This window comes from Balaenoptera borealis, assembly GCF_965194805.1.
Source record: "Balaenoptera borealis genome assembly, chromosome: 6".
In the NCBI taxonomy this organism is placed as follows: Eukaryota; Metazoa; Chordata; class Mammalia; order Artiodactyla; family Balaenopteridae; genus Balaenoptera; species Balaenoptera borealis.
The window spans coordinates 47978842-48043666 of record NC_138863.1 but is presented as its reverse complement, the minus strand read 5'-3'; the positions used below and the strand labels follow the sequence as shown (position 1 = coordinate 48043666).

The following is a 64825-nucleotide window of genomic DNA, read 5'->3' as shown; positions in this document are numbered from 1 at the left end:
GATGCAAAAATAAAGCATCAGGTATGGAAAATTCCTCACATTGAATATTCCTGACCTTTCTTCCATTGGAAAAGAGAAGCAAAAGCAATACAAACACGTAGGTGTCAGAAACTGTGTTGAGACCTAAAATATCTCGTGAAGCTAAGATATCACTGTACATGTCAATATCAACCAGCCAGAAGATTCTGGTTTATTAAACATCTATCCCTAAAGATTTTTTAAAAGTTGAGCCACTTGTGAGTACAACTCCACTAACTTAATAGGCTTTTAAGAAAAAAATAATAATAAACCAATGAAAATTAGGGCCTCTTACCCTACTACCCACACCCCTGCATTCCCTGATACACACACGCACACTTTCCCCACATACTCCCCACAAACACACACATACATACTTCCCAAACATCTACAGTAAAGAAAGAACCAGGAACAGCCTAATCATGTTTTAGGGTAAAAGTGCTAGGGAGGTGGGGTGGGAGGGTGGGGATCATATTATAAAGTATCATAAGCCTAATTATAGCCTCTTTCTTCCGGGGTTGCTTTATACCCATTGTATTTAGATGATTCTCTGAGAAAATCACATTCTACTGGTTATATAAAAATTAGGAAGATGAGAAACTAAGACACAGTACAGGATAACTGATTAACAATATATATCTCAAGAAAAAGAATAGTTGAACAATGAAAATATTTCACTCTGATGTTAAGAGGAAGAAAATAAAGATTGAGTGATGTCTGACACTTCTATTTTTTCACGTTTACTAAATAACTGCACTTCCACAGACATTTCTTTTTCTTTTAAAGTTTTCAAGTATTTAAACAGATGGATTTACAAAGATAAAAATGCAGAGAACTAAAAGACGTCAACTGAAAAAAAGCCCAGGAGCCATTTGCCCATTGTTTGCCCTGTCGTTTGCCAATAAATTCCTTAGTCTATTCTTCACATTTTTTATTTGTTAAAGTATTTAACAACATAAATATTTTTATATATTCAAATCTGGTGATCTTTCCTTCAAAGATTTCACCTTTATTGTCAAGCTTCGATTATGCTATCACAGTCAATGATTTTATATTAATTCATCCAGTTATTAAACAACATGGATGAATTAAAACATAAGTAGCAACCCATGGAAAATGCTATGGAACCAACATATGCTACTGAAAATTGCTAAATAAGGGGAAAATCAAACATTTATCTGCCTTTTCTTTTTTTAATTTAGTTTTTATTTTATATTGGGGTATAGTTGATTTGCAATGTTGTGCTAGTTTCAGGTGTACAGCAAAGTGGTTCAGTTATACATATACATATATCCATTCTTTTCAGATTCTTTTCCCACATAGGTTATTACAGAATGCTGAGTTGAGTTCCCTGTGCTATACAGTAGGTCCTTGTTGATTACTATTTTTGAACCTGCAGACTATCATACTAAGTGAAGTAAGTCAGACAAAGACAAATATCATATGATATCACTTATATGTGGACTCTAAAAAGATAATACAAATGAAATTATTAACAAAACAGAAACAGACTCACAGTCTTCGAAAACAAATTTATCATTACCAAAGGGGAAAGGCAGAGGGGGAGGGATAAATTGGCAGTTTGGGATTGACATATCTGCCTTTTCTATAAAACTCTACCTCAAAGTAACCAAATTGCTGTTAAGGAAAAATTTCTTTCATGAAAGGTTTATGGAATTAGAATATTACCATTTTGAAAGTCTTAATGAAATAATGGATGTAAGCAATGGTGATCAATGGGTGGTAACAACAACAAAAAAATATATTTTGTACTTCCACTAGAATCACACCATGCTATCTATGAAGTAGTCTTGACAAAAAAATAGAACCTGAATCTGAGCCAGCCTCTATCTTTAACTAAGAATTTACAAGAAATACACAGTTAAGAGGAATGTGTTAAATGGAAACTATACAGCAAAAAAAATGACCTAAGTTGTTCAACAATTCAGGTACAAGGAAAAATGAGAGAAATTAAAGCAGATCAATGAGATAAATTCATCGAGTACAAATATATGGACCTTATTTATCCCTGATTTAAACAAGCAGTATTAAAAATAGTAGCAGCTGAGGAAATGTGATTGGATATTTAATAACACTGACAGTTATAGTCGGTTCATTACACTAAATTTTTTCTACATTTATATATACTTAGAATTTTCTATAATAAGATAATTAAGAAAACAAGCTAGTTCCTATGCCATTGAAACTGTTAGATAGATGGATGCACTTTTGAGTGAAAAGCATTTGAATTTGTTTTGTAAAGCTAGCAAAATTTGAACCAAAATCAGAAAACAGTCTGACCATCAAATTACTAATGTACATTTCCCCAGCTCTCACTTTTCACCGATAGTCTAACTGTTTCCAAGACCATTCTAGGCAGGGAGAACAGACAGTTCAAAGATTCTGAGGCGGGAATAAGTCTGCCTGATTAGGGAACAGCAAGAAGACCAGTGTGTCCAAAGCAGATTGTCCAAAAGGGAAAGTGATCAGAGATGAGGTCTGAGAGTGGACACAGGCCAGAACTTGAAGGATGACTTGGACAGGAGCAGAGTTTTTACCCTTAAGTATAATGGAAAGCCATTGGAGAGCTTGAGCATGGGAGTGACACGATTTTTATTTTAAGAGTGCTTAGGCTGTTAGGTGAAAAACTGATCAGAAGAGAGCAAAAGGGATAGAAGAAGGGACAAGTTTCAAGGGTTCTTTATTAATCCAGATTAGAGCTGATGATGACTTGTCGTAGCATGATAGCTGGGGGGGTGGGGGGGCAGAAAAATTTGGTTTCAGGATATGTTTCGAAGAAACTGCCACCAAGATGATGAATTGATCTAGAATGTGAGAGTAAGAAAAGAGTCAAGAATGATTTTAAGATTTTTATCCTTAACAACCGAGTGGATGAAGATGCCATTTCATGAGCATTCAGAGTCAGTGAGGAGATCATGTGTATAAGGAGATGACGAGTTCAGTTTCCAATGTATCTTAGATATCCAATGCAAATGAAAAGCAGGCCATTTCTGGACCATTAGTGAAGAAGCCTGGACCAGAGATATAAATCTGGGAAACATGGAATGTATTTGTTATCACGTTAAAGAGTTTGAAAATTTGATGAGCTGTGGGAAACTATGGAAGAATTTTAAGCAGAGAGGAGATATGCCAACAATTCTAATTCTGACAACTCTGCCTCCTAGCCTGTTGGTTTCTGGAGCGTGGGGAATGAGCAGCCTACACTAGGATTCAAAGATTCCATATCCTCCTGGTATAATTAGTTAATACAAGTAGGTTTTGAAATAATAAATAAAAGAAGACCTAAATCAATGAAGTATTGTTTATTCATAAGAATTAATATCATAAAGATGATAGTTTTACACGAAATACTTGTAAACTCAATGCAACTCCCATAAAAATTCCAACAGTAATTTTATAGAAATCAACAATTTTGACATAAAATGCATCAAGAGTTAAAAAAAACAGACAATTTTGAATAATATTTAGGGAGCACTCCACCAATATCAAAAATTGCTATAAAATTATGACAATCAAAAGTTCAAAGAGGGATAAATATATCAAGAAACATAATACAGAGCTTAGAAATGAACCCACATATATCTATGAGGCTTGTCAAATCACTAGGTAAAGTAGAGACTATTCAATAAATTTTGCTAAACAAGTTGGGAGGTCTATTAGCTAATAATTGCAGGATGGCCATTATGTAACAAGTATTGTTGTAGATATTTTACACCTATTATTTTATTTAATCTCTTCAGTAATTTATGAGGTAAAGACTATTATTAACCCCATTTCATTGATGAGGAAACTACAGCACAGAGATATCAGGTAACTTGGACAAGGACACACTGCTAATAAGTGGCAGAGTTCGCATATCTATACAGTAAAGGATAAAATTAAATCCCTACCTCACAGGAAAGAAAAATAAAATTTACATGGATTAAAGATCTAAAAATGAAGAGCACTTCCATATATTTTAGAAGGAAATATTTTGTTTAACAAAGAATTTTTGAACAAAGACAAAAAAGGCACTGATTATAAAGGAAAAAGATAGATACATTTGATGTCATTAAATATAAAAGCTTCTATTCACCAAAATCAAATAAATGCACCAAACCCACCATTAAAAAGTAAAAAGGCAACCAGATTGGGAGAGGATATTTATAATCAAGGCTGATCTTCAGCTAGTACACACTGGGAAAGTCATAGCTATATTTAAAATAATTCAGCACCAGTTATGATTATTAGCAGCTGCTCTGCGCTCCCCTAAGACCCCTTCCCAGCCCTTCCAGGAGCTCCCAGACACCTGCATGATCCAGCAGAGGGCCTCAAGTCACTCTTAGCAAACTGCTGCTAATTATTTTGATTATCACCCTTGCTTGTAACTCATGTGACCAATAAAGGGAATGGAAAGATATAGAGGGTAACTGTATCAATGATATTACTTCAAAAAACAAAAAATATTGGTATGAAGCCAAAGTCAAAACATTAACATGGGGCTATACAGATGTTTACTATGTTAGTTTTTGTATGTTTGAAGTATTTATAATTAAAAAGAAAGATTTAACAATGAATGAGAATGATATATTATATACCAAAAATAATATTTCTAGTTTTTGACCCTATGATCTCATTACCAAGGGTCAACCCCCCAAAAAATAACAAGCCAAAGTCAATTATTAACCTGAATTTTCCTACAAGCTAAAGCCCTGCTGTTCCAGAAAAAGACTCGTATCTGACTTCATCCATTGCCTCAAGGGGTATCACCAACTTTTCCCTGCACAAACCCTTTCACTCCTTGATCCATATGTGCATTTATATACCCTTGGTTTTGTGCCTGGCACACGTTCTCTGCCAACTCCTATAGACTTGATGTTTGGGACTGTGCCTTGCTTCCGGAGACTACCTCATCAATTTCTTGTATATGCTGCTATCAGCCAGCACCGTGCCACCTCCTCTGTGCAGCGTAGACATTAATGCTGATGTCCTCCCTTTCACTAACTTTGGCCTAAAGGGTGAAGTCAGGCAATTGTTTTTGTCAGTTTTCTGCTGCCACTTCCAAACTGTAGTGGCATAAAAAACAACCACTTCATTTATCTATAACTATGGGTTATCAATTTGCTTTGTGCTTAACTAAGTGGTTTTTCTGCTGTCTGCAGCAGGGTCACTCATGCAGCTGCACCAATCTGTTGGATCTACTGTACCTGGATGATCTAAAAGGCACTCACCCACATGTCTTTAGTCTGTTGCTGGCTGTTGGCTAGGCCACATGTCTCCAGCAGACTAGCCTGGACGTCTGCACATAGTGGTAGCTTTTAAAGAGAACAAGCCCCAATGTGCAAGCATTTTTCAAGCCCCTGCTTGCATCACATTTACTGATATTCCATTTGCCAAGTAAGTCACATGGCCAAACTCAGAGTCCCTCATGAAGGGGAAATTAAGCAAGGGCATAAACACAGGAAGATATGAGTCACTAAAGCTGATTAATATCTGCTGCAATTACATTACCTATACCAATCAGAGAATTCAGACTAAATACAATCATATGACAATTGTTAAGTAAATTATTAAATATTCACTTTACAAAATATTATACAGCCTTTAATAATACAGTTACAAATCTATGGAGCAACAGAAAAAATTACTGAGTTTAAGCATCTAAATAATAGTTCAAATCTATTAGCATAATTATGAAAATCCACTTAGGAAAATAAGAATGGAAAAGAAAAATGATAATTGCTATTTTAGCATAATTTATTTTTAAATTCCAAATATTCTGTGACACTGTTATATAGATTTTGTTATGAAAGTAAATTTTAAATATGTGATAGTAGACCTTGGCATAGTATCCTATCAAATTCCAGATTACAGAATTTATTTTTATTTGTAGGTTTGTTTTTGGTCAAGTCAGGGACGTTTTAAATTTGCAAGTGTGAATCAGATATATTAATCTTTTAAAAGACAGTTGATCATGGTTTTGTATAATTTCTCTCCTTTTTCTGCTTTACTGTGCTAGTTAACACAACGTGAAGGTAACATGAAGGATAAAGACAAAAGTGGGTAAGTGGGTAAATATAAATAAGTCTTTGATTTTCACATGTATCACCTTTCATTTTATGGGAAGTTTCCAGTTAAGATCACCACAAATTTAAATAGATCACCAAAATTATCAAACAGAACCTTTGGCTCTTTCAAAACTCTCACTCATTTGCAGAAATATCTGAACTAACTTAAATGTCAGCGTATCTAAATACTTGAAATATAGTCATGTTTTTACCTGCAATTTAGATTGATATTCTATTTTAATTTCATCCTTATGTAATGAATAAGATGGTGGAGTTAAGTATTAAAAACCTTAAGCTACAAAAAAATAGTTTCCATTTGGCCCTGCTCTTGTGTTTTTAACTAAGCATGTCACAGATATTTTTTGTTCCAAATTATCTTGGCACTTTTAAGTTTTAACTGTTTGATTTAATGTTAGAAAACTAACAACTGGCTTTTTGGCATCATGTGTTAAATCCTAGAGATGTGACAGTTACATATAAACTTTAAAGAATTATGCCATTCTTCGTTATGAATAATTCTTTTTATGGAATCTCACTTTTGAGGTCTAAACTGGTTTCTAAAATTTAAATTTGAATTACTACAGTGAGGTTTTATCCCTAACTTTAGCAAATGCTATTTTGGTAACAGACCATAAAACATAGCTTTCAACTCCTCTGAAATCAGTATTCACATTCAACTGGAGCAGAAACTGTTTTTTTGGTTTTGGGGTCCTTTACATTTTTTTTAAACAACAGTGCCCTTAACTCTTCAACATTCAATTTTGTGACATATGCACAGCTTCCTAGTTCACCTAACACAAAAAGAAAGCCAACATGTTAAAATCACACTGCTCAGGACTTGGAAGGGACACAAGCAGGTTACTTCTTTCTAGACAAAAAGGAATCTTAGCACAATAGCCTGACATCGCTCACTGCCTGCTGGTCCACAAGTTATTCGCATGTGAGGAAGCAATTGGCCAAGAGAAACTAACGACACACACTGACTGATATGTTAAATATCACGTGTCCTGAGAGATGTGTTGCCAGCTATAGCACTTCTTTTGAAACTTGTGATGCCAGAGGATGTTAAAATTTCTTATACAAATAGGACGTTTACAAATGACAATTTAAGCACTGAAAAAAAAAAAGAGTTGCATTATAAATGTAATAGCCAACTTTCATTTACATGTCCCAATGGAAAAATTAAGGAATGCATGCGCAGAAGTTTTAAATTAGCAGAACATTTAGATATGAATCATATTTAACTTTGAAGTTCATGAATTAATATATTTGTATAAAATATCTATGTGGATCAAATGGACATCTATATCCACTGAGAAGGCTAATGAAAGCATGATTTTATATTCTGAAAACACATATCCAATGACAGAGGGGAATGTGGTCCAGACACCATCTGTTCCTTGGCAGGAGGCTGGCAACTTGCATCTAAAACTTGCTGCAGAGATAATTTAAAGTTAACCCTACATACGGGATTTATTATCCCAAACTTAGGTATGTGGAAATAAAAATGCAACCTATTTTAAATGGCAGTTTTATATAGATATAGATATATAGAGATATATAGATACATATATATATTTATATTTATATCCTTATTTGTTTTGTTGGCCCATAGTAAATTAGGTAGAGATGCCAGAACTGCCTTACAGAGTATTGGTGACAGGAGCAGAGAGGTGGGCATGCTAGAATAAATTCATACATATCACCAGAGAGCCTACCAGTTGACTATATTTCCTTTGAAATCCCAAAGGATGCTTTAATAAAACAATAAGAAATGAGTTAGTAAGGGGCACGGGCACGGGTAAGAAGCTCAATTGTGACTGTCCTTTGCAGACAGTGGTGGACAGTAGGGAACTACTATGATGTAACTGAACTAATTACTATGATTGGTAATGACAGGATTCTGGAATAGCAAGGGTCTTTAGGATGCAGGTAACCATCAGAGGCAAATGGCCATAATTACCATGGCTGCTCTGCCCATTTGCAAAGGCTGGATGTGCCAGGAAATTTACCACCAGAAGCACCCTCAACTATTGGGAATTAGTTATAAATGTCTAATCATCCCCACCACTCAGGTGAGATATTCTTCTTTTTAAAAAAAAACAAAAGGTTTTATTGAAATGTAATTCATGTACTTATTTAATATAGAGAGATATAATTTACTGTTTAAAGTGTACAATTTAAAATGTACAATTCAGTGATTTTCTTGTTAAGATGTGTCTATTGGCAACAATTCCTCTCAGTTTTTGTTCATCTCCAAATGCCTTTATTTTGTCTTCATTTTTGAAAGATAGCTTTGCTGAATATAGGATTCTTGGTAGACAGGTTTTTTTCCCTCTGAGCACTTTGAATACATTATGCCACTGCCTGCTGGCCTCTACTGATTCTGAGGGGACGAAACCTGTTAATCTAATCTAAAGGGCTATTCTTGTAAGTGACAACTTGGGTTTTTTTCTTGCTGCTTTCAAGATTTTTTGCCTTTGGCTTTCAGCATTTTTACTATGATGTGCCCGTTGTGGATGTTTTTTGGTTTGTCTTATTTGGAATTCATTGAGATTCCTGGATGTGTAGACTATTGTTTTTAAATAAATTTGGAAAGTCTTAAGTCATTATTTCTTTGAAAATTTTCTGCTCCTTTCTCTCTCCTTTCTTTCTTGTACTCCAATTACCTGTGCACTTAATACTATCCCACATTTCACTGAGGCTCTGTTCATTTTTCTTCGTTCTTTTTAATCTCTGTCCTTTGGATTTGCATAATCTCTATCAATCTGTCTTCAAGTTCAATAACCTTTCTTCTGCCAGTTAAAATCTCCTTTGAGCCCCTCTAGTAAATTTTTCATTTCAGTTATTGTACTTTTCAACTCTAGAATTCCCATTTGGTTCTTTTTTTAGCATTTCAGTCAATTGCTACTCTCGATTTAACAAAACATTGTCATCACATTTTCTTTTATTCTCTTTAATCATGGTCTCGTTTATTTTTCTTATCATAGTCATAATGACGACTTTGAAGGCTCTGTCAGTTAAATATGACATCTGGTCACAGGCAGTTTTAGTTGCCTGCTGTTTTCTGGTATATGGGTCATTACTTTCCTGTTTCATTGCATGTCTCAGAAATTTTGTTGCAAACTGGACATTATAGATATTATATTATAGCAAGAGTGGAAGATGGTCACCCCTCTTTGGGGCTTGTTATTTGCTTGTTAATTTGTTTAAAGATTGGATTATTTTACTTAAGTGTGTATTACCCCTAGAGTGTTAAGCCTCTGATGTTGCTACTCAGAAGGTACAGCTTTGGATATGTCCACAGTTATACTGAGATGATGGTGGTTTTTGCAGGGCTCTCTCTGACTGTCCCTTTCCCTGAGAACATGAAGCTGCTAAATTCCACTAATTTCTAGCTGAGCGCTCTATTGTTTTCAACAATGCAGTGTGGCATAAATTGCTCCACAAATTAAAATAAACAATTTTGGGCTCCTTTGAAAGGATTAATTCCTGAGGTCAGTGTTTGAGATTTGTTTTGATCCCAAGTGGGCTCCAGCCAGCTGTCTCTTTCTTAGGTGCTCTTGGGCAAACTAACTGGCCCAAAGTTTAGCCTGTATTTCCAATGAATCTACCAATCTCCTCCAAATTGTCTTTCACAACTACTTCTACTATTTTTGAGAGCACACCAAGTGTTGAACTTTTCCATCGAGGGTCACAAATGAAGTCATTTCCTTTGGGAAGAGATTAGGAGCTACCAGTTTTATAGCCTGCTTCTCTACCCAGGAAGATTCCCTGAACCATGACCCTGGAGCTGGGCATAGGGACATTTACACACATCTCTGTGAGTGGCACCCTCCATGTTAGGAGCTGACCCCCTAGTTGGTGTGGACCAGGGTGGGGTGGGAGCGTGCGGGAAGTAGCCTCACATCTTCTCAGATTGCCTCTCCCAACATGGAAATTTATGAGCAAGGGCAATTGAGGCCCCAGTATTCTCAGTCACTCCACACACAAGGTACACTCTCCGTCCTAGGAGTGGGGGTGGACCGAAAAAGGGAGCGCCCCCCCCGCCCCAGCTCTGCTAATCCAGAACTTAGATATAACAGCTAACTGAGGCAGGATAAGACATGCTTCCTTTCTTGGGAGGTGGGCGGAGAGAGAGCACTGCATTCTTGACTGCAACAGTCTAGAGTTTCCACCTCACTGAGTTGGGAAGGGGGAGGGAGAAAGTAGGTCTCAGTTCAAATACCACTTACTCTCCCTGTTCCTTCCGAACTTTAGTAGATTTTCTCGAATAAATGTTTCTTCATTTTCTGCATGCCCTTGGGACCATGTCCAGAGACTTAAAATGGTTGGAATTTTTTTTATCATTTTCACCAGTTTCACTGGAGAGTGAGACCACAAAATTGCTCACATTATCACACTGATGTACCTCCTTTAGGTAGGATAATCCTGAGGCATGTGTTTTCCACCATTTCCTGATCAAGGTCTGGTTGCATACAGGGGTAGCAGACTTAAATGCTACCCTTTGTTGGCTGTTTTCCCTACGCTGTATCACTTCTCATTCTTCTACTGGTATTCCCTGGAAGTCTTAAATAAACTTCTCGCTATTGAATCCTTATCTTATGTTCTGCCTTTGGATAATGCTAAACTGAAATCTCAAGGATGATGCTTACTTTTCTGGCTTCTGCAATTGAACATTTAAATATACAGGGATTGAGGAATAATGGATAGGATACAATGTATGAGAATACAGAAAGGGGATGGGATCCAGGGCATAGGTGCAAAGATTTGATTTAGCTAAGAGAAGAGACACTTCCTCTATTAAAGCAGGACAGCAAGAGAAAGAAGGGAAGAATGAATGCAAATGTATGTACATGTTTGTGTTTGGTAGCAAGAATCGCACTGCTGAGATGGTTTTCCAAAAGGGTGTTTATACTACTAAAAGTCCTTTACTTCACAGAATGCTTAAACACCTTAGAAATATGCTTGCTTGCTAAAATACACAAACACTGATCCTAAGGCTTCTTCTTCAAACTTCCTTTGGATGTCACTGCCAAAGTTTGCCAGGCACTTCTCTGAATTATTGCATCCAAGTCTGATGTAATATGGTTGTCTAATTCATTCTTTCAATATCTTAACAGGCTCAATCAGATTATGATCAAGTCTTTTAGAACTGGGAACTATTCCTCCTCCTTTGGGAGCCCTTCTAGCTCTGCACTGAATCTTTAGCATTGATTTTAAAGTTTAACTCTAAGGGCTAATTTACTTATAATTCTTGGGTGCAGTTTCTCCCTGTAGATGCTAAGTACTCACTAAAGACATGATGAAAAAAGACACATAGTCCTGGAGAGGTTTAGAAAAGGGAGAGCACATTCAGTTAAAGATGGATCAAAAAAAGACAATATACAGAAGATAGATTTGTATTTTGAAATGGACCTTGAATAATGGGCAAAGAAAAAAAAGTTAAAGGAGTATTTTATGTAAAAAGAATGAAGCATGAAGAACAAAATATGATTGAAGAATTATAAAAAGTTTAGCAAGATAGATGTCATAAAGTTTAAAGAAAAAAGTCAGAGAGTTTGGAACATATTATAGAAGGCCTTGGAAGAGGATGTACTTAATTTGGTAGACAATGAAGGATTACAGAAAAAGATAATAACTTAGTAATTTGTCTGATTTGAGCTATGCTTTAACAAATGCTATCCAAAATTATGTAGTTCTGTCTCCATTCTTAGTAATATCATTGTGGCTACGAGCTGCCAAGTTAAGCATGGAGTCTTTCATTACAATCATCTTGGAACCCGTGTATCCTTTTCACTTCATAATACCTGAAAACTAATTATGATACTTGACAGTACGTTTCCAGATACTATCATCTTTCCTGCATTGTTCCAACATAATGCTTATTCAGTCTGAAAGCACACCTGCCTACCTTATGTGAAGAGCTTTTCCTCCTCTTGCTATTCAGCGGCCAGTTTGGAACTCTGGTATTATTTTTCTGCTTGTATGAGAATCCTTGTACAGCTGCTTTAAAAAAATACGTATACCTAATGGAGAGACCATATTCTCAAACTTCATTATCAGAGATATTACCACCAAATTAGACTTGAAATATAGGATGCAGGTGTCCACAAATTTAACTTTCCAAGTGATAATAAAAGTTTTGCTTTTAGCTTACCGCTGCCTCTCTATGAGAAATTCATTTATGCAATTTTTAGACAGTTGATCCTCACAATAATTTGGTGAAATAGGCAGGCCAATATATGTATTAGGGATAAGGTACAGCCCTTCTCAAGTACTATAATTTTGGATGTAAAGTCTGGGATACATATCCATGTGAAACCGTACAAAGCACTCTGTACTTAGTCTTCTTAGCATCTATCATAGCTTGTAATTCAATACTTATTTTGTTGTTGCTACCAGGCACATCTCCCCATGATGATACAACTACAGGAAAATCTTCACCCAGAAGCATTTCTGAGTATTGAGAGTAATACTACCGATACACAGCAAAATTTGTAAAAAGAAATCTGTGTGTTGCAACTAACCCCCTAAAAATTCGCTCAACAATGCAACTGCTCTAATGGCTTTTCTCATTCTTCCCTGCCTAGAACAGTCTGAATTCTACCTCCAACTAATCAGCTATCCTTCTCCTATCTTACCTTGATTATCCTGCAACCTCTTTATTACATATAGATATCTAGTCTTCTGGCAGCACAAATAAAACATCTTCTAAGAAGGATAGGCCCTAGGAAAGTGGGAAAACTTATAAACTCTGCGATAATTTTTAGCCTATAACCTTTCCTACTTACTCAGCCCCCATCTTTCTTAGATCTTCTTTACATAAATGAAGGAATGAAAGTATGTTTGACAAAGGGAACTGGCAATGACTTTTTGGTTCAGTGAGAATATGCCAAGAAAGAAGAATGAGAATAATTAGAATGAAATATTTGTGCTACTTCATCATTTTCAAATTCTGTCCTTTCTTTTAGAGGTCTAAGGAATTATAAGTCCAGCATCTTCATTTAATTTTTCTTTAGTAGAGAGCTAAGAAGAGCATAACTGTGACATGTTATTTAATTACTTTCTGATTTGATGTGTCATTTAAATTAATTTGGGGTTAAGTTCTTTTACTCTAAGATAAAATGGTAAGGGTTCATGCTATCCCTTTAGTTTTCCCATTACTCTGGGGAGGAGATGAGAGAGTACTAAAGCTTTTAATATCAAATTTACAAGCTGATGAAAATTTAACTTTAGCACAGACTTTGTGCTATTCATGTAAGACATACTAGCTGAAGAATATTTAGGCATCAAATATATTCATAGACTTTCTCAGAGATTTTTTATCTTAACAAAATAATACTGTTTCTTGGGAAGCCACTGCAAGACTACCTTTGAGTCAGTTTCATGGTTATTTTTACAAAGTCATCAGTACTTATCCTTTACTGAAATACTCTCTATTTAAATGAGCAGATGCTCTCTGACTCAATATCAAAATGAGTACTGCTTATGCCAAGATTATCAGGTGGCTAAACTTTTCTATTTACCCACTACCATTTGTTAACACTTTCTTCTCCCCCAGCCAGGTGCCCAGTCACTGTTTCAGATTACTTCATACACCAAGCCTCAGAATTTAGCCCTGCAAACCGTCACCAACTGGGTTTCCTTAGCCCTTTCTCCTCTCTCGATCACTCGAGAACACCTCCCCGTTTATAAAAAGTGCTGCTGCCCAATTGTTTAGGGTTTCAGCTCTTTATGCATAAATCCCCAGTAAGATACTCACAGATATTTCTCTCCAAAATAATTTCTTATGAATTCCAAGCTCCAAGAGATAATGAAGAATTTTGGCTCATATTCATCCTCATTTTATAAGATACATTTATTTTTGCCATGAATCCATAAACTTAGGTAACTATTCTAAACTAGAGGTTAGCAATTTTTTTCTAAAAGAGCCAGCTAATAAATATTTTTGGCATTATAAGCCATATGGTCTCTGTCATAATTACTCAACTCTACCACTACTTAACTCTGCCACTGTAGTAAAAGCAGCCATAGACAATCCATAAGTGAATGAGTGTGGCTGTATAACAATAACTATTTTTAAAAACTGGTGGTGTACAAGCTTTGACCCATGGAATATAGTTTGCTAACCCCTGTTCTAAACTAACTAATAGCAGACAAGAATGTAGACTGGCATAGGGGAAAGAGTGTGGTTATTGAAATCAAACCAACATGTATTCAAATCCTGGCTCTGGCAATATTTACAATTTGGGGTCAGTTATAATACTCCTTTGAGTCTGTTTTATCATATGTTAAAAGGAGATTATATTTCCCACCTTGTGATGTTCTGTGAATATTAAATGAGATAAAGAATGTATGTAAAAAGTCTGAAGAGAAAATTTTTTAATAAAAATTATAAAAATGACATTTCTAATTTTGTGGATTATAACCATTATTATTTCCACTTCTATTAAACTTGCCTCAGACTCAGTTCCATGCCTGACCTAGAATGGTTTGTACTTATATAAACCAGATACTCTTAAGCTATGCTAGTGGGCAAAACACAATAAAAAGGAGATTTAACTGTTTCAGCAGTGATCATCAATCAGTAATTTGAACATTACAAAAAAGTTTCATTGAGTAACCTATCAAAGCCTTTATTCAACAGACTTGTGGGTTATTAACCCAGACTTGTGGGTTATTACAGTTTTCATCTTGAAAACCCATCTTAATTAGCAAGATAGATGATATCTAATGTAATTTTGCTACATTTCTATGATATAATTATTCATTGAGATGATCTCCATAGTGAAAATATTTAAAGTGTTTGTAAATTATGTTTGATTTACATATACTTATAATAATTTTTAAGTCTGTATTTGGTCATTCTGACTAAATACGAATATCATAGTCTTATCATATTGTCATTTCCAAATTTCCACTAGAAAGTAATAGAAGCTACTGTTAATGAAATCTATCCTGTATATTAGCACCTAAGCCAAATAGGATGATTTTTAAAAGTTGCTTACATAAAGTTTTATGCAAACATATGATTTACATCGCTTTCAAGGAATGCTTTTTTTTCAGATAAAGTATAACAATTCCATATTAAAGAAACTGTATATATGTGTAGAGGATAGACCTAAGAGTATGGGGAAATATTTATAAGGGTTACGTAAGCCAAAAATTTTTTACTATCTATTATGTTCAGGATGTTGAGAGATAATTCATGGCATTTCTACATTTCTAGTATCAGCTTTTGCTCCAGACTATGTTTTCAAGAACGTCTGTATAGCAAACAGCCTTGGAAGATAGAGATAGTGTCTCCCTCCAGGGAAGAGGGCAGATTTATCTCCTGACCATTATAATAAAGACAATGTCTCCCTCTGGGATAGAGATTGAGCAGGTTTGCTAACAGTGCCTTATAAAATTGGGAGTTTCCTAAGCCCTGGGTGTTCCTCAGCTCTGACACAAACCCACTGTGTGTACAGCATCTACTTGGATCCACTTCTGTAATTCCTACTGCAATTCCCAATTCCTGTGGGACTTGGCAGGGTCAAGGGAAATAATGTGAACTTAAAGCTCACTGCAGGCTGCTGTGGCATGAGCGATAAAGTTCGTTGTCTCTGATCCAGGAGTATTGCGTCTTCTACTAATATCTATGAAACTGTAGCAAGTTAACTTGTTAGTTTGAAATCAGGGCAAAATCTGAGATCCTTTAATGTTTTTCATATTGGGCACATCACAATCTTTCCTTTTTGCATTGTCATTTTTTATCAAATCCTCTATATTGTGAGTATTATATTGTTTGGTGCTATGTTTTGATATTCCTTTAAAAGCTTTGTATCTATTAGTTATCCAGTTAAGTCACTTGAAATCTGTTGTATCTGGCTATCTTTTAAGTATTTTTAGATTGGTTCTAGAGCAGCTTTTAGCCTAGTACTAATTTACACCCCCCCCCACAACCCCACCCTGACCACCACCACAAAGGTAATACCCTTCAGGAGACTCTACCCAATACACATTACAAGATCTTCTTTTCTGGCTGGTAGCAACTTTACTTCCAGTTCTGTGTGAACTCTGGCAATTGTTCAAACTACTGCTTACCACTGGTTTTTTACCCGGCCTCTGTGGTTTCCTCTAAAGCATGTGCAGATTATACTAATAGTATAAAGCAAAAGACTAAGGAGGATCCCTCCACATATCTCCAGAAACTCTCTGTTCAGATACCATCTTTCCTGTCCTCTGCCCATAAATTCTAACCACTTTCACATCCCCAAATTCCATTCTGTCTCTTCAATTCAAGGAGACCACCAGGCTGTTTTTGTTTCCTGCTCTGTGACCTGGAAACTGCTTGCAGGTAATATGAAATTGGGACAATTGTAAGGCTCATTTCAACAAGAAAACTTATTTTCTTTCTGTCAGGGACCATGGTCCTGTGCTGTTTGTTGCCCAATTTTTAAAAATCATTTTTTTGTAAATTTTGTTCAGTTTTCTAGTGGCTTATTTGCAGTGGGAGAGTATATTGAGTCCCTGTTACACTATTATTGCTTACAGTGGAAGTACATTTGCATTTCTAATGTTTGCAAAATGATTACTATGGAAATAGCTTTAGAGATTAAAAAATTGAATTATATGTAAAAATGATAAATACCTGAAGACATTCTGAGGAAAAAGAGACCAATCTATGATTTTTTCCTACATATTAAGTGTCATTAAAATGGTACACGCTTTGTGGATGAATAGAGTTAATTATAGTATCAATAATATAAATAGTAGTAACAAAGCCACATTATTTTACTACTAATTTTCTTATCATTATCATTATCTCCTAATAATTTTTGAGTATCTATTATGAGCAATACTCTTATTATGCGTAGTATCACATTCAAAGATGTGTCTCAGTTCATTACATTCAGGAACTTCAAATCTAGTCATGGAAATAAGAAAACTAAGACAACTTCTATCTGTCCTTCATTATCTGTGTGTGTTTATGAAAATCACTTAACTTATCCAAGGTCAAATTTCTTCATCTATAAATGAAAAGTTTAACTAGATCATATTTAAAGTCATTCTTAGAAGAGTTATGGTTCACTTAGAAACTATTTAAAAAGCTTTATCTGTGTGCTCACTTCTATGTCAGGGAGAATTAGAAAAAAATGTCTCAAATACATACCCTAAAAAGGTCCCCAAAATAACTGCATTTTTCTGTAAACGAGAGTGTCAACCACAAAACTGTGAAGTAGTAAAATATGCACTACTAATAATCAGTGTAACAATATTAATTGGTGTGAGTTGGGATTCCTATTATTACAGCTTCCCAGATAACCAGAAGATAGAGCTAAGAGAATATAACTTTCTTATTATACTCTAGGCTTAATTTGGGAGTGACAAAAGAGAGAAATTCCTCTCTCTGAGCATAGTCTCAATAAGTAACACACTGTGTAACATTTTTAAGTGCAATAGTTTGAGACTAGTATTCTAAACACAATACTTAGAGATTAAAAATCTGTTAGAAGGGCAAATTCCAGTCAAGATGGCAGGGATTTCATGCTTTAAAGCATTTACTTCTCTACTATAAAAACAAAACAATGATAGGTAAAATATAAAAAGAGAAAACTGTCCTGACTGGGCTCAAATACAAGACATATGTTTTTGAGAGCCAGAAACAAAACAATGCTTAACTGGCTAATGGGACCAAAGCAGCAGGTGTGCTACCCTATGGATCCAGAGATAGGAAATGTCTCAGCTTTGGCTCTGGTGTGCTAATGAACATCAATATTTACTCCAAGAGGGACATGGATTGGAGTCAGGCTCATGACCTGATGCCAGGAGGTGGGTAGGTCTAGAATTGGGCCAGCATACTCTATAAACAAGGCTAATCCAAACTGCTTCCAATCTGCTGAATGTAACTATGACAGACAGGAAGCTATAGGCAAAAAAGACAAAACTAAACCACATGACTAGGAACAGACCTAAAAACACTCCCTGACCCAGATTATAAGATCAGGCTCTCAACCAGTTGCCAGAGTGTTGGATTAAGGCAACCACAAAACTAATTCCAGAAAAAAAAAAAAAGGAAAAGCTCAATGCTAAGGAAGGCAGCAAACATCAATATCAAAATAGGTGTGCACTCCAGAAGAAATTTAACTTCATAGAACAATTTGGCAAACTTTAACATAAAGATTTTAAATACTCAGAGATAAATGGAAGCTTATAAACTATGAAAGGAAACAAGAAATTATGAAATAAAACAGGAAGAAATGAAACAAGAACTATGGAAAAAGAGAAGTGTTATAGTTGAAAAGTATAATCACTGAAATGAAAAGCCAATTTAAAAATAAAAAGAGACAGGAAAAACAAAGACCCAATCTTCGAAGTGAAAACAGAATTGAAGAAATCACTCAAAATACAGCATAGAGAGACAAAGACATAAATGTCATAAAAGTAATTAAGAAATAAATGGATATCTAATAGGTGTTACAGAAAAAAATGTTACAAAAGGAGTGATGGGTAATAGTTGAGAATTTTGAACAAAGGTGAATGTGATTAACAGATAACAAATATATTCTCAGTATTAAGCAGAATAAATAAATAAATACAAATCCATAGCTGGTCACATTATAGTGAAACTGCAGGTCATTAAGAATATAGAACAAATCGTATAAAATGCCAGAGGGAAAAGATAGATTATTTTTTAAAAACTTAGCAATCAGTATAACAGATGCTAAGTTTTAAAAACTTAGTATCTGTTATGGGGATGTCACTATTCAAAACAAACAAACTTAGCATCTGTTATATTAGCAAGCAATATAACAGATGGCTTCATCTGTTATAAGAAGCCATAAATCTGTAAAATAATATCTTCGAATTGCCAAGAGAAAAACCTGTTAGTGTGAAATTTTATACCCAGATAACATATTATTTAAAAGCAGGAACAAAATAATGACAGCAATAGACTTTCATGAAAAGAATGATTAAACATTAGATTCTGCTGTTCAGACAAGGGACCTCAGAAAATGTACTGGAATAAAGTTTTTATATCAATAGCAACAAAACCTTCTTAAAGTCTTTGCTTAGTGTCACCTACTCAAAGTGGCCTAACTTAATAAATACCTAATTGAAACTAGGGGAGATGATGGGAAAAGGTATTGGAAAATGTTTATTGGGGGTTTTAACCATGTTTGCAATGTTCTATTTCTTTTTAAAAAGTTTAAAAGAACCAAAACCAAAAGAAAAAAAAAATGTTTTAACCAAACAAGAAGCCAGTGAAATGAAAACATTATTAGGTTCTGATAGAGATGGGTGTAAATACGTGATGGTTTATTATTCTCCTTTCTTTCTTGTATGCTTTTCAAAATATCTTACTCTGCAAAAAAATGACAGTAGGAAAAGTATAAAATCAAGAGTTGGTATTTTCCAACACATTATTGAAATATTAGTGGTCAGTATTTGTACAGTGATCTGTAAAGAAGGTTTTCAGGGTGGTAAATGTTTTATGTTCTAATTTCCGCATCAAACAATAGCACATACCAAACTGAACCCTCCACCAAGGCCAATCCTTATTTCACTCTGGGTGATATTAGTCTCTGTCCGTCTGTCTAGGAAACAGATATGGCTTCTCAAACCTTGAGTTTTTGTAGTGATTTCCTAAGAGTGTTGACAAATTAAGGCTGCCATCCACCAGACATCAGAGAATTAAGAATGATGCAGTGAGCAAGCAACGAGTGTGAGTACCTCTATGCCTTTACATGGCTCCAGGTAACAATCCTTTAGTCTTTGGCACAGGTGAGAGACTTGAGTATAGTCATAGAAAAATGATAATTTAAACAGTGACATTAGGATGGAGGATTCTTTGGGAGCACTGTGAAGAAAATAGCTAAGCGGTAAGGCAGGTTCATTTGACGGAAAGCCTTGAATTTCATCTTCAGGATTTTAGACTTGTAAATTTTATTTGAGTAAATTAAGCTTACTATATGCATGCATAATATTGTTAAACAGCAAAGCTGAGGTAAATATAGCCATGATAGGATATTTAGCGGCAACTCTAGAAGTCTACTATAGGGCTGTGAAAAGAATGAGAAAAATAAAATAGTAGTTAACCAGTGAAATGAGTAAATGTTTTACATTAAGTGAGTTTTCTAATTAAAAATCTTATTTCTTGATTGAAGAGAGATGGGGAGAAATAAAAGGATACAAATAATTTCATTTTTAAATCCATCCCCAGTACAATGAGATCCCTGTGTGTTTCCTAGCTATGCAGGGAATTTATTGGATAAGGGAGGAATGAAAGGGGAGAGATGACTAGCTTAAAAATTTCCTAGTTACTCTGCCTCTAAGTCATCCTTCTTGTGAATTTCTTTAGAGGACAGATCATTTTGCCATCCCATAAGGACTAGTTTTATTCCAAATAAGGCAAATGTTCTATTTCAAAATAAATGATGATATTGTAACAAAGTTTAAAAATTGCGTATTAGGCAAAAGAGTTGACCCATTTAAACCAATGGTGCACTCTTAGAATATTTATAAAAATGCTAAAAACTAATGCCATCTAATAAGAATTTTACAATAATGTATCTCCCAAGAATACGCTCAGCTAGTTCCATAGTAAATATAACTAGGAAACAGGTACTTACTCAGGTATTTCTCTGTGAAGCAAGATAATTAATCTTCAGTATTTAGCATTTAGATTAGCGACGCCCAGCAGAACTTTCTGTGATGATGGAGATGTTCATTCTGAACTGTCCAATATTGTATCCACTAGCCACTAGTGACTATTGTGCATGTAAAATATGGCTAGCGTGACCGAGGAACTGAATGTTTCATTTTATTTCATTTAAACAATTAAAATGTAAATAGTTACATGTTGCTAGAGCCTAGTGTATTGGACAGCATAGACCTAGACAATTAGTATCCAATTCAACTTTGATTACAGTCAGAGATGAATGAAGACAAATGAAAAACATAAAAAGTAGTTGGTAGAAGTTAATTGCTAGTTATTCTAAAGACATGGAGAACTACACTGTCCATATCTTCTCAGGTCTTCTCATATGCTGACCTAATGACCATTCACCAAATTTATATGGACTATCCCCATTAGTAGTCAAAACTGTACCTGTGAAACCTATACAATCAATTAACTGAAAATCTTTTCTTCCATCACACCCCTTGTAAAAGTTAAAAAGTGAATGTAGTCCCAGTAATGTGAGGAACCCAATGAAGACTCATAAAGCCATGTGTTTTACTGTGGTAATTCCCACATTACCATGAAAGGGCAGTGACTCAGAAAACCAAGTCCTCTGGTGGAGTGTGGCCTTGCACTTAGAGGAGGGCTATTCGGGCCAGAATTAAAATTCATATGGTAATGAGAGCTCAAACGCTCACTTCTCCCATTCCCATTACATGCTGTTCTCATTTCTAAAACATTTTCTTCACAACTTTCTTTTCCCCTGGAAATAATTTCTTTGCTGGAGCCAAATTTCTAATTTCTCTGCATGTTTAACACATTACTCCATTTCAAAGTACTTTGAGAGAGTGAGAAGTTAAAGGCTAGAAATCAAGAGCAAAGTAGAAAATCCAAATTAAACAACCTGTTTAAGCCCAATAGGTTTATATATCTTTCTTTCAAAGCTTTGTGGACTGTTTCCTTTGAATAAAAAAGTTCTTCAAATATCCACAAACCTTGCCCAGACACTATCGCAATATCTGGATAGAAATAACTCTCATAACAAATCTGTGGACAAATTACTGCGATAAGTAGATTAAATACCAAATTAAATATTATGGTTTTACATCAGTTTTAATTGCTTATTGTTCTCTCCATGAATCACATGAATTTTAAATTAGAAGGTAAATATTTGCTCTTTGGTGTATTATTCTAACTGGAAAAAGAAAAACAAAGCCCTCATATTTATTTTTTTAGTTTTATCAACAGGCACACCTCAAGCATTGCCTAATATTATCAGGGGTCATGGGAAAATAATACCAATGACAAACAAAAAAACCAGTGTAAGTGACTTTTACATAAGATTTAGTTTCAACCCAAATGTTTGCCCCTTTAATTCAACCTGTGCTCTCAATTCTTTTATGCAAACAGTTTTCATTTGACTCCCTACAGCAAATCCAGAATTTGAAAATAATCAGATAGAATACTGTGCAACTTAAGGTCCTGACAACAAGTACAGAAATGTTGTTTTGTGCTTGAGGGAACCTGTGCACAGACCATCTGTGTGTTGGTGAATCCCATGAAGGCTGTCAAAGCAGGCATGCATGAAGAAATAGACAGTGAAGGGGGAGACGTTCTCCCAGCCACTGGAACAGGGATCTAGGAAACCACAACATCCACGCTGGCCATTATTCAGATTAATAATTAGGCCCATGTGTTATATTTTAGGTCCACCTATTAAACCCAAACCCCAGAGAAGAATGCCATTGGGAGTTTTTATTATGAAGTCACTGTTCACTTCATGCAGCTTGAATTAAGAGGATAATTGAACAGAATCTCAGGTTGCATTTGCATTGCATTGTGTGACACAGTGGATATAACATGGAAAAGGCAACTTATGCTCTTTTACCAAAGAGTCTGCAATGTGATGGGTCCATGCTACTTAGGAACTTATTCCCAAAGCAGCACAGGATTTCTCCTTGCCTGCTTATTCATAGAATAAAACTACTTATGCTTAGTAATGCCCCAAACACCCAGATTTTGACATTTAAGTAAAAGGCAAAACAGTGAGTAAGACAGATTCACATAGCGTATACATATAAAATTGGAGAAGCCCTAACTCGCCCCTCCCCCGCCAAAAAATAGTAAAAATTCTGAATTTCCAATCACATCTGTCCCCAAGGGTACCAAATAAGAGACTTTGGACTTGTACTAACTATGCAGGCCTTATAGTGAATTATTCCTGGAACTGGATATGAATAAAGGGAATAAACTATGCACAAGTTACCTAAGTGAGGAATCTGGTACTAAAGAATGGCTTTTAAATGTGAGAGTCACACTTTCATTCCAGAGGGCAATCAATATATTTTTGAGAGAATTATATTTCACATGTCCTGAAATTATGTATTTGGAAGTTATTCACCAGAGCCTATAACTAGAAATAATTCTTATAAGGAAAATGGACCCCTACTCATAACATACTGGGATAGACCTGTTAGAGTTAGCGCACCATAATAAAAGCACGTCATCCTTACAAGCTGCATATTTGGTTTGTACACATTAACTTATCTTTAAATAATAACCCAGGATATTGATTCTTATAGTATTCATCCTTGAATTCAACCATGAATTGAACACAACTGAGTGTTTGCAACAGCCTATTAGAGAACCTGATATTTAAGAGGAAGAGCCCGATTTAATAAATAGTTTGGCAGTAGGGCTGGAAAAACTCAATAAATTATGTTTTACAAGTAGACAGAATACACACAGATATTGTAACTACTGTAAATCACTGTACTTCAAGTCAAGGTACTGAACATATTTATACAAATGCACTGAATGTTTAATGAATACTGATTCGTGACACAATTTGGGAGGTGAAGTTAGGGAAGAATATTATTGTGGGGGGATTACAGCAGATTCAATGATAGGAGTTTATCACATTGTAATCTCTTCCTAGGCACAGAGAAAAACCATATTTCCCCACTTCTCGCCCCTGGAAGGCTGAGCCAGAGACAGTTCTGGCCAATGGGATAATGGTGGATGTAAAGTAAGCCACTTCAAGACCTGGTGATTAAAAACCTCCTGAACAATCTTACAACTCCTTTTATCCTGCTATGTAGACTTTGGAGGTCATGTGTTCCAGATGGCCTGGCTGCAAGATAGAGAAGGGCCAACAAAACTTTATTAGACCTCACAGGAGTGAGATACAAATCTCTGTTTTACAAAGGCATCGGGGTTTGATCTTTTTTTTTTTTTTCCTGCAGCACAAGCAAGCCTATTCTACATAATTCAGAGAATTTCTCAAAACGCCTTAGAATGTTTTTAACACCCTCGCAAGCCTCTACTGCAACAGTGATACTTTGGCTTCAGTTATGAGCAACTTACGAATTTCCAGGCTTTCTCATGTATACGTAATGGCTCCCCATTTAATTTCTTGGGTACAAGGTAGTTATGTAAAGAATCTTATCATGGCCTTTGAGAGTTTACCTAATACCTTTTAAACAAATGACCAGGTTGAAATAATAATTCCTACTGGTTGACCAAAAGTGCTTTAAGAAGGAATTTTGGAGAACTAGCCAAGGAATTTTCCAGTTGCTCGAATTGCCCCTCCAGAGAAAAACAACAGAAGTAATAGCTGCTAAATGGATTTGCATGCCAATGCCCACCTAAACCACTTTATTTATACTTTACTGAGGACATAAAAGTCACAGATATAACTAGACTTGTCACAGTGATCATTTTGTAATGTATAGAAATACTGAATCACTACTTGTGATTCAGGAACAAAAATAGTGTTGTAGGTGAATTAGACTTCAAACACAAACAGATAAACTCATAGAAAAAAAGATCAGGTTTGTGGTTACCAGAATTGGGGTTAGGAGAGTGGGGAATTGGATGAAGGCAGTCAAAAGGTACAAACTTCCAGTTACAAGATAAATAAGTACTAGGGATGTAGTGTGCAACGTGACAAATACAATGAACACTGCTGGATGTTACATATGAAAGTTGTTAAGAGAGAAAATCCTAAGAGTTCTCATCACAAGAAAAAATTTTTTTCTTTTACTTTGTATCTTTATGAGATGATGGATGTTCACTAAACTTATTGTGTACTTATTTCATGATGTATATAAGTCAAATCATTATGCTATGCACCTTAAACTTATAACAGTGCTGTATGTCAATTATATCTCAATAAAACTGGAAGGAAAAAACTCTTACCAAAAAAGTCATACAGTTTTATTCATAACAAAAAAAGTTAAATATGAACATTTTTACGCTGTTTGTAAATATCGTTTGCTCATTTTTATCACAAAGCTGATCATGTCCAAGAATCACGAGATAATCTCAAATTAGCTGTTTTTTACTTCTACCATAATTATGTCATAGGACCATCACCATATAGAATCCACAGTGCATATGGACCAGTGCCATTGCCATGTAAATCATTTTCAAAGGCATTTCTAAAAGTATGATTTAAAACTATGAAATTATTAGAAGCAAGTTCTCAAGAAATATCTAACATATATACATAGTTTTTTTCAGCTACAACCGAAAGATGAAAAGGGGTCACGCGCTATTTAAATAACTACTATAGTAACTCTGCAGCAGCCTCAGATAAGCTTCTCTGTTCATTAAAGGGTTACATTAGCTAAGGGAGGTGATATGTTATATATGCTAGATGGTTTTTGTATATAATAATGGGTTTTGTTTCTTTTAGTTCCTGTAGTTGACCATCAGAAGTACCTAGGATAGGATAAGCTCAGAGTTGTTCACTTTTTAACTTGCTTCTCATCTGCTTAACATTACCTGACTCAATTCATTCATGAGAAAGGCTCTGAGAGAGAATTTTAAAATTATGTTAATAGAGTAGAGTACTTGCATGCAACAATCTCTGTCCATAATTCACTGTGCAAATTTAGAAAAGTCACCTATTCTACCTATTCAGTTACCTTGGGGATAAAATGGTTTATTTCAAACCTAAAATTTCTAACTATAGATTTTTGAGTAACTATTTTCTATTTTGTTAGGAGTAAAAAAGAAAGGGTTCCATCTCCAGCATGAAACAATTAAGATTAAATTTACTGGAAAATAGTGATTGGAATTGAGAAGCAGATTGTAAAGGAAACTGAAATCTCATTTCTTGGATGATTTTTAAAGAAGCAGGAAACTCCTGTCTCTAGAATTGTTTAGGTGTGACCTTGCTAAAGTGAGAAGAATATTCAAGGTATCTTTCTATTCTGATTTCATAATTCCAACAAGCAATTTGATCTTTTTTCCTTTTCATGAACTGAATTTTAAAATCAACTGAGCCCCATTAGTACTAAACTGGAAGCTTTGGGTTTAGCCTTGGTTTTTCATACCAATTGCCCTGTAACATGACCAAGACATTCCCCAAAGCCATTCCCCTCTCCCTTTGGTTCCTCATTATCTTTACCTTTAAAGTTAAGGAGGTTGACCAAGATGGCCTTCAAATTTTCCCTCAGCTTGACTAAACTTTAGACAGCCTTCCTCCTGACTCTAAACTCCTTGACCTGCCTCCAACCCCTGCCCTTATGTGCCCAGATAACCTAACCACAGGAGTCCCCTCTTCCCTCTTCTTAGAGCAATTATAGGAAACATGCAATTGTAAATTCTTTCTCAGTCCTTTGAGAAGTAAATCTTTAAAAACCCTCTTGCCAGTTTACAACCCAGAAATGTCTTTCTCAAGGACCTGGAAGACATCTCTTTGAAAAGGAATCATCAAGAAGACAGTGTCTCTATCTCCCAGTCTCTGCGGAAGGGGAGGATCCTAATTCCAGGGGTGACTTATTCAAGATGTGAAACTACCTCTTATCATGAAGATATGAAAGTTTACTTTTCCTTTGGGTAAAGCCAATTAGCAAACATTAAAATTCTCCCACCCTTTGTTTCAGTGGATTTGAATTTAGACTACATTCTGGTCCCTCTCCTCTACTAAAACAGCCTTGAATAAACTCATCCTTGCCTGTTTAACAACATCCAATGCAGTTTTTGCTTTAACAGGTTTACTAGACAGTTTCCAGGGCCCTTTTGCCAATTTTGAAATTTTATATTTCTATGTAAAAGACCTTTTTGTTTGAGTTGAAATCAAAGCAAGTAGTACCTATTTTACAGAATATAAAAAGAAGATGTGACAGGGCTTCAAATTTAGCAAAATTATAGGTTATCTGCCTACCTATATTCACAAGCACTCACCAGCAGACTAGACAATCTCCCCCACTGATCTAATATTCTTCTAAATCCACTCCCAATATTTTGTAACACTACTACATCCCTTTGAGACGAAAGCCAAAGTTTTGCTATCATCATTGGAACTATTTTTTTCTTCTATTATACTGTCTAATTTCAGAATCATTAATAGAGTTTGAATTCACAAATGTGAGCAATTTAAATTTATATAAAAATATAGCTCACAACCTAAGAATATAGTGAGGTAAGTAAATCAGCTGCTTTCCTATACTCATGGGAGAACAATTTTTCTTTAGTTAAGAAGAAATACAGTTGACTGCCATATCATTCATTGTATTTCCCTCCTTCAAAATTCACTGCTATGAGCCTGGCAGATAGTAGCATTGGTTAACACTGAACTCTCATAGTACTACTCACAAAGTATTCATTAAATATTACAGACCTCTCCTTCCCTTTGTAGACAGACAAATAGTGTGCACAGTAGCCGGATCAAAAAGTATGTTTATCAATCTTCCAAACATAATTTAAATAGATATATTTTTGCCCTCTTGTTAAATAAACCTGTCAATTTTACCTAGAAGGATTATAAACAATGAAAGATGATCTTAATAAAAATTAAAATCTTTCTCTCCCCATAAGTCCCTAATTTTATCTCCACAATTATGTAATACAAAATAAATACATGGTGTTATGGGCTGAATTACACCCCCCCATCCCCATCACATTTATCTGTTGAAGTCCCAACCCCTAGTATGTCAGAATGTAACCATATTTAGAAATAGGTCTTTAAAGAGGTGATTCAGCTAAAATGAGGCCATTAGGGTGAGGCCCTAATCCATATGACTGATGTCCTTACAAGAAGAGATACACCGGGAACGTATAAACAGAGAAAGAGTCTTATGAGGACACAGTAAGAAGGCAATCATCTGCGAGCCAAAGAGAGAGGTTTATAGAGAAACCAAACCTGCCAACACCTTCGTCTTGGACTTCCAGCTTCCAGAAATGTGAGAAAATAAATTTCTGTTGTTTAAGCAAAAAAAAAAAAAAAAAAAAAAAAATTCACTGCTATGACCCTATCAAGACTGTCTCAATTTTTAATATTACCACCATCATATATTGTAAATATTTACTGAACTAATATACAAGTGAATAGATGAATAAATGGGAAATTTTGTGGTCATTTTCTATTATGATATATCTTTCTGTGGTAATATATGCCAATATATTCTTAGTAAGTACACATTTTGCATTTTGTTTAGATTGTTATAGAGATGGTAGTTCATTATTTTTCATACTGCTGTGATCTAACGTTTTCATGATATACCTTTCTTAAGTTTCATAGTCATCATATAATCTTATACATTTTTACATTAAAAGATTCAAATCTAGAATATTAAACCTATAATCCTTAAAAATAAACAAACAAAAAGAAATCCTGCATGAAAACATCAAATAGCAAATCTTCCCCGTCATTAATCACTTCATACTTTCAATATTATTTAACATGTTTTACCTCACAAGGAGTGATATCCCTGAACAAGAAATCATTTTTGTGATTCCTAACAAGGAACCCTGCAGTTTTGTTCAGTGGTTATTCAGAGATTCGAAACTGCACTACATAACTTTGTGACAGTGTAACATATGATTCATGACGGAAAACACAATACAGAGAGATTTCAGAAAACTTAATTGACTAGAACTGCAGGTGACTTACTACAGTGTTTATCACAGTGCCCCAAAAGGCAGAGTTTTCTGCTGCCTGAATATTCACAATGCAGTAATGTAACAGTTGTAAGGTAGGTGCTGGGCGCCAAATAATCGGAAGCTCTGCTTGAAGAGTACCTGGGCAAACATCAAGATCCTCCTAAGCCTGCCTTGGCTCCCTCATCTGTCTGGAACAGTTAACACAGCAACCAAGGCAGGAATGACATGAGGGAGTGTGTCATGGGGAATAGAAGGCACTCTTGGTGCTCTCAGAGTTTACTCCTTCCAGCAAGCAGAAAAAGAAAGGAGCAGGCATTCTGTTGACTAGGAGGAAAGGAATCCTCATGCACTTAAAAGAGCTCCAAAGCAACTTACCAAGAAATTTTAAATATTCAAATTACATCAAAATGGCAACTGCTTTTTTTTCCCCCAAACTTTGTTTGTTCACCTAAATCACAAACTGAAAGCAAAACGTGGAATAAAGATCTGATCCTGGCAACAAACAGAAATGGGAATTCAAGAAAATGAATACATGAGATGAACAGTGGAAAAGTTATACTAAGTTGTTTACACCCTCATCTACAGGCTTTTGTTACTGGATTACTTCATTACTTTAATGGAAAATGATTTAATGAATGTGCAAAGACTCTGAATCTGTGGCCTCACAAACTGAAGTACTTTTCTATTACTATGAATTAACAGAAAGAAAAACTTTTCCTCAACCATTTGGAATCCTAAAGCAAGCCTCAGTTTATTTGCTGCTACAAGTCATTTAGAAAGTTTGCTGGCGCAATTGAGCATGAACTGCTTCATAAAGTTTACTGCATGTGTGATCATATCTTTTTTACCTCACCAGATTAAGGTGAAAGCAGTTTGATTCCTCATATGCCAGATGAGCAAAAATTTGAGTAGCCTCTGTTTAAATGTTTTAACTCTCTATAAATTACCTTAGATTGAGTGGCTTGAGGAAGGGGTTTCCTATGACTTCAACCTTACTGTCTGCTTTCCCAACAAATGCTGCTGTTTCTTATTGCCAGAGGGGCTGTGATGTCTCTCCCACCATCCTAGGCTCCTATATTAGGGATATAACCTAATCCCTAAGGCACTTTGCCAGGGCTCTATATTTCTCAAAACATCCTTGATACTCAAGGAAAATACTGAAAAGGCAACCTGAGGATATCAAACTCTAAAATACTACACTTAATTGCCACTACACAACATGGTGGACTAATCTCCATTTCTCACCCTGATCTTGTGCCATAACTTGAAACTAAGATTCCACTGAACATCAGAAATATCACGGGGATAACTCCAGGTGGCCATGGAGGTAAGACATGGAATGGGTAGTGTGAGTGGGGAAGACCCTGGACAGAAAAGCTATTACACTCATTTATTTTATGCACTGAACTTTTGAATACTAATTTTAAATATGGTGTTCTACATTTTAAAAAATAGTTTGAAACATGTTCTGGGGTACATAGGAAAAAACATTAAATAAATTATTCACACCAGCCTTATTGACAATTTTGCTATAAATTGTACTTTCACTATCCAAATGTCATCACAATATCCACTTAATTGCAACCCTGAATAACTTATCAGGAGTTCTAGCAAATCTTAAAAAATAGAGTTCATATTAACAAAGAGAATTCCATAATTACATGAGATTGTTTCTCATGTTAAGTTTTAAATAAGCTAAGGACATGCTGCTGCAATGATTTTTATACATAAATGAAAGAATACTTATTGATATGTTATTAATGAAATATTTCTCTTGGAATAAAAACAGTGGTACAGTAAAGCAAACAACCATTAAATAAAAGCAAAAAAAAAGAGTCTCAAGTATTCAGAGACATATTTCATTAAGAAATACGCTATGCTGTAGATAAGAACAGGTGGCAATAATTGGCTTTCCCATCTGCAGATTGTAAAATCATCTACAGGTTGGCTTTCAAAAGTATTACAGCCAATATGTGGAAACCTGTCCATTTGCAAATTACGCCAGATGACCCTGACCAAATTCAGAGAGCCATGTATGACCAATATTCTTTCTGATGTTTTTTAAAGTTTAAAGCAGATGACCATTCCATTTGCACAGCAAAATAGGAACTGTGAACAGTATGTGAGCAGAATTTATTTAGTGAGTTGAGAAAAGTCAGTTAATGACATCAGAGCTCCTTTAAAGTCCAGATCCTAACAATCAAAATCCTCTGCAGATGTGGCCCATTCAGAGGTGATGATAAGATTGGCAATTATCTAGTTTTTAACTGAAGAGTCCAGTATTTCAACTTCTTCCCAGGAAACGGATTAAGAAATTTCCAGAGATGTATAATGAAGCATTATTACTATCACATTGTGACTTGGGTTTTCAGTATTATCACTATGTAGAACTGTGCTCTGTGCTAGTCTAGTAATTTTTATTTTGTTTGTGAGTTTTTATGCCTTAAAGCTGCTTCAAAGCAAAAGAAGCTTTCTGCTCATCGGGAAAAGCATATCAACATTGTGTAGCTGCAGCATTTGTAATAGTGTGGTATACTGGCATCACTGTAGTGCAGCTGAGTATTTTCTTTTTATAGTAACAAAACATGCAATATTGCAGTCTTTGTCTAGCTTCCTCTTTCTCATACACTGAAGACAAGAAATAAATTAAGGAAAAGAAAGCAAAGAAATAGAAGCGAAGGGAAGAGAAGGGAGGGGAGGGAATGGGAAGGAAGAGGAGGGAGGGAGGGAGGAAGACAGGAAGGAAGGAAGGAAGGAAGGAAGGAAGGGGGGAGGGGAAACAGGCAGCTCATAAAAGAGATATAAATGTAATTTGCTCTAAAATCCCTTAAAAGAGGGGCAAACAGTTTTGTTGTTCATGAGGAAAGATACAGTAACACTGAAGAAGATGCAGGTTATGTACAAAATAAATGTATCTATAAGAAAATAAAACTGAATTAAAATGCCTTCAAATATCAGAATTAGTTTCCTTTAGAAAATTCTTCTTTCTGTCCCCAGAGCTTTGAGATTCCCTAATTGTGAGGAACCTCCTTCTGATGAATTAAAACTAGATGCTATCTCTTGGGGGAAAATAAATACAGAAGGTGGCAGGGCTCCTTCCAAATTCCTCTTTAGGAAAAAGCAATAATCTAGTTGCTCATTTATTTTAAGAGAATATTTTTTGATAAACTAAAAGATTTATTCATCAAATAATCTAAATTTATTGAAAATATTCTAATTCCTATGTCTTGTGACAGTATGGAAATAATCATTAAATTACACATAGTTTACACATAGTTTATGGATGAATGAAACAAATATTACACATAGCTTATGGATGAATGAAACAACAAATTAAATACTGAATCAATATAATGTGAATTTTGTGGAATTCTTTATACCTTTTACTTGATTAGAATCAAAGTTAAGCTTAAATTTTTAAAAGCTCAATATAAAAAAAATGAAGAAATCTTATAATAATAAATTACTCGTGGGGAATCATTCATATTTTACAGCTGTATTAAGGTATAATGGAAGTATAATATAATAAACTAGATAGATATTCAATTTGAAAATTTTTGATTTATCATTATACCTATGAAACCATCACTGCAAATCAAGGTAATGAACATATCAATTGTCCCAAAAGTTTAAACCATCTCCACTCCCTTCCCCAGGCAACCACTCATCTGCTTTCTGTCACTATAGATTAATTTGTATATCCCAGAATTTTAAATAAATGTACATATATTTATGTTCCCTTTTTTCCTCTGGCTTGTTGTAAACAGCATAATTATTTTGAGATTCATCCTTGCTGCCTGAATCAATATTTTTTTAATTATTGAGTAGTATTTCATTATATGGATATACTACAATTTGCTTATCCATTCATCTGTTAATAGATGTTTGGGTTGCTTACAGTTTGGGGTTACTAAAAAATAAAGCATCACGAAAAACTGTGCACCAGTCTTTGTGTGGACATACATTTTATATCTCTTCGATATACAACGGGCAGGGGATGATTAGGTTATACAAAAATCATGTTTAAATGTTCAAGAAACTGTAAACCATTTTTCCAAAGTCATTATAATAGTTTACATTCCTTCCAGCAGTGTATGAGAGTTCAAGTTGCTCTGCATGCTTACCAACACTTGGTATGGTCCAAACTTGATTTTTGACAATTCTCCTAGGGATACAGTGGTGTCTCGCTCTGGTTTAATATGCATTTCTCTAATGACTAATGATCTTAAGCATCTTTTTATGTGCTTATTTACATCCATACATATTCTTTGCTGAAGTGTCTGTTCAAAACTTTTGTCCATTATTAATTGGGCTGTATGTATTATTTTTATTGAGTTGTAAGTTTGCTGTACAATATATTTTAGAAAGAAGTCCTTTGTCAGATAAATGTTTGCAAATATTTTCTTCCAGTCAGTAACTTGTCTTTTCTTTTTTGTAACAGTGATTATTGAAGAGCATTTTTTATATTTTTGATGAAATCCAGTTTGGCAATTTTTCTTTTTCTACTTTGTACTTTGTGTGTCTTTTTGTACAGATATTTGTCAAATCCAGGCTCACTAAAATTTTCTCCTCTCTCTTCTAAAGGGTTTATCTATCACAATTAGATCTATTATTCATTTTGAGTTAATTTTTGAATATAGTGTGAAGTAAGGGTTGGGCTTTTATCTGTTTTTCTATGGCTATCTAACATCATTTGTTATACGTTTACCTTTTTTTTCCACTCAGTTGCCTTGATACCTTTGTCAAAAAACAATTGATCATATATGTGTGGTCTATATGTCCATTTTTATATAAATACAAAGCTGTCATGACTAACGGAGATTTTTCATAAGTGTTGAAATCAGACAGTGTGACGAGTAACTTTGGTATTCTTTTTCAAAATCATTTTAGTTACTGTATTATATTTGCATTTCTATGTAAGTTTTAGAATCTGCTTGTCAATTTCTGTAGTGAAGACTGCTGGAATCTTAAATAGGATTGCTGAAAACTTCAGAAAAATTCAGGAAGAATTGGTCTTATAAGATTGAATTTTCCAATACATTAATATGATATATTCCTCTACTTAGGTCTTCTCTAATACCACTCGGCAATGTTTTGTAGCTCTCAGTGTTTCATATGTTTTTCATATTTATCGCTATTTGATGCCTTTGCAAATAGTATTTATTTTAATTTCAGTTTCCAATTTTTCAATGCTAGTATATAGAAACACATAGATTTTTTGGTTTTTTTTACAGGTTTATTGAAGTATAATTGATATTTTTAAAACTGCACATATTTAATGTATATAATTTGATGACTTCAGAAATATGCATGCATACAACTGTGATATCATCACCACAATCAAGGTAATAAACATCCATCACCTCCAAAAGTTTCCTTGTGTCCCTTTGGTGCGGGGGGTGCTTTTTGGTTTTTTGTGGTAAGAGCACTTAACATTAGATCTACTCTCTTAAATTTTTAAGTGCACCATATCAATTGTTAACTACAGGTACTATGTTGCACAGCAGATTTCTAGAGCTTATTCATCTTGTATAACTATAAATTAATATCTATTGAACAACAACTCCCCATTTCCCCCTCTCCTCCCATCCCTTGGCAACCACCATTCTATTTTCTGTTTCTATAATTTGACTATTTTAGATATCTCACATAAATGGTACCATGCAATATCTGTTCATCTGTGACTGACTTATTCAATGTAGCATAATGTCTTCCAGATCCATCTATACTGTTGCAAGTGATAGGATCTCCTTTTTTTCTGACTGAATAATATTCCATTGTATGTGTATACCACATTTTCTTGTCCCATCATGGACACTGGGTTGTTGCCACATCTTGGTTATTGTGAATAATTCTGCAATGAACATTCTCATTCCTTTTCATACATTTACATATCTTGGAACCTCACTACACTTATAAATTAGTTCTAGTAGGTTTTTCATAGCTTTCTTTGCATTTTCTACATAATTAGATATTCCACAAATAAAAAACAGTTTTACCTCTTTCTTTCCAATCTATATGTCTTATATTTCTTTTCCTTACTTTTTACTACAATAGTTAGGAATTCCAGCAAAATAGTAAAAAGAAGTGAGGAGAAAGGATATCTTTGCATTGTCTCCATGTTAGACGTAAACAACCAGTTTTTACCCATTAAATATGGTGTTAGCACTTGCTTTTGTTAAAGCTCTTCATCATATTGGGGAAGTTATATTCTATTCCTAAATGACTTAGACTTTTATTCACAAATATAGGTTGGTTTATCTAACCTATATTTTTTTCTAACCTGTTAATATGATTATACTGATTGATTTTTTATTATCAAACCAACCTTGCATTCTTTGCATAAAATCCACTTGATCATGATGTGCTATCTTTTTTATATACTGTTGGATTCAATTGGATAAAATTTTATTAACAATTTTTGTGTATATGTTGATAACAGCTAATGATCTATATTTTTGTGTCTTGTAGAATTTATGCTGGCCTCAAAAAATGAGCTGGGACATGTCCCTTCCACTTCTATTATCTGTATGTATAGTACTGGAGTTATTAGTTCCTTATATCTTTAGTAGAACTTACCATTTAAGGCACCTAGACCTAGAGTTTCTTTTGCATAAAGCTTTTTAACTACATATTCATTTTCTCTCATTTATTTGGGGCTTTTCAGGCTGTTTCTTCCTGAGTGAGATTTGATAGTTTCTATCCTTCAAAACCTTTGTTCATTTCATACAAATTGTCAAATTTATTTATATAAAATAGTTCATAATTTCCCCCTTACTTTCCTTTTAAAAACTGCAGAATCCATAGTGATGCCCTCTCTCTTATGGTATGGGTAATTCTGTCTTATTTAGCTTTTTTTCTCCTCAGTTGTAGCAAATGTTTATACATTCAATGATCTTTCCAAAGAAATGGATTTTTGTTTCTTCAGTTTTTTCTGTTGTTTTTGTTTTCTGTTTCATTGATATCCACTCTGATCTTTATTGTTTCCTGTCTTATGATTACTTTCTGGCCTAATGCATTTTTCTTTCTCTAATTTCTTAAGATCAAGTTTATATTATTGTCTTGAGATTTATATTTTAATCTAAATATTTCGTGGTATAAATTCCTATATAAGCACTCTTTAACTGTGTTGCACAAATTTTTTTTGTTTCATTCAGCTTAAAATACTTTAAAATTTCTGTTGTTTCTTTCTTTGCTGGTGGGTTTTTCAGAATTACGTACTTAAATTTCCAAATATGGGCAGATCGGAAGCCCAGCAAGCAATGAAGATGGCAGAGAGCAGTGGTTGCACTGGCAAGAGCAGCCGGAGCAGCTCAGGGAAGGGGGTTGGTGTCAGCAGAGCAGGTAATTGCTGGCTTCAATCGCCTGCGGCAGGAACAGTGGGGCCTGGCCTCCAAAGCAGCTGAGTTGGAGACGGAGTTGAATGAGCACCGTCTAGTGATTGATACTCTGAAGGAGGTAGATGAAACCTGCAAGTGCTACCGCATGGTTGGAGGGTGCTGGTAGAGTGGACTGTCAAAGAGGTGCTGCCTGCCCTGGAGAACAACCAGGAGCAGATACAGAAGATTATTGAGATACTGACACAGCGGTTTCTGGCAAAGGGAAAGGAACTAAATGAATTCCGGGAAAAGCACAACATGCGTCTCATGGGGGAAGACAAGACGCCAGCAGCCAAAGAAAACTCAGAAGGGGCTGGGGCTGAGGCCAGCCCAGCTGCAGTACTGGTTTCCTAGAGAGCAAGGCCTTTGCATTTTTTCTACCCTGATTCCCACTTCTTATAATTTCTCTTTATTGTTATTATTTTCTCTGCCATTGTAATTTTTTGGTTAATTAAATGTTTTGGTCAGAAAAAAAATTTCCAAATATGTTGACGGTTTCTAGATTTTCTCTATTATTTACTTCTAATTTAATTCCACTATGCTCACACAACATACTTTTTATGATGTGAATATTTTAATAATTATTGAGACATGGATTATGGCCCAGAATATTGTCTCTGTCTTAGTATTTGTTCCTTACATATTTATTCTACTGTCTGGGGACAGAGTGTTTGTGAATGTTAGTTAATTAGTTCGCATCTCACTTAAATTTAGTCACATCTCCAGGAAAAACTGTAATTTGAGGCCCATAATTAAGACCATTAACTTTTGTCAATTGGTGCATTTCAGTATATGTTAAAGTTAATTCAAAACCTATGTTGTAGGGCTTCCCTGGTGGCGCAGTGGTCAAGAATCCGCCTGCCAAGGCAGGGGACACGGGTTCGAGCCCTGGTCTGGGAAGATCGCACATGCCGCAGAGCAACTAAGCTCGCGAGCCACAACTACTGAAGCCCGTGCGCTGCGCCTAGAGCCCGTGCCCCACAACAAGAGAAGCCACGGCAATGAGAAACCTGTGCAGCTCAACAAAGAGTGGCCCCACTCGCCACAACTAGAGGAAGCCCGTGCACAGCAACGAAGACCCAACGCAGCCAAAAAAACAAAAAACAAAAAAACACAAATAAAAAAAAACTGTTGTAGAGGCACAAATGCCAACTAGTGCCCTTTTACCTTTTTGTTGTGGGCATTATTTTAGAAAATTTTGGTTTCCAATTGGGTCAAACTGTGGGCTTCTGTTTGAGTGCTGAGTTTCCTCCTCCTGTACCTAGGGTTTTGGGGGATTTTGTTGTTGTTATTGTTGTTTGAATTTTTTGCGGTAGTTCATGGATATACTTAAGGGAGAGAGTGTCCTCTCTATACTGCTAATATTTACAAGTTTCCCACTCCAGAGAGTCTCAAATAATTATTGTCCGGGTTAAAGGTGTTCCCATGGCTTTATTGGGCTTAGAATCACAGGCTTATGCTGGGTTTATCCTTGACTACACCACAATAATGTCTTGGGTGTGTTTTACCTACAACCCTGAGAAGGAGGACCATTTTTGGAAACAGAGGCAAAGGCAGCAGCAGCAAAGGCATTTTAGAGGATTCTAGTTAGCCACCATCTTTTAAGAGTGTGGAAATCAGCATGCCACATGGTGAGTGCTCTTCCTCCATGTGAGCAAAGACCCAGTGGGCCTATATATGGCAGGGCATTGGTCTTTCCATTAATAAAGGTGTACAACATGATCACAGTTCAGTTTTTTTCCTTTAAAGTCATTCTTAAAATTTCATTGGCGTATATTTTTACTTGAGCATCTGTAATTTAGTCTTCAAATCTGTTATGATTTTTGTTATGATTTTTCTATTTTTTTAGAATACAAAACTCTTGTTTAATTTTTTCCTCTTTTTGTCCATTTTTTCTTCTTAGTAAAAACTAAGGTTAAATCCTGCTTGTTTTTATATCCTCAAAATTTTGTTTGAACATATTTAATTCAGCTTGGTATTTTGTGTTAAAACAGCCATTTGCTTCATAGTTGTTTTTTGTGCAGGGAAGGGAATTTTTTTTTTTAAATGTTGTCTTTCCATTTATTGTTCAGAACATCATTTTTTTTTAATTAATTAATTTATTTATTTTTGGCTGTGTTGGGTCTTCGTTTCTATGCGAGGGCTTTCTCTAGTTGCAGCAAGCAGGGGCCACTCTTCATCGCGGTGCGCGGGCCTCTCACTATCGCAGCCTCTCTTGTTGCAGAGCACAGGCTCCGGACGCGCAGGCTCAGTAATTGTGGCTCACGGGCCCAGTTGCTCCGCGGCATGTGGGATCCTCCCAGACCAGGGCTCGAACCCGTGTCCCCTGCATTGGCAGGCAGACTCTCAACCACTGCGCCACCAGGGAAGCCCGGGAATTTTTATTAGGTAAAATATTTTTATTCTCTTCAGTTTTATTCTTGTAGTAGTTTTGTGTAGAGTTGTGTGAAGACTGCCCGGTTGCCACATTTGATAAACATAGTTGGTGGTTTGGAGTAGCTCACAAGACTCTTATTTCAAGAGAAATCTCTTCTGTTAGTGTATAAAACTGCACTTTCTTTATTAGGTGGACTTTTGAGGAGTGTATGTGTCTGTCCTTCCAAATTCTGTTGTTTTCTTTTGCCTTCCACAAACTTTAAGATTTCCCCCAGATTTATTTTTCCTTGAAATGTAGTATCCATTTCACTTTTTTTTAACCTTCCTCTCTCCAAAAATCATTATCTTTCCAAAACTGCCTCAACTCCCATGTGTACTTTTTACCTCCAGCTTTATTGATATATAATTGACATATAACATTGTGTAAGCTTAAGGGGTACAACACGTTGATCTGATATACTTTTATTGCAAAATGATGACCACAGTTGTGTTAGCTAACACCTCCATCACGTCACATAATTACTAGTTCTTTAGTGGTGAGAACATTAAAGATTTACACTCTCAGCAACTTTCAGGTATATAATACAGTATTGTTAAATATAATTATCATGCTGTTACATTAGATCCTCAGAACTTATTCATCTTATAGCTGGAAATTTGTACCCTTTGACCAATATCTCCCCACTTCCCCCAATTCCCAGCCCCAGGCAACCACCATTCTTCTCTTGGTTTCTATGAGTTTGGCTTTTTAGATTTCATATATAAGTGATATGATACAGTATTTGTCTTTCTCTCTCTGACTTACTTCATTTTTCATAACGTCCTCAAGGTTCACCCATGTTGTCACAAATGGCAGGATTTCCTCGGCAGGATCTTTTTATCCATTCATCTATAGACAAACACTTAGGTGGTTTCCGTATCTTGACTATTGTGAATAATGCTGCCATAAACATGGGAGTGTAGATATCTCTTCAAAATCCTGATTTCAATTCCTTTGGACATATTCCCAGAAGTGGGATTGCTGGATCATTTCCTTCAATTCTGAAGGATAACTTTTCTGTATAGAATATTCTTGTTGGCAGTGTTTTGTTTTTTTAATTTTCTTTTAGCACTTTACATATATCATCCCACTCTCTACTGGCCTGTAAGGTTTCTTATGAGAAATCCACTATTAGCCTAGTGGGGGGTCCCTTTTATGTTATAAGCTCCTATTCTCTTGCTGCTTTTTAGATTCTCTCTTTGCCTTTGATTTTTTTTTTTTTTTTTTTTTTTTTGCCTTTGATTTTTGACTGTTTTAGTGTAACACGTCTTGGAAAGGATCTCTTTAAGTTGAGTTTGTTTGGTGACCTATGAGTTTCTTGAACTTTGATATCTAAATCTCTCCCTAGCTTTGGAAAGCTCTCAGCCATTATTTCTTTTTTTTTTTTTTTTAATTTATTTGGCTGCATTGGGTCTTCATCGCAGCATGTGGGATCTTTGTTGTGGCATGCAGGATCTTTTGTTGCAGCATGCAGGCTTCTCTCCAGTGTGGTGCACGGGCTCAGTAGTTGCGGCACGTGCGCTCTCTCCGTGTGGTGCGCAGGCTCTAGAGCACGCAGGTGTAGCTGCCCCACAGCATGTGGAATCTTAGTTCCCCAACCAGGGATCGAACCCATGTCCCCTGCATTTGAAGGCAGATTCTTAACCACTGGACCACCAGGGAAGTCCCGCCACTATTTCTTTACATAAGCTTTCTGCCCCCTGCTCCCTCTCTTCTCCTTCTGGAACCCCAACAATTTGCAATTTTTTTTATGGTATTTCATAGATCATATAGCCTTTCTTCACTCTTTCATTCTTTTATCTTTGTTCTCCTTGATAATTTCAAAGTTCCTTTCTTCTAAGTCACAGATTCTTTCTTCTGTTGAAAACATTCTGGTGACATTTTCATTTGCATTTTTCATTTCATTCATCTTATTCTTCAACTCCAGAATTTCTATTTGGTTCTTTTTTATGATTTCTATCTTTTTGTTAAACTTCTCATTTTGTTGTGTATTGTTTTCCTGATTTTGTTGGATTACCTTTCTGTGTTTTCTTGGAGCTCATTGAGTTTCACTAAAACAGTTACTTTGAATTCTTTATTGGGTAAATCACAGATCTCCATAGCTTTAGGATTGACTACTGAAAGATTACTGTGATCCTTTGATGGTGTCATGTTTCCTTGATTTTTCATGTTCCTTGAAGTTTTGCACTGCTCTCTTCACATTTTAAGTAGCAGTCACCTTCTCCAGTCTTTACTAACTGCCTCAGGAGAGAAATATTTTCCCTCATCCCTGTTAAGTATTCTGATGCTTTCTCAGACCTTCTTTGAATTCACCTGCTCTGCAATTTTTGCTCCCTCTTGTGGCAAAATTTGTAAGCAAGTATGCCTCCTCTCAATCCAGCAACACACCTTTTTGTTTTCCCAAAGGTGGTGCTAAAGCTCATGTTTGTGGTCTCCCCTGGCCTGCAGATTTGAGCTGGCATTCTCTGTTCGCTCATTAGCTGTCTCCCAAAGCTTGCTCTCAACACCACCATTGGGAGTGCACACAGCAAGTCGGCTAGAGGATGGGAATGCATGTATGTGAGGCACAGAGTGCTTGGGATGCTTGTGGGCCAGTTACTGGAAAATGCAGGTGAGCCATCCCTAAAGGCTCATTGATGGGCTTCTTGATGGAGCTGTTGATGTCATTACTTAATAAGATCTGTGCTTCTTTAATGCCCTCTGAGAGCCCTAGCTGCCACTCTCTCAGACTCGTCCCACTCCCTAGTAATAGAGCTCATGAATCAGTACCCTGGATGGGATGAAAGAGAAGTGAGTCTCTTTGTCAGTGTTCCACATAGCTTGGGAAGCTGGGAGCTCACTCACACACTCTCACTTTCCCCCATGGGAGAAATCAAGGTCCAAGAAGATCTCTCTTGGACCTAAGTTGTGCCATCTTAGGGGAGGAATGATGCCAGTAAAATCAAACTGTTCCTCTTACCCTCTCCAATGAGTCCAAACTTGTATCTTTTTTGCTCCAACAGTGTGCTGGAACTTCTCCACGAAGACACCTGCTGACCCAGAATCAATTTCAGACCATTTTACATCAGCCCCCAAACCTATAAAAGCAAGCCACCAGTAATCATGTAATCAATCTATAAACCCTCCTACTTTTTGATGTTTGCTAATCTCTTAAAGCCACACCCCCAAAATCCCCTATGAGGTTAGTTGTTGCTTTCTGGGGGGAAACTGAACCTTCCAAGTATAGCTTTCTATTGCTTACCAAGCAATGAATTCAGTACTTTTGTTTGAGGTATTAAGAGATAGTCTTTTCCATCTTCCCATTGTATTTGGTAAATCATAAAGTTTGAGTAACATTTAGAAGTTTCTTAACATAAACACCAACCTCAAATTTCATTAATTATATAGACAAACGTGTATGCAAAGCTCATTTCTATAGTCCATAATTGTTTATCTCTCCCTAGTCCAATTACTCAAATATATTCCCTAAGCTTGTTTCCACAGCCATTCTTCCTAATATTTTGTTAATATACTCTCTATTTTTAAGTCATTACCTCCACAGCTTCACCCTTCACTACCAGTAATTCTCAAAATCCAAAGGTCTGAAGTGTCAATTGACTACAACCTCAAATTCAGTTTTTATTCTGTAGATGCCTTAGATGTCTCAAGAGCACTAAAAACTCATCATATCTAAAACTACACTTATCTTTTCCATTAAACTTGCCATTAAACATTTAACTTTAACTTTCCATTAAACATTTAACTTTAACTTTCCATTAAACATTAGTCTTTCTGAAATCATATTTCTATTTAATTTCATTACAGTCCCACTCATAACTACGCATAAAATTTTATTTAAGGTTATCATTTTCCCCCATTTCTCCCACATTTATTCAGTTGCTACGCAATAAAGATTGTACTTCTTCAAAGTCTCTCATAAACATTCCTTCCTTTATATTCCCACTTCCAAGGCCCTGGGTCAAATTCCAATTACTCTTAATCTGTTCTAATTTTTATTTCTAATTGATCTTTTATCTCCTCCACTCTATTTCTGCCTTCCTAAAGTTTCTAGAGTTATCTCCTTTAAATACAGATCAGATCAAGTCATTTTCTTACTCAGATCTTCAATTGTTCTTCAAAATAAAATTTTCAGCAGACTTTCAAGACACCTAAAAATATAAGTACAATTACTCTTTTCCTGGAATTTGCCCTTCACACACACACACACACAAACCCTGCATATAACTTATCTTTTAGCTAAAGGTTATCATTCTCTAAATTAGAACTTTAATTTTATATTTCTGTGATTGCTCATGTAATTATCTCCTTTGAAATATTATGACTTTTTATTACCACCTTTTAACACTATTAAAAACTATTTTTAAGGCCCAATTCAATTTTCCATTAACTCTTCCCCTATACAGAAGGTGTCTCTTGTTTTTCTGACTGTCTTATAGCAATTTTTTTTTCTTGAGTTACATTTGACATACAACATTATATTAGTTTCAGGTGTATAAAATAATAATTCCATATTTGTGTTTATTGCAAAATGATCACCACAATAATTCTAGTTAACATCTGTCACCATACACAGTTACAGAATTTTTTTGCTTGTAATGAAAACTTTTAAGATGTACTCTCTTAGCAACTTTCAAATATGCAATACAGCATTATTAACTATAATCACCACACTGTACATTACACCCCCACGACTTATTTATTTTATAACTGGAAGTTTGTACCTTTTGACTTCCTTTACCCATCTTGCCCATGTCTGAATCTCCACCTCTGGCAACCACTGATTTGTTCTCTGTATCTATGAGCTTGGGTTTTGTTTTGGGCTTTGGTTTTAGATTCCACATGTGATATCATACAGTATTTGTATTTCTCTGTCTGACTTATCTCACTAAGCATAATGCATCCAGTCCATCCGTATTATCGCAAATGGGAAGATTTCATTCTTTTATATGGCTGAATAATATTCCATTGCATATATATACCATATCTACCTTATCCATTTATCCATCAATGGGCACTTAGGTTGCTTCCATATCTTGGCTATTGTAAATAATGCTGCAATGAACATGGGGGTACATATATCTTTTCAAGCTAGTGTTTTCATTTTCTATAGCAATTATTTTTGTCTCATATTGTTTTTACTTAGGCATGACTTACATAAATGAAAGGCACATAGTAACATTACAGTATGACAATATATTTTTTTAAATGTACCTCTCTTTCCACCCAAATCTGAACCAATTCAGACAAAGTAATCAGCTTATGGAAATTAAAATATCAACTGTATTACCAATCAGCCAATATTGCAGGACATAATTCATACCTGTGGCTAAGTGAGTTCTCTGATACTGACCTCTACAATTACACAAATATCCATCTGGTCACATCTCTATGGTAGGAAGGGGGGTGTGGCCTTATAAATCTCATGGCCTAAAGGGACAAAGCAGATAATATGCTCTCTGCTGAAAGCCAGCTAACAAAGAGGAAGAAAAGAAAAAGGGCTTGGCTTACAGCTAATTATCTACCCTAAATCATCAATAAAGTAAGGTGTTCTTCCTCCTTCCAGAGGAATGAGTGATGGTGTGGAGAGAAAACAGAAGGTTTATCTAAGAGGAGCTCCCTTCACTTGGAAGGAAGCAGCAATGCTGGAGGAATTCATTCTCCACATAACAAGCAGGTGCTCTTTCTTATATATGTAAAAATTCAAAAGCATAAGTAAATATAAAAATTATTAATACCATGTTAAAGGCCAGTTAGACACCAATGAAATAGTGCAAGGCAGAAAAAAGAATTAATTTATTTTAATTCATAATATTTATCATATTGAAAATCATTTTTCTCAATAGATAACCATGTATTAAAGACCTCCTTGTTAAAAGTGCCTAAGAGTTAAAATTCCACAATTTATTCCTTTAAAAAGGAAAAGGAAAACTATTTGCCTTTCACAGAAAACTAAATTGGAAACTATCAGTGCTTGAGATGTTAAAAGACCAGAACATTTGAAAGTAAATTTAAGATGCTCCCACAAGTTACAAATCAATTATAGAACTTTATAAGCAATAATAAAACTGACTAGAATGCTAGAATCAGGTTTGATTTGCCATGATTAGAGAAATCATTGATGGGATTGGAATTTTATCACTACCATTATCTTTCTTTGGAAAATAATAATATAACTGGGTAAAGAGAAAAGCTCAAGAGCAGTAGGCTGTCCAAAATGGTCCTCTGAAGAGCAGCATGGCATCTAAGGGGCTCATTAGAAATGCAGAGTTTCAGGTCCCACTCCAACTACATAAATTAGAATCTTCATTTCACTAAAATCCTAGGTGATTTGCTTGTACATTAACGTTTGAAAAGCACAAAAAGTCCTGCTTAGCAGAGGTGATGTCCTGTGAATGGCTTTTTCTGAAAGCCAAAAGCTAGACTAGCCCGATATATTTTCACATTAAATGCTATCAGTTCTCTAAGAGAACCAAATCTGTAATTCAGGGTGAATAGAGTTAAACATCAACATCTAAGAGCATAATTTATAAGGAAAAAAACCATAATTTTGAAGGTCCAAATTGTTGCTATCTTCGGTATCTTACTTCAAGCCCAACTAGGTTTTCTGTTCTCAAAGGGAGGAGAATGTGCCTATTTATATTTTATTCTTTCACTAAGTTGGTGCTCAGTAAATATCTATTGAACATCTGTCAGAAAGAAAGAATTTTCCATAGTGAATAGGAAGCTGCACTAGAAGATCTCTGTCTTTCTAAATCTAAGACTTTATGACTCATTGAGTAATATTTATATTTATAACTTTATGTATGTGTAAACAGTGCTACATTCATATTTATATGATGGAAATAAGTGAGGAAAATTTAAACATCTTTTCTCTGGTCTATAGCTTGGCATCAGCATGTTCACTGGTAGGAATTACCTGAATTTTGGGGAATGTAATCAAATATAAATGAAGCAGTCTCCCCAAGTGCATGTCTAACCAGTTAAACTCCCTCTCCCTGATTATAGCCCTGAGAAGCCCCTAGTCCACCTTTCCTCCCAGTGGTCAGGGTTCACAGGTTGGGGGAGGTGTTAAAATTCTCCCTCACAGACCTCCCTCCCATTGCCTTCTCCAGGCAGAGGAAAACTGTCTTCACTGCTTGCCAGTGAAGACAAGCAACTATTTTACTAACATTTAGCCTTTGTCATAACCATTTGCTACATTATGGAAGTCTTAAATTTTGTTCATTGAGATATACACCAACCTACGGCATCCCAGGACTCCAACATTCTCACACTAAAAGTTCAATAGCTAATATCTACAGGAAGTTACCTAGTTCTTTAATCAAGGTCCATTCAGGTTTCTATCTTTGCTGTGATCTTAGATGGACTACTACATATATATTTTTTAATTTATTTGTTTTTTTGGCTTTGTTGGGTCTTCATTGCTGCACGCGGGCTTTCTCTAGTTGTGTGGAGCGGGGTCTGCTCTTCGTTGTGGTGTGCAGGCTTCTCTTATTGCGGAGCATGGGCTCTAGGCCCGCGGGCTTCAGTAGTTGTGGCTCGTGGGCTCTAGAGCGCAGGCTCAGTAGCTGTAGCGCACGGGCTTAGTTGCTCCCCAGCACGTGGGATCTTCCCAGATCAGGGCTTGAACCCGTGTCCCCTGCATTGGCAGGCGGATTCTTAACCACTGCGCCACCAGGGAAGCCCCTATTTTTTTTAACGGTATCTCAAATTCCCTATGATGACTTCCCTGTGGGATGACATAAGAAAAGTAGATATGCTATTATGAAGAAAAAACGTGCTGTTGAATACACTTGTACTGGAACTAACAAGTTTGCGTTTTCCCTGCCACTGAGGAGTAATAGCTTTCATGGTTAGGAAGAAAAGGTAACCTTTAACATTAGTAGAGCAGAAAGAAACTTGAAAGTGAAGTGGTTGGGCTTTAAAATATTCTGGTTCAGCAGGTAGAACACTCATTTTATACAAGGATCACATCTGATGATCCATAAGGATGCTTAGATCTAAATTTCATTTAGTATTTTGAGGATCTCCCTTAAAATGCTTCTGTATTACTATGATGAGATATTTAATACTCCCATTTATCTTTTTATTAGAACTGTCTAGACATTAGCTGGTAAATTAATAAAGACTGTCATTGTTTTTATATCAATAAAAAGCAGAAAAATGATTTTACCTATTTATAACCACACTGTAATACTTAATCTCTCAGTTATATAAACTGTTTTTCATAAAACAAAATGTTGAACTCAACAATAAATTACCACTCATGAGATTTGGCTTTTGTTTAAAAAAAAAAAAAAAAAAAAAGGGTGGTATTTTGTTCCGATTTTGTTTAAAAAAACTCACACATACCACAAAATAAAGAGACAGAAACAAAAGTACAAAAGAGTAAAAAAATGCAAGGAAGATTTTACTTTATCTCTTGAATTCTAGATAACTCTAAGGAATTCAAGTATAAGGACACAGATGGATTACAGAGAAACAGAATCCCCATCACAGTAGCACTCAGGGAATTGAGGGTAGAGAGGAAGTTGCTTTTGCAGGCACTTTACAATTTGTTAGTTCTTTTGAGATATACAGGCTTTCTGTCAGACTTTTATAAGCTTTTCCTTATGCATAAAAATTTGGCAAAAAGTTTGTGTGCATGCACGCGTGTGTGCATGCACATATGTGTAAGTTTCAAGAAGTGTTAGAAGCCAAAAAAGCCCCAGCAATAAGAAAAAGACAAATTTCAGTATGAGTCAACATCATGAAAAAGAATCAACTGATTTAGTCAGTCCATTAGCTTCAATTATTTGTATCTGAGGTCAGAGGTAAGGCCAACTAACAGAGCTGGTGTTCTTGCAAGATCCCAATAACAGCTAGGGAAGGGGAGGCTGACAGGCATGTGGAAAGCACTCTCTACTTGTTATGAAAACAACAAAGAAGGCAACTTCTTAAGCTGTTCAATGACTAAGACCATGTTCCTTATAGTCTCCTTGGCCATGAACAGAACTGGGCTGCTAGACCTAAACAAAGGTAGAGTTCACATATGGGGATTAGAATGTTGAGGGGGCTAGAAGCCAAGTGGTTTATCATATTTACAAACACAAAACTATGTCTTGATTTCTTTACCTAAAATATATGAAAATTTGATAATGATTACCACAATAATATGTTTACATAATAAAGAGTAAAGTCTAACCCCATCATTTTACAATAGGAAGGAACTATAGTCTATAGAGTATAGGTGTCACAGGTTGGGTTCTCCCAAAACAGGTGCTGAAATGGAGTTTGGAGTGAAAGATGGTTTATTGGGGATTAATATCTACAAAAGGAAGGGAGAAAAAGAAGCACTGGGTAGAAGAAGAAGCTGAGCTACAATGTAGATGCCACAAAGCCTCAGCCAACCCAGCTCCAGTCTGGAGAAAGTACTGCCATCTAAAATCCCCGTGATAGGCTGAAATGGCTGGGTGTTTTCTACCTCTGTCTTCCTCGATCAAGGGATGTGGGCTGCCCAGGAAGTGCAGGACCTCAGGTAGAATAAGGCAGCACTTGGCAGTACAGGCTGATCCTGAAAAAGTGACAGCCAGAGGCTGCTTCCTTACCCACATCTGAGCAGTAAGTCTTATTTTGAAGGGGATCTGGGCAGTGCACCCCCATGTCTACCACACCAAGACCAGAAATCAGTTCCCCAAAAGAATCCTTGTACTCTAATGTCTAGGTCTTTGTATTATGAAGCTAATTTATACTTATTTTCCTCCTTCGTAAAAAAAAAAAAAAAATGGAGAAAAATTCATTTTACATAATTCTCCGCCCAAAGGTGATCACAAGTAAAATGCACTAAATGAGCCATATAAAATTGACTCATTTGACAAAGACAAATCACATGGAGGAAAGTCAGTATCCACAAAATCAAGGAATACTTGCTTTATCGAAGATACCGAATTCTGAAAACATAGTGCAAGGAAAACCATTAAAGGAACAAAACATAATTTGAGTGTCTCACTGAATATTAATTGACATTGTAAAATATCTATTTGAACAACAATGAAAAGTGATTTTAATGTCACAAAACTTTGTTTTTTTTTTGCAAAAGGAAAACAGTTTATTCATAATCATACAAAGACATGAATCAGTCATTATCGTAAGGTATGTGATGATGTCTGCTTTGAAAGTAAAAAGAGCAAGCTCCTTACCTTCCTTTGGATCCAGATCGCAAAGGGTCAGATTGTGACTCTATCATTTGTTATGTGTTATACTATGAGCAAGTAACTATCTCTCTGTGCCTTATCATTTCTGAAAATCAGGAAATAGTGAGGAAGTGTAAAGATTATCAAGACAATATTTGTATAATGCATAGAACAAACTCTGGAACAAAATAAGACTTCCTTAAGTGTTAGTTATGGGATAGTTTTTCTTAGAAGTAGACATAATATAAAAATTATATTTCTTTTCTTTTTTTCCTTTTTTTGACAGCTTTATTGAGGTATAATTCACATATACAATCTACCTGAAGTGTGCAACTCATTGTTTTCATTATATTCATAGATATGTGCAACCATACCTATAGTCAATTCTAGGACATTTTCATCTCCCTAAAAAAGAAACTCTTCACCCATTAGCTATCAAGCCTGTGTTTCCCATCTCCACCCCCAAGCCTAGACAACCACTAACCTACCTTCTATCCCTATTCTGAACTTCCATATCAGTGGAATCATATAGTATGTGGCCTTTTGTGTCTGGCTTCTTTCACTGGGCATAATTTTTTTTAACAACTTTATTGGAGTATAATCGCTTTAAAATGGTGTGTTAGTTTCTGCTGTATAACAAAGTGAATCAGCTATATGTATACGTATATCCCCATATCCCCTCCCTCTTGCGTCTCCCTCCCACACGCCTTATCCCACCCCTCTAGGTGGTCACAAAGCACCGAGCTGATCTCCCTGTGCTATGTAGCTGCTTCCCACTAGCTATCTATTTTACATTTGGTAGTGTATATATGTCCATGCCACTCTCTCACTTCGTCCCAGCTTACCCTTCCCCCTCCCCGTGTCCTCAGTCCATTCTCTACGTGTGCGTCTTTATTCCTGTCCTACCCCTAGGTTCTTCAGAACCTTTTTCTTTTTTTATTTAGATTCCATATATATGTGTTACCATATGGTATTTGTTTTTCTCCTTCTGACATACTTCACTCTGGATGACAGTCTCTAAGTCCATCCACCTCACTACAAATAATTCACTTTTGTTTCTTTTTATGGCTGAGTAATATTCCATTGTATATACGTGCCACATCTTCTTTATCCATTCATCTATTGATGGACACTTAGGTTGCTTCCATGTCCTGGCTATTATAAACAGAGCTGCAATGAACATTCTGGTACATGACTCTTTCTGAATTATGGTTTTCTCAGGGTATATGCCCAGTAGTGGGATTGCTAGGTCATATTGTAGTTCATTTTTTAGTTTTTTAAGGAACCTTTATACTGTTCTCCATAGTGGCTATATCAATTTACATTCCCCCCAACACTGCAACAGAGTTCCCTTTTCTCCACACCTTCTCCACAATTTATTGTTTGTAGATTTTTTGATGATAGCCATTCTGATCAGTGTGAGGTGATACCTCATTGTATTTTTGATTTGCATTTCCCTAATGATTAGTGATGCTGAGCATCCTTTCACGTGTTTGTTGGCAATCTGTATATCTTCTTTGGAGAAATGTCTATGTAGGTGTTCTGCCCAGTTTTGGATCGGGTTGTTTGTTTTTTTGATATTGAGCTGCATGAGTTGCTTGTAAATTTTGGAGATTAATCCTTTGTCAGTTGCTACATTTGCAAATATTTTCTCCCATTCTGAGGGTTGTCTTTTGGTCTTGTTTATGGTTTCCTTTGCTGTGCAAACGCTTTTAAGTTTCATTAGGTCCCATTTGTTTACTTTCGTTTTTATTTCCATTTCTGTAGGAGGTGGGTCAAAAAGGATCTTGCTGTGATTTATGTCATAGAGTGTTCTGCCTATGTTTTCCTCTATGAGTTTTATAGTGTCTGGCCTTACATTTAGGTCTTTAATCCACTTTGAGTTCATTTTTGTGTATGGTGTTACGGAGTGTTCTAATTTCATTCTTTTACATGTAGTTGTCCAGTTTTCCCAGCACCACTTATTGAAGAGGCTGTCTTTCCCCCATTGTACATTCTTGCCTCCTTTATCAAAGATAAGGTGAGCATATGTGCGTGGGTTTATATCTGGGATTTCTATCCTGTTCCATTGATCTATATTGCTCTTTTTCTGCCAGTACCATACTGTCTTGATTACTGTAGCTTTGTAGTATAGTCTGACATCAGGGAGCCCGATTCCTCCAACTCTGTATCTCTTTCTCAAGATTGCTTTGGCTTTTTGGGGTCTTTTATATTTCCATACAAATTGTGAAATTTTTTGTTCTAGTTCTGTGAAAAATGCCATTGGTAGTTTGATAGGGACTGCACTGAATCTGTAGATTGATTTGGGTAGTATACTCATTTTCACAATGTTGATTCTTCCAACCCTAGAACATGGTATATCTCTCCATCTGTTTGTACCATCTTTAATTTCTTTCATCAGTGTCTTATAGTTTTCTGCATACAGGTCTTTTGTCTCCTTAGTTAGGTCCATTCCTAGGTACTTTATTCTTTGTGTTGCAATGGTAACTGGGAGTGTTTCCTTAATTTCTATTTCAGGTTTTTCATCATTAGTGTATAGGAATCCAAGACATATCTGTGCATTAATTTTGTATCCTGCTACTCTACCAAATTCATTGATTAGCTCTAGTAGTTTTCTGGTAACATCTTTAGGATTCGATATATATATTATCATGTCATCTGCAAACAGTGACACTTTTACTTCTTCTTTTCCAATTTCGATTCCTTTTATTTCTTTTTCTTCTCTGATTGCTGTGGCTAAAATTTCCAAAACTATGTTGAATAATAGTGGTGAGAGTGGACAACCTTGTCTTGTTCCTGATCTGAGAGGAAATGGTTTCAGTTTTTCACCATTGAGAATGATGTTTGCTGTGGGTTTGTCATATATGGCCTTTATTATGTTGAGGTAGGTTCCCTCTATGCCTACTATCTGGAGAGTTTTTATCATAAATAGGTGTTGAATTTTGTCAAAAGGTTTTTCTGCATCTATTGAGATTACCATATGGTTTTTATCCTTCATTTTGTTAATATGGTGTATCACATTGATTGATTTGCGTATATTGAAGAATCCTTGTATTCCTGGGATAAACTCCACTTGATCATGGTGTTATGATCCTTTTAATGTGCTGTTGGATCCTGTTTGCTAGTATTTTGTTGAGGATGTTTGCATCTATGTTCATCAGTGCTATTGGCCTGTAGTTTTCTTTTTTTTGACATCTTTGGTTTTGGTATCAGGGTGATGGTGGCCTCATAGAATGAGTTTGGGAGTGTTCCTCCCTCTGCAATATTTTGGAAGAGTTTGAGAAGGATAAGTGTTAGCTCTTCTCTAAATGTTTGATAGAATTTGCCTGTGAAGCCATCTGGTCCTGGGTGTTTGTTTGTTGGAAGATTTTTAATCACAGTTTCAACTTCAGTGCTTGTGATTGGTCTGTTTATACTTTCTATTTCTTCCTGGTTCAGTCTCAGAAGGTTGTGCTTTTCTAAGAATTTGTCCATTTCTTCCAGGTTGTCCATTTTATTGGCATATAGTTGCTTGTAGTAGTCTCTCATGATCCTTTGTATTTCTGCAGTGTCAGTTGTGACTTCTCCTTTTTCATTTCTAATTCTATTGGTTTGAGTCTTCTCCCTTTTTTTTGATGAGTCTGGTTAATGGTTTATCAATTTTATCTTCTCAAAGAACCAGTTTTTAGTTTTATTGATCTTTGCTATCGTTTCCTTCATTTCTTTTTCTTTTATTTCTGATCTGATCTTTATGATTTCTTTTCTTCTGCTAACTTTGAGGGTTTTTTGTTCTTCTTTCTCTAATTGCTTTAGGTGTAAGGTTAGGTCATTTGAGATGTTTCTTATTTCTTGAGGTAGGATTGTATTGCTATAAACTTCCCTCTTAGAACTGCTTTTGCTGCATTCCATATGTTTTGCATCATCATGTTTTCATTGTCATTTGTTTCTAGATATTTTTTGATTTCCTCTTTGATTTCTTCAGTGATCTCTCGGTTATTTAGTAGTGTATAGTTTAGCTTCTGTCTGTTTGTATTTTTTACAGATTTTTTCCTGTAATGGATATCTAGTCTCATAGCATTGTCATCAGAAAATATACTTGATACAATTTCAATTTTCTTAAATTTACCAAGGCTTGATTTGTGACCCAAGATATGATCTATCCTGAAGAATGTTCCATGAGCACTTGAGAAGAAGGTGCATTCTGTTGTTTTTGGATGGAATATCCTGTAACTATCAATTAAGTCCATCTTGTTTAATGTATCATTTAAAGCTTATGTTTCCTTATTTATTTTCATTTTGGATGATCTGTCCATTGGTGAAAATGGGGTGTTAATATCCCCTACTGTGATTGTGTTACTGTCGATTTCCACTTTTATGGCTGTTAGCATTTGCCTTATGTATTGAGGTGCTCCTATGCTGTGTGCATAAATATTTACAACTGTTATATCTTCTTCTTGGATTGATCCCTTGATCATTATGTAGTGTCCTTCTTTGTCTCTTATAGTCTTTATTTTAAAGTTTATTTTGCCTGATATGAGAATTGCTACTCCAGCTTTCTTTTGATTTCCATTTGCATGGAATATCTTTTTCCATCCCCTCACTTTCAGTCTGTATGCGTCCCTAGGTCTGAAGTGGGTCTCTTGTAGACAGCGTATGTATGGGTCTTGTTTTTGTATCCATTCAGCCAGTCTGTGTCTTTTGGTTGGAGCATGTAATCCATTTACATTTAAGGTAGTTATAGATATGCACGTTCCTATTACCATTTTCTTAATTGCTTTGGGTTTGTTATTGTAACTCTTTTCCTTCTCTTGTGTTTCCCACTTAGAGAAGTTCCTTCAGCATTTGTTGTAAAGCTGGTTTGGTGGTGCCGAATTCTCTTAGCTGTTGCTTGTCTATAAAGGTTTTAATTTCTCCATCAAATCTGAATGAGATCCTTGCTGGGTAGAGTAATCTTGGTTGTAGGTTTTTCCCTTTCATCGCTTGAAATATGTCCTGCCACTGCCTTCTGGCTTGCAGAGTTTCTGCTAAAAGATCTGCTGTTAACCTTATGGGGATTCCCTTGTATGTTATTTGTTGTTTTTCCCTTGCTGCTTTTAATATTTTTTCTTTGTATTTAATTTTTGATAGTTTGATTAATATGTGTCTTGGCATGTTTCTCCCTGGATTTATCCTGTATGGGACTCTCTGCGCTTCCTGGACTTGATTGACTATTTCCTTTCCCATGTTAGGGAAGTTTTCAACTATAATCTCTTCAAATATTTTCTCAGTCCCCTTCTTTTTCTCTTCTCCTTCTGGGACCCCTATAATTCGAATGTTGGTGTGTTTAATGTTATCCCAGAGGTATCTGAGACTGTCCTCAATTCTTTTCATTCTTTTTTCTTTATTCTGCTCTGCAGTAGTTATTTTCACTATTTTATCTTCCAGGTCACTTATCCGTTCTTCTGCCTCAGTTATTCTGCTACTGATTCCTTCTAGATAATTTTTAATTTCATTTATTGTGTTGTTCATCATTGTTTGTTTGCTCTTTAGTTTTTCTGGTTCCTTGTTAAACCTTTCTTGTATTTTCTCCATTATATTTCCAAGACTTTGGATCATCTTTACTATCATTATTCTGAGTGCTTTTTCAGGTAGACTGCCTATTTCCTCTTCATTTGGTAGGTCTGGTGGGTTTCTACCTTGCTCCTTTATCTGCTGTGTATTTCTCTGTCTTCTCATTTTGCTTAACTTACTGTGTTTGGGGTCTCCTTTTCGCAGGCTGCAGGTTCGTAGTTCCCATTGTTTTTGGTGTCTGCCCCCAGTGGGTAAGGTTGGTTCAGTCGGTTGTGTAGGCTTCCTTGTGGAGGGGACTGGTGCCTGTGTTCTGGTGGATGAGGCTGGATATTGTCTTTCTGGTGGACAGGACCACGTCTGGTGGTGTGTTTTGGGGTGTCTGTGACCTTATTATGATATTAGGCAGCCTCTCTGTTAATGGGTGGGGTTATGTTCCTGTCTTGCTATTTCTTTGGCATAGGGTGTCCAGCACTGTAGCTTGCTGGTCATTAAGTGGAGCTGGGTCTTAGCATTGAGATGGAAAGCTCTGGGAGAGCTTTTGCTGTTTGATATTACATGGGGCCGGGAGGTCTCTGGTGGACCAATGTTCTGAATTCAGCTCTCCCACCTCAGAGGCTCAGGCCTGACACCCAGCCAGAGCACCAAGACCCTGTCAACCACATGGGTTATAGCACAGGGAACTCTTCTCGGGACTCCATGGTGACCTGCTTGTGTTGCTGGGTCTCCTGCAGAGGCGGGGGGTGGCTGTGGCTCACCACGGGGACAAGGACACTGAAAGCAGAAGTTCTGGGAAGTACTCCTTGGCATGAGCCCTCCCAGAGTCCGCCATTAGCCCCACCAAAGACCTTCTTTCTTTCTAACAATACAAGAATAGAAAAGTAAGTGATATCAATAGAATAATAATGCATGGCCCTTGCCCTTCAGGAGGTCATAAGCTAATGCAGGAGAAAGACACATAGATAAATGACAATAGAATGCAATAACTGCATCTGGAAATATGAGTGCTGAGGAATCATCTAGCCCAGACTGGGGCTGGAAGCAGTCTGGGGACATCAGGAAAGATGTTGAAGGAAAATTCTCTCCCAGCTCTCAGCATTCCCACCATCAGTCATCTACCATCAGATAAAGAACAGAGGGGTCATCTCTCAAGGAATACAGAAAATCTTCTGAGGAACTCTAATGCTTCTAAGGAAAATACTGGCACCTCAAAGTAGAGCTCTTCTCATTCTAGCATTTGGTAACCTACATCTGAAGGCAAAACCTGATGGTCCTCATGCCCCACTCAACTCACATACATAGAGTTCATGGTCAAAATGCCAACTCAGGGAATAAAACTAATGTGCAGAGTGCATATTAGTGTACACACACACACGCACATGCACGCACACACACACAGTAAAAACCTACCTTCTTTCATTTTAAAATATGAATGGGCAAGAAGTCACTAGTATGTGAGGAGAATCAAGAGCATGCAAGACAAAGATGATGCAAAATGAAAACCTAATTCCAAGGGAAGGAGGGAGGGAGGAATAAAGAGAGAGGAGAGAGAGAAAGAGAAAGAATACAGTATAATAATATTCTCAGAGAAGAGTAAGGAAACATTATTTCTGTAAATGAAGAATGGGATGCTAAAAAGAGGAAGCAATCATAACAAGAAAAAGTCTAAAGAAAGTAAGAGGATACTACCTAAAATTTTAAATGATAGAAAGGGGCTAGAAGAAAAGCCAAGGAAATCTCTCAGAACATGAATCAAAAAGACAAAGAGACAGAAAATATGAGGGAAATTACATAGAGAATTAATCCAGGGAGTTCAACATTCATCTTACAGGAATTCCAAAAACAGAGAGAATGGATGGAATAAAGAAATAATAGATTATTTCCAAGCGCTAAAGAAAAACAAGCCTTTAGACTAAAATGGGCTATAAAAAAGGAACAAATCTTGATACTAGCCCATACAATTTTAGATCATACTAAAAATAAAAAAAATTTTTATAATTTCTACAAAAAAGTCAGAATGAGAATCAAATGGAAACCAGTATCTCACCAAAAATACTGTGTTAAGAAAATAATGGAGACAAAAGCTTCAAAATACAGAGGAAACTTAAAATACAATGTTTAGTCAATACATCCATCAAGACTGAAAGCATTTTCAGATGTACAAAGGCTCAGTAAGTTAATTTTCCATGCATCTTTTCTTAAAAGTTCCTTAGGAAGCGTGGATATTACAGCAGCATTGAAGGTTGGGTCAGGGATCAACAGAAATAATCCACAGACTCAGACCACCTGTAAGTTTTTCATTTCTGTGGAAAAGGAAACAGAATTCAACAGAAATATCCACACAAAGAAGATGCAGCATATCTTTGTGTGACTTTTTCCTGAACCCTGTATCCCTACAGGGCACACAGCTGCTGGTAAAACTCAAAATTCCTGCTAAGCCACTGTTCTTTTATACCATGATTTCAGATCTTAACCTCACCACCCATGTACTTCTGTTCAAGGAAGTCTTTAGAAAAACTAAGCTTTCCTAAATTTTAAACCAAACTTAATACTAGAAAGGTATTTTTTTCTCAGAGGCAAGCAGAGTCAGTGCCCAGGTGTTCCTGAAAAATATCGCTGCCTACTACTTTCCAGAGTCTCAGAAAACCAGTCATCTCACCATGTCACAACCAAACAAAACAAAACCAGTGAAAGACCAAAGACATAAAATACAGGAAGCAGTGGGTCCACTGAAGGAAAGCAGTAAAGGGAAAGTCCTGGGGTAGCACATGTGTGGGGGGCTGGGAGGCACTAGGTCCAGTTCTGAACAGGAGAATACACTGCTGTGGGAGGGGAAGTTCTAGGGAAAGAGCAACTCCATGCACATTTATAGATTTTCTTTTAGCCTTCACTTTTTTAGATTTCATTTTTTTTTACTTGTCCAGTTGAGGGTAGGTCTAGTTAAAATTGGAGGAAATGTTTTAGATTAAGAAAACAAGAGTTTGGACTTTGGACTGGTCTTGTTATTATTTCTTTTACTTTGTGCTTCAGATTTAGGCATTATTACCATTTGGGGTGTTTCAGTCAGGTTCTCAATGGTGAAAAGATTTCATACTAAAAATGAGTTAACTCGAGAAGAGTTTACTGAAAAGAGGCTAAATCATCAAAGCGTGATGGGATGCAGGGGACAGCAGGGACCCGGGGCTAGCAGCAGCAGAGCTCAGCCTCAGGAGATGAGGGGAGAAGTTACTGGAACCTGAAAGAAGAGAAATTCATGCAGAACAGGTGACCTGGAAAGGATGAGGAATCCTTGTTTAAGGGATTTGACAAACCCCAGGGAGAATGAATGCCTGAACCTCACTCTTCATCCTTCCCTATTTCCTGCTGGAACTCACCAGGACCGAACCCAGCTGGAAGCCAGAAGGCAGGGAAATCTGAGTGACAGTCATTCTCCTCAGGAAACAGCAAGGTGGGGGAGTAGGGACGATCTGGAAAGGAAATGAAGATATCTGGCCCATATACCATCCTAAATTTCCTTATCTTTTGAACAGATATGACGTCCTGTGCTCCTCTTGTCTTAAAATGTTTCATCCTTTCATAATCATATGTAGGATTTTAGTAATTGGGTTTTGAAGTAATCCATTGATTATGGAAATGAAGAAAGGCTCAGGAGACATCTTTGGTATCAAGGTAAACAGTTGTAGCTTCAAGTCACAAGAAACCAAAAAGCTCTGAAGAGTATAGGAAGAGACCATTGAGTGCAAACCCTTCTGAACTTGAAGTAGAGAACTCAGAGGTAAGCTGACTTTATCTTGGAAAAAAAACATAGTTGTCTTCGTAATGGAAGGGTGATGTAACTGGGAGAGAATTATAAAATGTTGCAGTTAGTGAAGAAGCAGGAGTTTGGAGTTCAAGGGTCTCTGGTTATTATTTCTCTCCTTTTGTTTGTATGTTTCGGTCAAAATGAGCTAGGTAAGAGACATCCATAACTCACTTTTTGCAAACATAATCATAACACCACTGGCTCATAAGTGTAACAAACCTGATGCCACATTTTATACATTGCCACAGGAACACAGGACTCATTAGAAATGAATCTGGGGACTTCCCTGTTGGTCCAGTGGTTAAGACTCTGCACTCCCAATGCAGGGGGCCTGGGTTCAATCCCTGGTCAGGGAACTAGATCCCACATGTCGCAACTACAAAAAAAGATCCCACATGCTGCAACTAAAGATCTGGCATGACGCAACTAAAGATCCCTCATGCTGAAACTAAAAAAAGATCCCACAAGCCACAATTAAGACCCGGCGCAGTCAAATAAAATAAATAAATAAATTTTTTTTTTTAAAAGAAATGAATCTGGGTGCTAGTAACAAGTTCATTCTAAAATTGCTCTGAAAATACTAATAGCTGTGTATGCAACTGTTTTTCTTAGTTGCTTTAAACATGTGATTAGACTTAATTGATAAGTCATGTAAAGAGAATGCAAGAATAATCATTTATGATTTTCAGAGATTTAAAAATTAAGCAAGATGGCTATCAGTGCCCTGAGAACTTCATATCACACACAGAAACATGAACTTCATTAGGTGAAACAGCTTTATGCCCCGGGATTCTTGTTGCTTTTGTTCTGCCTGACTGTTCACTACCTGCCCCTTGCAATGGAGTAAACTACTCATTAATTTTGTATATTTGGTTTGTGACATTTTCCATTCTCAAAATCCTTGTGATGAATTACACAACACAATGGAAACAGCTATAGAACAAAACAAAAACACACCACATGTGGTTTGCTAACCAGAATCCTGTCAAACAAAATTGGATACTGCATTGCCATGGTTTCCTTTCAATAGTAAAAAGAAAATGTATGCTCAGAAGCACCATTTCTGTAAATTGCTGAAAAATCTTCATATTAGTGTAGCCTAGAAAATATTTTGGTGGCAAAAAAAAGCTTCAAGGAAACCAAGTAATACATTCCTTTTTTCTAACACAAAAGAAGAATGTTCTTTATAAGCACATGGGGCAGAAATGATAACAACAGGTCCATTTATCTCACTCAGTAATAAATCCCACTTAGGGAGAAGGTATTTTAACAAGTAAGTGTTTTATCCTACCTTGCTAAATAAAAATTTTAAAATATCATACATCACACATAGTGACTAAGGAAAGAGATAGAGTGCATAGCAAAGAGAAAAGAACAGGACCTGGCCCCTTGAGAGTTAACCTCCCAAAATCAATACATAATGGATGGTATTAACCGTCTCTAGGAGCCTCCTAACAAGAAGGGATGTCGCCTAGGACAAAGTTCGAAGACCAAAGCCTACAAATCTAATTATGCCTAATAGGACTTGAAAGACGGTGTTAATTTAATTCGTGGAAGGAAAAATACATAGAAAAAAAAGGAAACAAAGTCATTTGTGACTAAGAGGATTCCACATAAAGTCTTAGAAAACGGATCCAGGAAGTATTTTGCCAGGGCTTATCCAGGATTCTCCAAAGCAGTGACAACCTATATCTGGAGGTCTCTATTTAGAGAGAATCTTGATCATCAGGCGTTGCCACAGCCTGCAGAATGTATACCAAAGCTACTTTCTGATGACCCCTTCAGTTGTCCACATTCCCATACTCAGGGAAGGAAGCATTCTGATAGGCTACAAAGGAAGAAAATATCTCCAATTATGAATTTAAAAACTGGAATTTAGAGATCCATGCCAGTTACTCACCTGTCCGCAACTAGTAGATCAACTTTGAGAGCACTCACAAAACTATTTCTGGGTCCCAACACTGGAGACCCGACCTCATTGTTGTTTTTTTTAATTTATTTTATTGAAGTATAGTTGATTTACAATGTTGTGTTAATTTCTCCTGTATAGCAAAGTGATTCAGTTATACATATATATACATTCTTTTTCATATTCTTTTCCATTATGGTTTATTACAGGCTATTGAATATAGTTCCCTATGCTATATAGTAGGACCTTGTTTATCCTTGTTAAAAAAGTTTTTCTTTAACCCTTGCACCACATTTACCTCACAAAAACCTTACCTTTTGTTCCTTAAAACACACTTCAATTATTCTTTTTATGATAAAAATAATACAATTCAGTGGCAAAAAACTGAAAAGAACAAAGGAAGATTTTTAAATAATCCAACACATCACTATTGATATTATGGTGTTATTATCTATCCAGTCTTTCTAAATTTTACTTAAATTCTTGCCTTTACATTAAAATACAAAATAAACTGAAAGAAAAAAGGTACATAAAACCTATTCCTAGGGTACCACTCCCAGATGTTGTGCATCCACCTTTCTCTACCATAGCTGTAATTACAGTCCTAACTTTACTTTCATCCTTACTGTTTTCCAAATTAATACCAATTTTCAACAAAGGTCAGTACTGCAAATTTTTGCCAATCAATGGGTGTGCAATAAATATTCATGTGGCTTTTAAATAATGTTGACTTTAGACAACTGTGAAATTAGTCCACACAAGAAGGCCCTCACTTCTGACACTAGTGGCAAGTCTGAGGGTTCTGGAAACCACCTCGAGTTTGATAAACCTCTAGAAAGACTCAGAACTAACTGAAAGCTGTTACACTCATGATTACGGTTTATTTCAGGGAAACGATACAGATTAAAATCAGCCAAGGGAAGAAGCACATAGGACAGAATCCAGGGAAAAACACTCTCTCCACGGAGTCAGGGCAGTGTTACTTGCCCAGTACTAACTGATTTGTGGCAATAGGCGTGGAATATTATTGCCATCCAAGGAAGCTCACCCAAGCCTTGGTGTCTAGAGGCTTTACTGGAGCTCCATCACATAGGAACGGTAGACTTCCCACAAGCTGATCTCAGGCTCTACTGCTTCAGAGGTCAGGCTTCAGGACCAAAAGCCCCACCCTAAATCATACTGTGATCACCTGGCTTAGTCTGTGGTCTTTACTCTAAATCACACTGTTATTAACTGGTTTAGCCAGCTCCCAACACAAATGACAATGTTAGACTATCCAACACAAGGCCCCTAGGCAAACAAAGACACTTCAATCAGGAATGACATTCCTAGAGCTTAAAGATTAACTCCCAGAAGTGGAAGGCAAAAGTCAGGCCTCCTTGAGGGAAAGGTTAACTCTTTACTACACACCTGATTCTGATTAAAGTTGAGTGTCTTTCACAAATTTATTGACCATTTGATTTTCCATCTCTTTGTAGTATCTCTTTCATATATTTTTAAATTTAGATAAACTGTCTTTTTTTCTTATTGAATTTTAGAAGTCTTTATACATAGTGGATATGACTTCTTAGTTAAATATGTATGGCAAACGTCTCTGGCATGCCATGTCTTTTTCTTTCTCTTTATGACATATTTTTTAAAACAGAAATTCTGAATATTAATGCAGTTGAATTTATCACATTTTCACTTAAGTTTTCATTCTGTGTCTGAATTAAATCTTTCCCTGTCCCTAAGTTCATGACAATATTCCCTCTGTTCTCTTCTAAAATGTTTATAGTTTTGTTTTTCATATTTAGATTAATAATACACTTGCAACTGGTTTATTTCTATACAATGTGAGCTATGGATCCAATTTTTGCCCATATAGATAACCAATTTTGCCAGAACCATATATTGTAAAAATCTACTACCTGCCTTCATCTGTTACAGATATAACCAAATAAGTCTCTAATTATGTCTGTTTCCAAGCTTTCCATTCTGTCCTATGGGTGTATTTGTCTATTCTTGTGCCAATATCATACCATTTTAATTACAACTGTAGCTTTATAATGAATCTGGATATCTGCTACAGCAAATCCTACCACATTGTTCTTCCAATTCAAGAGAGTTCCTTTGAACTTTTATTTAAACCTTAGAATCAGCTTACCAAATACTATCACCCCCCCCCCCAAAAAAAATCAATATTTTGAGTGGATTTTAATCATTCTCTGGCTCAGGGGGAATGAAATGGATATCAATACAATATTATGTCTCCCTACCCATGGATAATATTTTTACAATCCATTTATTAATATTTTTACTTTTTGTAGATAATTTGTATTAGGTTTTTAAATTTTTCTTCTTAAAAAGAAAAAACTTTAACGCTTTCTCCTTTTAACCTCACAGATATTGTTATATTGCTTTTTGGAGTTAATGTTTCTTCAGATTTATCCACAGATTTACCATTTTACTTGTTGTTCATATACGTTTGGAAACTCATAATTTCTATCAAGTATCGCTAACTTCTGTCTATATATATAAGCTTCAGAATTTTTATTTTTGAAGGTCTATTGGTAACAAACTCTGTTTTTATATTTGTCTTTATTTTGCTCACATTCTTGAAGGATATTTTTTCTTGGTACATAATTCTAGGTTGGCACGTATTTTCATTCAGCACATAAAAGATATAAAGAAAATACTTGTTTCTTGTGAAAATTTAAAAGCATAGAGATGAAATTTTTTAAAAGGCCCCAAATCAAACTGCCCAGAGATCATTACTATTAACATTTTAGGGTTTATCTACCCAAAGTTTTCAGGCATAGACAGGTAATTCATTTACAAAAGTTAGATCTTAGTTTTTGAAAACTGATTTTTTTTACTTGACAGTATATTGTTATTTTTCTTTGCATGGTGTAATTTTTAAGAGTCTAGGTTTTGGAGTCAGCCACCTAGGTTCAAACCTGACTCAACTACATGCTAATTGTTTAACCTTGGCACTTACTTAGCCTCAGTCCCTGAGTTTCTTCATAGGTAATCCAGCTGAGACTTCTGTTGTCTACTTGCACAACTCAAAGTGTATCATCGTAGCCAAGCTAAAATCACTTTCACACCTTATATGACTTCTCCGCTACCTCAAATACAACTCAGACACAAATACTAAATAAATATTAAAAGTTGACTACATTATTTCCCTAATCTCTCTGATTTGCCCTATCCTTTGGATCAATGCTAAATTCCTATTCATATATCTAAGCATCTTTATAAACTTTACAAATGCTCATCAGTATTTTCAGTTCTCCTCTCCCTTCCTGACACACAGATTGATAGAGGTGCTGGGAGGGTCTTGAACACATCTAATCAGTTTTTTTTCTAGTAACAGTGGTCCCAATATTTAAAGAGGCCTCTTAGATTCTGCCTTAGTCTTTGCTACTCCTGGCTAAATATCTCTAGCTTCTTCACTTATTTCTCAAGAGAAGTAATTCCCCATTACTTTGCACATTGGTTGTTACCTTATGACCATTTAATTTTGTTTACAACCCTTTTAAAGTATAGCACTGAGTGCTAACTGCAGTACTCTAAGTATTTATAAACTGTGGCTCTGAGGGAGAAACATAAGAAAGTATTAATTAGAAGGATGGTCCAAAATATATAAAAGTAAAACAAACTACAGCAATAAATTTTTATTGTGAGCAAAGATTCCAGTGTTGTGGGAAAAAGGAAGAAAGCAAGTTTAACAAAACTCTGTATAGCTTTATAAATAAGGAACAAAAAAATCAAATATAAAGGAAGTGATCAGATATTAATTAGAAGGTCTGCCATGGGGACGGGCATTTTTGGGATGGAGGGGAGTAATACTCCAGAGAGCTAAACTCCACATAATGGAGTTTAGATGATGCTCCAGAGAGCTAAACTCTGCCCAATGGGTGAAACTTAAAAGGAAGTCTATAATAGCTTAATATTTAGACCAAACTTAATTTTAACTGATGCCTTTCATCAGTGTAAATAGCTGCCTCTGAGGAGATAAAGTAACTGTTAGCTTTATTTTGAAGTCTTTCATAAACTTTCAATAAAAATAAGGCACTCATCTTCTCTGGCTTCCCCTGGGTCTTCATTCACACCTTGATTATTCTATTGTCTCTCTGTGATGGATTGCATAAAATCTGCTCATCTAAGGATAGAAACCTGTGGTGTTTTTAAATCTTGGTATCATCCCTGGTGTCTGACACACTGCTTGACACAAGACAGGCCCTCTGTGACTCTTTGTTGAATGAATGAGTGAATGAATGCTTTAGAAAATATTCATTTATTTGAAAGAAGTCATAAAGCAAATCATCTCCCAGTTTCTTTACAACTCCAAAAAGCCAGGCATCCATAAAGTTATGTTCAGTTTTCAAAGCTACAGAGAGTTTGGAAAGGACTGATGGCAGATGGTCTTTTCAAGAATGTGGAAGTATCAGTAAGTCAACTTTATCTGAAAAAGAATTTAGGCGTATAAAAAAAAAAAGAGCCACGGCCAGTGTCTTTGATATATCAGGATTTATCAGGATTATACATTTGCATGTAAAAAAAAATCATTGGGGTACAAAATCATGGGCTTCAAAATCATGAAATATTCCTTTCTCTCATGGGTAAGATAATTATGTAAGGGAACAGTATGATTTGAATATATTTAAATATAGCCAATATCTTCGATTTTCTCATTTATAAAATATATATATACATATACGTATAGAGAGTTCTATATACACATAAATTAAATTCTGTATAGAAATAGATTTGCTTGAGAAAAATTTAATCACACAATATGAATACATAATAAAATTTGAAGAAGTATAAATAATTTCAAACCCACTACATACATATGTTTGCATTTATTTTTTGGAAACAACTCTCCTTACAGATAATTAGCTAAACTTTTCTAGCCAGAGATTCATGGATTGGTTTTTTATACAAAGCCATGGCTATAGAGCCCTTCAAGTCCTGGCCCCCGTGTAC

General features: G+C 35.8%; 1 pseudogene across 1 annotated transcript; it reads left to right on the top strand.

Annotated features, from left to right (window-relative positions):
* Window positions 1-14161: 14161 nt before the first annotated feature.
* Window positions 14162-38061, top strand: LOC309631037 (prefoldin subunit 2 pseudogene; annotated as a pseudogene). The gene has a single exon. The product of its transcript is annotated as a prefoldin subunit 2 pseudogene (transcript).
* The last annotated feature ends 26764 nt before the right edge of the window (window positions 38062-64825 follow it).